Genomic DNA, 72,089 nt, shown 5'->3' with positions numbered 1-72,089 from the left:
AGATATGAGATAGATAGATAGATAGATAGATAGATAGATAGATAGATAGATAGATAGATAGATAGATAGATAGATAGATATGGGATAGATATGAGATAGATAGACAGATAGATATTAGATAGATAGATAGATAGATAGATATGAGATAGATAGATAGATAGATAGATAGATAGATAGATAGATAGATAGATAGATAGATAGATAGATAGATATGAGATAGATGGATAGATAAATAAATAGATATGAGATAGATGGATAGATAGATAGATATGAGATAGATAGATAGATAGATAGATAGATAGATAGATAGATAGATAGATATGAGATAGATGGATAGATAGATATGGGATAGATATGAGATAGATAGACAGATAAATATTAGATAGATAGATAGATAGATAGATAGATAGATAGATAGATAGATAGATAGATAGATAGATAGATATGAGATAGATAGACAGATAGATATTAGATAGATAGATAGATAGATAGATAGATAGATAGATAGATAGATAGATAGATAGATAGAAGAGAGATAGATGGAGATATGATGCATAGATAGACAGAGACAGACCATAAGAACACCGTGTAATAAAAGAACCAGAAAGCTAGCCTATGAGAGCGATAAACACATAGTTGCACTTGTATTTTATATATGCAGAAATCTATATGTCGAAGCCCTAGAAATCCAAAATGTGGCACACTTTTCCAGTTACTGTATTACAGTTAGAATTAAAATGAATAGAATGCTTCCTGAAGAAGTGAATGTGTGTTACACGTAAACAAAAATATAAAGTTCAGCATGTGAGCTACGACTACTGGGAGTCGTAAGTGAACAAAACTGAGCATTGTTATTAATTTCATTGCTTATTTCCAATTATTTATGGACATTATTTACAGTTTGTTTCATTTTTTGTTGGTACATTACATAAACGCTGTCACTGAACGATGTCTTATTTTTGTAAATAAGTTTATATAACGACAGCAATGTACACTATCTATCTAGTCTATCTATCCGTCCATCCCTATTGAATCACGTGACATTGCTTTGTTTTTCAACAAAATGCAGTGTGTTCTGTTTAACTTTGTTCGTGTAGATTTGTTCTCTCTTTCATTATTATTGTATTAGAGAGTCAGACGTTTCCACTTTTTAAAATAATCTGAGTAGGTACAGTAATCTCATTTATGAAGGGTTGTATCACTCGCTCACTCTCCATCCTTATACAGATGTGTTATAAACACATTTACATTGAGGCTATACGGAGGGCATTCATTAGTTAAACCCCAATATAAGGACTAATTCGTATGTAAATGGAAAGACTGTCTGTTCTAAAACGATTTAAAAGGAATTATCTCCTTTGGGGATGAGGAATGTGATCATTCTGCAGGGAGTTTTCACGATTTTGAAGCGAAAATGTATTCAAATATTTTAGTTATATTTTTGCCAGAGAGATGCATTATTATTTATTACAAGTAGAATATAATGTAGTGCAGGTCATAGATTAGGTGTCTAGAACAAGTTGATAGATTTGCTATAGCTATCTAATGTTTATCAAACGTTATCTATCCATCTAACTATCTAATATCTATCTTATTTCTGCCTATCTATGTTCTGTCTATTGCATATACGTACTGTATGTGTAAATGTGAGTGTATGGTTTACTATGTAGAAGCAGAACAGTTTGAAGATACAGAGGTCATCAGCTTGATCACAAATCGGCAAGTAAATAGAACAAAGTAAAATAAAACAGTAATGGAATAGTTTAATTGTACTTCATTAAGTCCATAATTGTTGGTATTAATCAAAAAAGCATAAATGATGACTATATACAAGGCTTTTGTGGTTTATCCATATTCCTGCCCATAGGATCTATCTATCTATGATAGCTGCAACTCCTGTGCACTTTTGCATATCATTCTTACTATTTAATCCTTTATCATCAGAATTCTAAATGGAGGGCAACGATTCACAAAATATCCTATAACCTGCAACATTTGCAGTGATTAGCAGCCTGTTCCTGCCAGGAGGTGTTAACAATTTTAGTCTAATATCAGTTTTAAAGTTACAAATTGCAGACAACCGTCTTATGTTATTGTATCATTATGTGAACTTCCCATTTAGAAGTATAATGAATGAACGTAAAACCTTTGTCCTACTTTTTTCCCTAGCTACCCTATGTACATGCAGTACTTGAACTTCCACTGCTGTAACTCCTGGTTATAACATGTTAGTAGCGCCACCTTGCAGCTGCTCATCATTCTTTGTATTGTCGGGAAATCTAAATAGCTACAGACTCCGGCTCCCTATTTATTTCTGACCTACAAGTATCACTAAAGCTGAACTTGAACCAGATCTTATTTCTTACACAGGAAATTGCTGTGGAACTTTTGTCAACATAAAGAGTTAGTAGTAAAGTGTATTTGTCGGGAGTTTTACTTTGTAGCTTTTTAGTAAACCTGCGACTCTCCAGCTGTTGTACAACAAGTCTGGCAGGACATGCTGGGGATGTCATTTGCACAACAGCTACAAAGTCACACATTTACAACCTTAACCGTAATCTAATCTGAATTGCAAACATTAGTCCGTGTGTAGCCCAATGCATAATACATATCAGTCGATATCTAGGCTGACTAATATAAAAATTGCTAGAGTTTGTTGTCCAGAGGTAGGCTAAATGTGCTCAGTCTATCATAAAGAACATAAGGTCTTCATTATAAGAGCTTGGGGTACTTACCTACAGCCCAATGGCTACCCCGGGTGTGTATTTTGGAGAGAGGAACTGTGTCCTGGTGTTGCTGGGATGGAGCTGCCTGGGAATGGACTTTGAAGAGGATCAAGGTGCAGAGAATGAGGGAGAAGAGGGTTCGGTATCTCCAGAAGATCAGTGCTCCTTCCATAGTAAGTGCTGTCCGGAGTGACTAGAGCTGTCTATGATGCTGAAGCTGAGTCTGGAGCTGTCCAAGGTGCTGAAGCAGAGGGCTGTCCCTATTTGTGGTGCTGCACTGTCAACTCTCCTGTCTCCTCTGGATTCCTTGCTCTTCTAGTATCTCTCTCACTGAGCAGCATTTATAACTGAAGGAAGGAAGGTCTGGTGTCAGAATTTATCAGTCTAGCACCTCCTCCACATTAGCTTCTCCCTGACCCCAACCAACAGCTGACCTGGTCTCTACAACACTGGGTGTAAATGAGTCACATATGCCAGAATCACCTGTGCTCCATGTCACTCAAATCTTATTACTATTTGCTTCCAATAATAAATCTTCTTTCTCCTCCTCTGTTCTCTTTGCTGGTTGTAATCTAAGACCTGACACCTTTCACCAAATGTTCATTACATATAAAAACGGGGTTTGAGATCCATATTTGTTGGACTCATGAATGGATGATATAAAGTACTTGCAAGATGACACCAACATAGATAGATGACATTTATAATTGTGTTAGCTTAGCTGAGTCACTGGAACCCTATAGGTGAACTCCAACCTTTATCTCCAGATGTTTATTCTTCCTTCTGGGTTTTGTCTGTAGAAAATGTCAAACTTGTCAAAATCTCCATAATGTAATATTGTCTACAGCATGGGTGCACAACCCTGAGGTCACATTGTCAGATTATAACACTTCTAAGGCCATATTAAAACTTAAAGGGGTATAACTATCAGAGGCAATGATGCCATATCGACAGTATATGACATAGACTTCTAGTAGCTGGGGATTTAATTTGAATCTCCCTCCTAGCCCACCTCCCATTAAAAAGGTGTTATCTCATGGTAATACACTGAGCATAACAGAGTATGAGCTTTGCTTGGATTGCTCTGTTAAGTTGCTTAAAGCAACCCTCAGGTTTCAAAATTCTGTCTTGCCATCCTTCCAATCCGCCAGTTCTAGCCCTGGTTTTTGGCTGTTTTCTATCTAGCTAATCCGCACTGTGATCATGTGAGCAGCACTGGCCAATCAGAGAACTGGTATAGTGTATTGCTATTCTAATACTACCAATATACTATGGAGATTAGGTAATCAGCTATCTTGAAGGGCCAAAAATGAGCCCCAAAACCAGCAGATTGGATGCACAGTAGAGAAGAACAAATGCATGTAATATACCCACACACCCTCTAGTACCAGGGCAGAATTTTGTTCCAAAACGAAGTCACTTTAAAATAGCACACATATAGCCCCACTGTTCACCCCACAATAGTGGTAGCCACGCACTACCCCCCGTACTAGTGCTGGCCACATAGTGCCCCACATTACAGTAGGATGTTTCAGCATAATGTGATTGTTAAAAGACAGCCATAATTTTTGGCAGTCATATCAGCACAGTCAATTAGGACACAGACAAGCATTTCTGTGTCCTGATGGCTGGGGAACTAATGAAAGGGCATTGTAGACCCCTTGCAGTTCCTAGACTGTAGGTTGTATACTTTTGGCATAGATGAAAGGGAAATGGAGAGTCTGTGATATGAGTAGAGTTGCAATGAATGGCTTGGCAGGATCCTGCAAGATACATAGATGGCATCTGTGGTTCTCCTCTGCCATGGCATGCAAAACATGTCCATCAGTCCAACACCTGAAGCATTGCAGAAACGTATTTCATATAACTTTTAAAAAAGGAAACAGGACAGAAAAAGTTATTTTCATTGTAGCATCTTATTAGGGCATAAACAAGCCTTAATGTGCATATCCATATTTGTTTAATTTTTCTCAGAATTGGTACATAATGATATGTTGATTCTATTCTTAATACAGTATATCTTTATCACAGAGAGAGCTCTAAATCCCCTTCATAGATATAAATGGAAAACAAAGCATGCTGGCTACACCACTAGGGGGTGCTTAACAATTTACTGCCTATTGTTTATACTAAACATTGAATTCAGTAATAGAGCAGTGTGCAGTGAGCTCTCACTAGTGGTTCTTACAGGAAGCAATGTATCTTTTAAAATGTAAACATCATTTAATTTTTTTAATGTACAGAATAGGCAATAAGCATTCTTGAAATTTAATTAATCAGCCTATTCTGTACATTTTTACTAGAAAACCCTTATTGGGCTATGCAGCTAGGAGAAGCCATTGCTAGCGAAATCGGCTACAGCTAGCTACATACGGAGCTCTTTTTCACTGTACCTGCTTTGTCATCTGTAGTGCAGGCACAGCAGGTCCTATACTTTATTAAAAATTGCTGGTTATCCCTGTGACCCCAGAGGCCAGCAAAATATAACGTGACAAGTTTTCCGTGGATCAGTTTCAGTGTGAATCCACATTAGATGGGAAAATCCAGCGATCTGAGTGACTTCCAACGAGGCCGGGTCATCGGGGCTAGACTTGTTAGGTCAGGATTTCACTGCCAACCGCGTGGGGTTTTCTCATACAGCACTGTGGAGAATATACAGAGAATAAGGGGATCGAGGTAAACATCCAGCAGAAGGGAATCCTGTGGAAGGAATTAATTAATCAATGAGGAGGCACTGTGCGATTAAGCAAATTGCAACTGAATACAACACTGGTGAACCAACTAACGTGTCTGAATGCACAGCTCATCGTTCCTTTGTATGCATGTGTTAAAAAAAGCAGACAATGACCTTTTCTGGTGCCCTTGCTATTTAAGAGCAGCAGAAAGGCAAAACTCCAGTGGGAAAATGTGTGCAAAGATTGTATCACCGAGCAGTGTAAAAACATCACCTGGTCATATGAGTCCAGATTTCTGTTGCACCGTGCTGACGGGAGGTCAGAATTTGGAGCAAGCAGCAGGGATCGATGACCCCTTGCTGTCAGCTGAAATCAGCAAATTTATGGCAGCAATGAAAGATGTCAGCTGTTAGCTGTCAGAACATTTCAGGACCCCATTTATGCTGTGGCAACTACAAGAAGCTTCCTGTCTGGATCGGTGAATATTCCTACTGAGTGATTTCAACTCTGGTATAACTATGCCATGGCGATACGCTTCTTCTTTGAAGGCCAAAGATGGTCCAATGCTCTATTAGATGGAGGTCTTTAACAAACGATCCATTCAGTGTATCTACATATTTTACATCCATAATATAAGTAAACATGTACTCAAGATATTGTGTTATGCCTTGTGCAGTACATGTTGTATGAGTTTTGCCTAGAAGCTTCCTTTAAAGGTAATGATTAATTGGCCTCTGGTTGCACTAAAAGAACACAATGTCTGTGAATATTGTACTATATGCTGTTTATTGAAATTATTGGGCCACAATATAATGGTGGATCCAGTTCTCCAGAACAAAAGCAGACATTTGCAATGGTTCATCATGGTGACTGATAGACAGCGCTTACAAGCAAGTGACCCTCTTGTAAGAACCACAGCTCCTAAGATGGAATATAGAAAGGCCAGCTCTGATGAGACAATCCCCTCAATATGTAATCTAGTCCTATATCTGGGTCAGACATAGATATCATGATTCTCTGCTAATTCTACATATGAACACACCACAGGTGAGGTCTGTGTCACTCCATGCATTTTATATGCAAATCAGATAGTCTGCATTCATTAGCTGATAAATTGTCCTCATTGTGTTTAGTTGTGTTTGGTCCAATAAATCCAATTACATTAAACTTTTTGTCAGGCCATTAACTACTCCAGCCCCCTTTTCAGGATTCCTCAATGCTATCTCACCCTCAAATGGTCTATCAGGCCAAGCAGAAGTCTTGTGAATGTCCTATGAGCATTCACAACAATCCACACAGATAAATCACATACGAGGGGACCTCCACCCAGAATGGGGAGCAGCTAGATGAACTGGTCTTTACAAAGCAGTATGTCATCATATGCAGCTATCGGCAGCTGCTGAACAAACGTACTTGGCCGTAAACAGATCATACATAATTATATATTACTGTATATAAGGAAACAGAACTGAATGCTTTATACTACTATATGGAAATCCAGGAGATCTGGTGAGGACTTAATCATTCCAGTTGGTGCTCCTGGTGCATGCTGGTACACTTCTGGCACTACTCTGCTTTTCTGTAAACTTGAAATATAAACCAGGAACCAACAATAAACAACCTCATCAGACAGCTAAAACATAGGTTCAACAAAAAATAGAAAAAAAAAATCACAATATTAAGGGCAGAGCTGTGTAGTATTATAGAAGTTATACTCTTGTACATAGGGGCAGTATTATAGTAGTTATATTCTTGTACATAGGGGGCAGTATTATAGAAGTTATACTCTTGTACATAGGGGCAGTATTATAGTAGTTATATTCTTGTGCATAGGAAGCAGTATTATAGTAGTTATATTCTAGTACATAGGAGGCAGTATTATAGTAGTTATATTCATGTACATAGGAGGCAGTATTATAGTAGTTATATTCTAGTACATAGGAGGCAGTATTATAATAGTTATATTCTTGTACATAGGGGCAGTATTATAGTAGTTATAATCTTGTACATAGGAGGCAGTATTATAGTAGTTATAATCTTGTACATAGGGGCAGTATTATAGTAGTTATATTCTTGTACATAGGGGTCAGTATTATAGTAGTTATATTCTTGTACATAGGGGGCAGTATTATAGTAGTTATATTCTTGTACATAGGAAGCAGTATTATAGTAGTTATAATCTTGTACATAGGGGCAGTATTATAGTAATTATATCCTTGTACATAGGGGCAGTATTATAGTAGTTATATTCTTGTACATAGGAAGCAGTATTATAGTAGTTATATTCTAGTACATAGGAGGCAGTATTATAGTAGTTATATTCATGTACATAGGGGTCAGTATTATAGTAGTTATATTCTTGTACATAGGGGGCAGTATTATAGTAGTTATATTCTTGTACATAGGAAGCAGTATTATAGTAGTTATAATCTTGTACATAGGGGCAGTATTATAGTAATTATATCCTTGTACATAGGGGCAGTATTATAGTAGTTATATTCTTGTACATAGGAAGCAGTATTATAGTAGTTATATTCTAGTACATAGGAGGCAGTATTATAGTAGTTATATTCATGTACATAGGAGGCAGTATTATAGTAGTTATATTCTAGTACATAGGAGGCAGTATTATAATAGTTATATTCTTGTACATAGGGGCAGTATTATAGTAGTTATAATCTTGTACATAGGGGCAGTATTATAGTAGTTATATTCTTGTACATAGGGGTCAGTATTATAGTAGTTATATTCTTGTACATAGGGGGCAGTATTATAGTAGTTATAATCTTGTACATAGGGGCTGTATTATAGTAGTTATATTCTTGTACATAGGGGACAGTATTAGAGTAGTTATATTCTTGTACATGGGAGACAGTATTATAGCAGTTATATTCTTGTACATAGGGGCCAGTATTATAGTAGTTATATCCTTGCACATACGGGGCAGTATTATAGTAGTTGCATCCTTGAACATAGGGGGCAGTATTATAGTAGTCATATTCTTGTACATAGGGAGCAGTATTATAGTAGATATATTCATGTTCATAGGAGGCAGTATTATAGTAGTTATATTCTAGTACACAGGAGCAGTATTATAGTAGTTATATTCTTGTACATAGGGGGCAGTATTATAGTAGTTATAATCTTGTACATAGGGGGCAGTATTATAGTAGTTATATTCTTGTACATAGGAAGCAGTATTATAGTAGTTATAATCTTGTACATAGGGGCAGTATTATAGTAGTTATATTCTTGTACATAGGAGGCAGTATTATAGTAGTTATATTCTTGTACATAGGGGCAGTATTATAGTAGTTATATTCTTGTACATAGGAGGCAGTATTATAGTAGTTATATTCTTGTACATAGGGGCAGTATTATAGTAGTTATATTCTTGTACATAGGAGGCAGTATTATAGTAGTTATATTCTTGTACATAGGAGGCAGTATTATAGTAGTTATATTCTTGTACATAGGAGGCAGTATTATAGTAGTTATATTCTTGTACATAGGGATCAGTATTATAGTAGTTATATTCTTGTACATAGGAGGCAGTATTACAGTAGGTATATTCTTGTATATAGGGGGCAGTATTATAGTAGTTATATTTTTGTACATAGGGGGCAGTATTATAGTAGTTATATTCCTGTACATAGTGGGTAGTATTATAGTAGTTAAATTTTTGTACATAGGGGGCAGTATTATAGTAGTTCTATTCTTGTACATAGTGGGCAGTATTATAGTAGTTATATTCTTGTACATAGGGGGCAGTATTATATTAGTTGCATCCTTGTACATAGGGGGCAGTATTATAGTAGTCATATTCTTGTACATGGGGGGCAGTTTTACAGTAGATTTATTCTTGTACATAGGAGGCAGTATTATAGTAGTTATATTCTTGTACATCGGAGCAGTATTATAGTAGTTATATTCTTGTACATAGGGGGCAGTATTATAGTAGTTATATTCTTGTACATAGGGGCAGTATTATAGTAGTTATATTCTTGTACATAGGGGGCAGTATTATAGTAGTTATATTCTTGTACATAGGAGGCAGTATTATAGTAGTTATATTCTTGTACATCGGAGCAGTATTATAATTCTTATGTTATTTCACAAAGGGGCAGTATAACAGCAGACTTATTGTGATTCATTCTGGGCACAGTTATTTCTTATCTTTTTTTCATGTATGTTTTCCTCCAGTCTGCTGTTTCTAGGTTATAGACATTTGTTTGTAAACTAATGAATAATCAAAACTGACCTTGACTTTACTACCTGGAGATGTCATATATTTGGATAAACACTACATCTTCTACAGACCATGACCCTATATCCGGTTATGATAAGATCTGTCCTATGTAGAGCCATACAATAACCTTCATTGATATTTAACATGAGATTGGTAGATGATTAACAGATGGACCTAATTATCTACTGTGCAACAAATTGTGAATGTCCGTTCTTGTTTTGACACCTGCTCAGGTAGCTATGTACCCCACTCATGACAAAGAGGAGGAGAAAGATGTATTGGACATAGGGATGAAAGCTTTATGACTGTTGCAAGGTCAGAATTTAACCACTGAATGGCAGCAATGAAAGATTGTCCTGCAAACCTCTGTTTAAGTCCCATTTATTGAGTGGCCATGGCTACACCCAAATGTTTTTTTCATGGATTACAATGCAGGGCTGGAAATTATTGACGTCCTACAGAGAATTTGGAAATGAAGAGACAGTCGGATATATTAGTTCTGTCATCAGAAAATATTTTTTGGCTGGATTATCTGAATGTTTAATTTAGAATTAGTTACAACTACCTATGTCATAAAGCACAGCAGTAAAGACTTTGGTAACAATGAGCACACAAGGTTTATCTTTCACAACTACTGAGCATATCATTTTAAAGCGAGTGCTTCATGGCGACTTTAGTTGCGTGACATGATGATCGCAATGTCACATTGCAATATGTCATCTCATGATTGTCAATAGGGTCGTGTCGTGACTTGCAACCTAATATGACTGTGAGCTGACAGCTGCATAAAATCCAAACCTGTTGCCCACTGAGACTTGTCTGCATTTTAGCCCTTCTTTGACAGCCAGCTCACAGCTCTTAAACAGTTGTGAGACAGCAAGTTGTGAACGAGTCACACAAATATGATATTTTGTTAACTTGACTTGTGTGAAACTTGATGTCATGCAACCAAAGTAAATTTTTAGCCATAGCCTAAATTCTATCTATTGCAACCACTTTTTATTGATTCTTCGTCTTCATGAGACAATTTAAAGGAGTCGCTCGAGATAAAAGTTTTTTTGTAAAACAGGTAAAAAAAGCATAATAAAGAGTTTACAGTATGCTCACCTCTGCCCGCAAGTCCCTTGTGAACCGCTTCTAGTCTCCTGTTCCCATTCCAGACTCCTGAATTTCAAGTCTGTGCATCCATATGGATAGGTGTATGGTTTCATGAATCCCTAGGAAGATTTGCCATTCCTTTAAGGAATATTAATGGCCATTTATGTGGTCGCTGTTATGGAAGTAATATTGACCGTCACTCAGCTTCTCTAGAACCCAATAAAACTGAGCAAAGGCTGCAGACAAGTTTTGACAACTTGACCCGAAGCAAGGGCGTACATCAACCCATGAAGTCCCTTGGAAAAACAGAATTGCATCACTTCCTCCTTTCCCTCTCAAATACATACAGTGGGTCTGGAAAGTCTTCAGACCCTTTCATTTTTTTACATAGTGGTATGTTATGGCCTTGTGCAAAGTAAAAAAAAATCAAGTTTCCCCCCATCCTTCAGCACTCAATACACCATAATGACAAAATGAAAGCTGGATATTAGAAATCTTTGCAAATTTTTTCCATTTGTAGTAAGTTCGAGGAAGAGTCCTGGTTGTTCCAATCGTCTTTCATGTAAGAATTCTGGAGGACGCTGGGCTCTTGGGAGCTTTCAGTGCAGCAGAAATGTTTTTGTAGCTTCTCCAGATCTGCGATCCACACAATCCTGTCTCTGAGCTCTACAGGCAGTCATTTCCACCTCATGGCTCTGATATGCATTGTGAGCTGTGAGACCTTATATAGACAGAGGTGTGTCTTCTAAAATTATGTCAAATCAACTGTATTTACCACAGGTGACTCCAAGCACCTTTGCATTTGTGTGTCTCTTGATCATCTCAAAGTCGATCAAGAGAAATGGGAGGTCCCCAGAGCTAAATTCCAAGTGTCATATCACTTATGCCAATGCAAAATGTTTGTAAATTTTTTTAAAACTAAGATTCTGTTGTCACTTCGTCATTATGGGGTATTGAGTGCATGATGACGAGGGAAAATTGAAATTTTCTTTTTAATTTGCACAAGGCCACATCATTACACACACACACACACATATATATATATATATATATATATATATATATATATATATATACATACAACTTTATTACACGGCAGACTTAGATATAGTAGCTTAGCTCTAGGATGCATTCAAGTAATGCAGTCACTACTCCAGTTCCACACAGTGATAGTGATTACAGTGAAGTTCCCTGCAGTGATTACAGGTGATGTCTTCTTGAATTGGTATTTTCAATTTTTGTTTTTCTTCTCTATCCGGGCCCAGACCACTATCAGGAATTCTTCCAGTCACGACACATTTCTGCACACTCATTGAACTGCTACCCTTGAGGCTACTCTCAGTGTTCCCCCATAGTACTAGTGCCCCCTACAAAGTAATTCTACCCCCCTCTGTGGCCTCAATTAGTAATAGGGTCAACTGTACACTAATCAGCAATAGTGCTGCATTTAGTAATAGGGAGGCCTGTTTCTACTTTGTGGTCCCCACACCGTGTTGGCAGTAGAATCATAATCACTCACTCCAAGTCCTGATCTCAAAATACAATGTGCAGGTTGAAAGAAGAGTCAGGTTATACACAGAGTGCAGCACCAGAGTGAGTGATTATGATTTTACTGCTAAACAGAGAGCGGGGCCAGCAAGTTGGGTCATGAGGAGACAGAGCTGTTTGGCCCCGGGTGCTGCACCAACCATATGGTCTGCAGCCCCTGGCAGCACTCCACTTACAAGAAAAACACTTTAAATCTTATACAACTGCAAAAACAAGTAAGTGAACTCTTAGGAACACCCTGGATTTCTACATTGATTAATAGTAAAATGTAGTCTGATTGTTATCTTAGTTACATTTAAAGACAGATGCAATCTAACTAATAACATATGGTTTTTTGAGCACTTACAGTATATTTCAACAGTGCAGGAAGAAAAAGTAAGTGAACCCTTGAATACAGCAACAACCATCTCCACTAAATTCCTATAGCAGCAGATATGATTTGTACAACATTGAGGAGGCATTTTGGACAATGCCTCCAATCCCAGCTCCTTGGGAGGCTGAGGCTGGTGGATCACTTAAGTGCAGGAGTTCTGGTCTGTCCTGCGCTATGTTGATCGGATGTCCACACTACATTCAGTATCAATATGTTGACTCGAGTAAAGTGTGAAGCCACCAGGTTGTCCTAAAGGAGAGGTGAACCAGCCCAGGTCAGACCACGGAGATATTCTGCTGCATAAGGACTGTCACATTTTTGCTTCTAGTAATTCCCAACAATCAGACACTTTGGACCGTATATCCCAAAATCTAGTACCTTTCTTTTCATTTGTTCCTGTTTAATCTAAAATATTGTCTTGTTGTGTATTAATACCGTATAAGCCTATATTCCTGTGTTACATCTTTTTCTGTATACTTTTGTACATATGTATATTTGGCACTAATAGTCTTTTTTTAGAGTAAATCTACAATTTGTTAGTTAAGCCTTGTCTGTTTTAAAATGAATCATAAGTCCGAAGTTTGTGTTCATAATTCATAGTCTGGGTCCCAGATTCCCTTAATACCAGTAGCTGGTGGTGGCAGGGTGTATTTCTGTGGGCATTGTAAAGCGCTGCAGTGCATTAGACCGGACCAGGTGGTGATCTGAGCTTTCGCCTTGCATGCTTGTAGAAACCGAGGAAAGCTGGATACAAATCAGCCTGTATTCTAACGACTCCAAGCTTGCAATCTAGAGTGATTGATAAAGGCTCTGCCGTGACGGTTGGTAGCGGTACGTGCACTCAGAACAGTCGATCTGTGAGCAATCAGGGACAGAGGAGGGATTGTTAGGTAGCGTCCCCTTCTCTCTGCTTTCTGCGACAAATTGGGATGCCTCTTGTGCACAGCTCTCTTCAGGTCATGACACAGCACATCCATAGGGTTAACATCAAGAATCATAAAATGATAGAGTTTGAAATGATATCCAGGGTCATCAGGTCCAACGCCCTGCTCAATGCAGGATTCACTAAATCATCCCAGACAGATGTCAGTCCAGCCTCTTTGAAGACTTCCATTGAAGGAGAACTCACCACCTCCCGTGGTAAGCTGTTCCACTCATGGATCACCCTCACTGTCAAAAAGTTTTTTCTAATATCTAATCTATTTTCTAATCTGTCTCCTCACTCACTTTTATTCCATTGCTTCTAGTCTTTCCTTGTGCAAATGAGAATAGGGCTGATCCCTCTGTGACAGCCCTTCAGATATTTGTAGACAGCTATTAAGTCTTCTCTCAGCCTTGTTTTTTTCAAGCTAAACATTCCCAGATCCTTTAACTGTTTCTCATAGGTCATGATTTGCAGACCGCTCACCATCCTAGTAGCTCTTCTCTGAACTTGCTACAGTTTGTTAGCTATCCCACCTAGCTTTATGTCATTTGGAAATATGATCAGATTCCCCTTAATTCCTTCCTCCAGATCATTTACAAAAGTGTTAAACAACACTGGGCCTAGGACAGAGCCTTGTGGTTCCCCACTTGACACATTCTTCCAATTGGATGTGCAGCCATTTATGACCACTCTGAGTACGATTACTCAGTCAGTTGTGAATCCACCTAACAGTTGCCTTGTCAATCCCACATTTGGTGATTTTTTTTAAATAAGTAGGGTAGGAGATACTTTGTCAAATGCTTTACTAAAGTCAAGATATACTATATCTACTGCATTTTACTGATCAACTCAGTCAGTGATTCTGTCATAGAAGGAAATTAGATTCATCTGGCATGACTTATTTGTTAGAAACCCATGCTGTCTCTGGTTAATTACTCCATTCTCACCCAAGTACTTGCATATATGCGGTTAATTAATTTGTTCAAAGATCTTTCCCAATATAAAAAAATCAGGCTCACAGGCCTGTAGTTTCCTGGGTTCACCTTCTTCCCTATTTTGAAGATAGGAACAACATTTGCCCTTTTCCAATATTCTTGGACTTTTCTTCTCCAGCAATTTTTAAAGATTATGGCAAGTCGTCCAGCAATTACCTCTGCTGCTTCCTTTAGAGTCCTAGCATGTAATTCATCTGGACCTGGAACCCTGAATTCATGTAAGTTAGCTAAGTGTTCCCTCACCATCTCTCTGCTTATGTGGTGGAGAGGAGCATTGACCAGTGTAAAATGTCTATTTGTTGTACAACTATATGTATTTCACTATAATGATTTGATTTACAGAGACACAAAACAACATCTTTCATCATGGTTGCTGCTGGACAGCAGCATGAAGTCAGATGTGTGCTGCATTGGCTGCTGAAGATGCGTTCAGTAGTCCAGATGAAGGGGAGGCTGTCTTTACAGTATCAGACTAGCTCCACATTCAGCCATCTTGAATCACATGACACACACACACTGACTTCATTCTCCCTGCCCCTCCCCTTTTTCCAGCATCATGCCGAGGACAAAGGAGAAGTTTGTACCTGGCACTACAGACCACAAGGCAGGAGGACAAAGACCAGCTAGTATACAGGACTGGAAGGGGGAAAGGGGAGGAGGTTCCATATAGCTAAACCTATAGCAATGAATATATACCATGCATATTATACCTTATACGCCAATAAAGGGCAGGTATTATGTGTGTAGATAAAAGGAGTTTCATGCATAATAAACGTCAGAGCTCTCGAGACTTAAGACTGAACTGGACTCAGTGTGAACTCTCCTTGTGTGCACATAAATCAGAGCTTTCAATTAGGAGGCTACAAGATACCCCAAACCCTGCTGGAGAAATTTTGTTCCAGAACACTTATAGATAGCCTGCATTTTTTTCTACTAATAGCATAAGGAAAAGCAGTTGATGTTACATTTACTTTCTGAGAAAAACAGATACAAAATAGGAATTTAAAAGTTTGACCTTCTCAACATCATTTTTAACCAATTCACCATTTTCATCCTGTAAACATCCTAGAACATCTTTGACTTTTCTTTTGACATACCCCCAAAATCCTTTTTATTGCTTTTGGCATTTGTTGCAAACCTCAATTCATTATTAGCTTTTCTGACACTTGTCCTACAGTTTCTGCAAACTGCATTATATTTTCTTTAAATATTCCCCCCTCTTTCCATTTGATAAACATATTTTTCTTCCTTTTTAGCCCGTGTGTATGTTCTGTGTTTATACATCCTGGTCTCTTTAAATGCTTCCAATTCTTCCTTTTTTTAGGCACTGTTAACGATCGTGCTTTGGAAATCTCATTTCGTAATATTTCCCAACCTTCTTGGACATTTCTGTCCTTAAGAACATCCGGCCATTGGATCCTTCCTACTCTCTTTGAGTCCATTAAAACCTGCCTTTTGTTATCCAAAATTCTGTGAAAATATGATCACTGCCTCCTGAGGTCCCAGCAACTCTTACTTTCTCAACCATTCCCTCCCTGTGGGTAAGAATTAGGTCCAAGATAGCAGATCCCCTTGTTTTCTCTTCTACCTTTTGGAAGATAAAGTTGTCAGCAAGAGCAGATAAGAATTCGTTGGATCCATCACTTTTACCTGAGAGAGATTCCTTACAAATGTCTGGATAGTTAGAATCTCCCATAATCACTATGTCATGCTTTTTTGAGAGCTTGGCCATCTGATGTAGAAAGAGTTCATCCATGTCTTTTTCTTGTCCAGGTGGCCTATAGTAAATGCCTACCATGGTGTCCTTTCTGTTGTTCTCTCCTTGTATTATCACTCAGTTTCTACAGAACTCCCATGCTCTGAAGCTGGAATCTCTGTGGAGATGAATGCTTTTCTAACATACAACGTAATACCGCCTCCCCTTTTATTAGATCTGTTTCTTATAAACCAGTTATATCCTTCAAGCCTTGTATTCCAATCTTGTGTATCCTCCCACCAAGTTTCGGTGATGCCTATGACATCATAGTTCTCTTCCTGCGGTAGGAGCTCCAATTCTCCTCAATTCCCATACTCTGTGGATTTGTGTAGAAACATGTCTCTTGCTGCTTTACTTTCTTTTTGAATGTTTTTGTCTTTGTTCTTTCTTTCCACTTCTAATAGCGAGGTTCTCAAATGTATTATCTGTATATTTTTACCTGGCCTTTCATTTCCTTTCCCATATTGTTCTAGTTTAAAGCTCTCCTGATGAGTATAGCAAAGCACCTTCCAAATATATGCTTACCTGTCTTTGTAAGGTGGAACCTGTCTCCAGCAAAAAGTCGATTGTATAGGTAATTCGCTCCTTGGTTTAGAAATCCAAATCTTTGCTGGCGGAACCATTGATGTAGGCAGTTGTTTAAGCTGACTTGGTCATTCCAAAATACACCATGCTTTAGTTCACTTACTTATGTGGTTTGGGTCATTGTCTTGTATCACCCAATGCGGTTATGGACAGCTGTTCTTACATTCTCCTGTAATATGTTTTGATTCTCCTTACAATGTGTTATTCACCCATTGACAAGTTGCCCAAATCCAGAGGCAGCTAACAAACACCCAATCAGGATGCCCATCCATCATGTTTCAGTTTGGACAAAAGTTTTAGTGTGCAGAGTTCTTTCCTACAACCCTAGCTTTGTGCATTTTCACAGAAGCATTGGGAAACATCCAGGTGGTCATGGACAAACCTGATACGGTCCGTAATGTCTTTTTTTTTTACCTTTTTTGAACAGCACTGTCTTTCATGGCGCTCTTCCATGAAAGCCATTCTTGTTCAGCTGTTCTCTTTTAGTTGTATCAGGGTTAGTTTCTCCTTATAGAAAGCACCACATGCTTGCAGTAAGTCTCATAGGCCATGTAATGCTCTCTCGGAAAATGATATGCTAATTAGCAATGGAATAATGGCTTTACAGCGCAACCTATTAGAAGACAGCTACCCTAGTAGTCAATATTAGAACTTTGCAACACAACTAGGGATGTAAGCCAAAGCAAAATAACCATGTAGATAGAGCTGTTCTTGCTCTTCAGTCAGTGCACACTATAGGTGGTGTGGAGGTGGAATTATTCTATCACTCATTTGCATAACTCTTACCCAGGGAGCATTCCATGACCAATAAGACTCAATAAACTACTGTAGCGCTCTCCCCAAGAACAAACAATAACCTCCTCGGGACTCACATTAATGGACTTTCATCCTGCAACCAACCAAAACCCTACTATACACTGATGAGGGGGCAAGAACCTCAAAACAGTTGTATGTACATGGGTATTGGGGTTTGGCTTACATTTCTAGTCAAATTGCAAGGCCCATTGACAGATTGACTCGTAGGGTAGCTACAATTTCAATGACTGGTCCTGTGGAACAAATCTTCTTGCAGTTTCAGAGTCCTCAGTAAGTGTTTTTCTGTTACCTTTGGGTTCTTTCTCTCCTTGTTCAAAAGACGACAGTGAAAGTAATCCTAAAGGGAACCAGTCAGCAATTCAGAGGTGGTTAAACCAGTTACAGCTTCAGGCCAACACAACAGATGTGTTTCCAAATCATATTTTGTTATAGTGTCTGTATATACCTTGAATAATCGACTTTTAAAATCTCCCGCACTGCATACAAATAATGTCTGAATAGTCTGGTAGGCAACCCTGGACCAACCCTACTGCCCACAGTTCGCCCCATTACCTAGCCCCTCTCGTGTTCCACGACATGCATGACTTTTCCTACATCGTCCACAGGACAGTAGGATGTGGACCTGTAAATGCACATATCATTTGGCCCCATTGTGGACAGATTTGCCTCACGTTTTTGTGCATGCACCACAGAAAATTCCACTTCTGGGAGGACAGAATCCACGGAAGAGCAAGGAGATTTCAAATGTCCATTTTTCAAGGCATACCTAATTCAGGCACTTTAACAAAAGAAGATTTGGAAACACCTCTGCTTTATTAGTCTGAAGCGGTTCAACCTACTCAAAACTTCTGACAGGTTTCCTTTAACAGAATGCCAATTTCTAGGGAGAGCAGCAACTGCTCTGAATTTTCTCTATTTGTAGAGAATTTGTGTAGCCATGGATTGATGTGCGACCACCAAGTCTTGAGCTCCTGTAGCTCTTTCCAGGTTCATGCATCTCTATCACACCTCTTCTGAGGTCTTCTAAAAGGTGTTTGCATCAAGGCATGGTTCACACTAACCAATCTTTCTTGCGGCAAAAAATGTATCACTAACCAGGCTGTGTGCACCATTATTTAATGGGAATAGCACCTATAAAACCTGCACGTCCAATCTCATCTCCTTAAAGAAGTTCTCAGGTTGCAAACATATTTGGCTGCAATTTCAAAAAGGGAGTTAAAGCAAACTGTACTTACCCGTCTTCAGCCCTGGCAATCTAGTGCTGCAGTCCTGCGATTCTCCCAATGTGTATTGACAGTGGAAGTCAGGTGATCACTGCCTGCCAATCAGAGGCATCAGCGTCACAGTTCTAAACTCCTGGCATAATGGCACCTAGGATGCGAGTACTGATTGCAGGAGAATGGGCGGTGATGCTGCAGTCTCTGCTTGGCAGGCAGCAATCACCTAACTTCCCCTGTCAACATGCACCAGGACAATTGCAATATCACTGGGGCTGAGGACGGGTAAGTACAGTTTGTTTTATTGTTTCAACTCATTTGGCTGTAAAGTGTTTATAACCCTACAGGACTAAAGATGATGTTGCTTGTGATGAGGTTGCAAGATGGTGTGAAAAAAAAATAACCAGACGTCTAATTTTTTAGCCATTTTATTGTTTCACATTTTTAGAAAAAAATTGAATTGCATCATAAAATGTGCGATACGGTCTGATGACTCCTACAAATAAAATAAATACATAATTGGCCTGGCGGGTTTCTCTGAAGATATTTATCTGGACCGGTCGATGACTGTTAGCAGGTTTGCTTTGCTGTGTGGCGGAAATAAAAACCATGGTATATATTAAGATTTATTGGCTCTTCTCTTCCGCTCCTCCTCTGCTTAAGATTCACGCTTTAAAAGTACAAAAGCACCCATAATGGCCAAAACCGCATACTGAAAACGAAAAAAGGGACAGGTATCAGTGTTAAGGGAAGTAATAATAATCAAATTCTACAAGAGATGATGGATTATTATAGAAAGCTGAGGAAACACAACCAGGAAAAGGCCCAGGAGAGGAGACGGACTGGCTCATGTGCAGCAGCATGCATGGCATAAGCAGTGTGCAAACTGCAGCAAAGGACGTGGATGACTGGCGGCCAATAGCCTTACATCATCCATAGGAAACAGAAAGCAGCCCGGAGGGCATTATTATGAGCAACTCCCTATTTGTAATGGTGTAACAGAGTTGTTCCTATTTTGAACACAACTTTAAAAAGGGTATTCTGGGCTGTTTGAACTGATGACCTATCCTCTGGATAGGTTATCAGTAGGTGACGGACAGGGGTCTGCTACTCAGCTCCACTGTCCTTTTGCTGTTCGCCAGCCTGCTGTTCAGGGAGTGCATCACTCCCATTCAAATTCAATGGAAGCGTTGCAACTGCACTTGCCTTATACTTCCTGCTTCTCTTACTGTCAGGACGTCATGTCCTATCCTGGCCATAAGTAAAGCAGGAAGTGTAATAAAAAGTTGTCACACTCATTGAGTTCAATGTGAGTGAAGCCAGTGCTCACACTTCCTGCGATGACCATCGATGACTATGTCCAGCCCACTGCACGCCGGACGATCAGCTGATGGACCCTCATCCATCAACTGCCGACGACCTATCCAGACAAAACGTCATCATTTCAAAAAGCCCGGAATACCCCTTTAAAGAGAATGTTATTAGAAAATGACCTATTGTATAAATCAGGATTTTTGGTTGAAAATATTTTTAAAGAATTTTTGATGATAAATTAAAAAAAAAAAATTAATAAAATCCTAAAATCCTGCAGTTTTCTCACTGACCACCAAGCCCAAAAATAGTCTGGCACTGCCTGTTCTGTAAAGAAAACTTATCAGCTGTCATCTCATTATCATCACAGGCAGGATTACACTGAGAGGTGACATCTATATACAGATAACACAGGATCCACCATTCACAATAGGCAATGTCACAGCTCACCTCCCTGCTTTCGCATAGAAATTAATGAGACCCCTCCTGCCCATTGTGTCTATAGCCCATGAGGCTGCTGTAAAGCATTTCTGAATGCTGCTACATATATGAGGCACCGTCCCTTGTGTAGAAATAGTGAAATAAGCATAAACATTTAAATCACCTTAAATTTGGGATAATCGTTCATCACAATTGTTACCATTCCGACATATGGTAAAAACCTGGAATAAAAGGCAAAAAGGAGTATTAGCGGGACAGTAAAATCAGAAATTTGTTTAAATGCTTCTTTTCCTTAACATTGTGAAATAAAACAAATTACAAAAACTCCTCCCCCCCCCCCCATTTCTCGCGGCCCCATCCCTATACATCAAGCAACAGCAAATAAAATTGACAGTCATATCCGTAAAATAGCCCAATATGCATCTGTGATGATACCTAAGCTGTCTGTCGCATCTTTCCCAGGTTAGGGCCTGCCGCTAGTAGCTCTCCAATTTAGGGCAGCGCCACTTCATAAGAATTAGTCCGGCAGTTTGAGATTTGCACCGGAGATATAATGAGGAGTCCTTAGCTCCAATTTTATGCAAAAAAGCTGGGGTTCGATAAACCCCAAGTATCAGGAATGATTAAGACAGACAATGTGACTCACTCAAGGGTTCCTTCGGGGTAACATCGGAAAATTAGCTATGGTTTGACACATTTTTATACTATCCAGTTTTATATGTTTTTGGCAACTTAAAAAAAATTCCATGTCATTATCTGTACTATAAAACAAAAAACACCAACTTTTAGCAGTTCTCACACGGATCACTGAGCCGAATAATAGTCTGACCCTTCCTGTTCTTCTTAGCAGTCATCTCATTATAATCACAGGCAGGATTACACTGAGAGGTGACACCTATATGTAGATAACACAGGCTCCACCATTCACAATAGGTGATGGTCACAGCTAACCCCCTGCCCGGGCAGGTCACTGAGCATGCCCACAACACTCAGAGGCAAGATGGCCGACCCCATGATCATGTACAGGAGCTAAAAACTTAAAAAAAAAAAATTAAAAATCTACAAATAGAATATAAACTAGAAAAAATATATGTGTTAGTACCTGTTTATAAATAAAAAGTCGCTAAAAGGAACATTCGGAGTAGTTAAAAAAAGAAAGTCTGGACTTCCTGATTAAAAATGGATTAACCATTTCGCCACCAGGACAATTTTCACGCTTTTGGCATACACAAAGCCTAAAATTCTAAAAACGAAAACCAAAATCATTGTACCCGCACACACATGTGATTTCTGAAAATGGACACCTGGCACATTACGAAAACCCTGCCAAGCATTTTACCCTCCTGGGCGCTCTCATGCAATTTTGCTGTTTTTTGTAAAATATGCATAAAAATTAATGATTTCCAAGAAAGGTATGACAAAAGTAGAGCCTGAAATGCAGAACGCCTCTTATGAAACATAACTCCAGGATGTGCAGAGTGCATCCATGGGACATATGTCTATATCTACATGCATATATCAGTATAGAGTCTGCATAAGTGAAGAGATCAAAACGATCAGTGATCCACATGACGGTAAACAGTCAGACTAAGGAGTCAACAGATGTCCTGATCAGGCACAGGGGGCGATTATATGTGCAACCGGTCAGCTTTTTACTCCTTGCATGGATAAAAGCACCACTCTGTAAGGTAACAATTAGAGATGAGCGAGTATACTCGCTAAAGGCAATTGCTCGAGTGAGCATTGCCTTTAGCGAGTACCTGCCCGCTCGAGACCGAAGGTTCGGGTGCCGGCGGCGGGCAGGGAGAGCGGGGAGGAACGGAGGGGAGATCTCTCTCTCCCACTCTCCCCCCCACTCCCTCCTGCTGACTGCCGCTACTCACCGCTCCCCCGCGCCGGCACCCGAACCTTTAGTCTCGAGCGGGCAGGTACTCGCTAAAGGCAATTCTCGCTCGAGCAATTGCCTTTAGCGAGTATACTCGCTCATCTCTAGTAACAATCAGAAGGCACATATCATCTCACAATGGAAGGGAAGGTGGGGCAAAAACAAAGGTTCCAGGCTGCGAGCTTTTCTCCTGCTCTTACTTGCATCTTAAAAGGGCTCACCCTTCTTTATAGATGCAATTAAGGATTTATGAGTTAAGACGACCCTCTAGTCCCAGGCAAACCAAGATTTCTGCACTACTACTGACTATCACATGAGCAGCGCTGCCCAATCAAAACACTGTGTAGGGTCTTAGACTATTAATGCATAGTGGTTTGGTTTGTCCATATTTTGATCAAAGCATGTAGGCTCATCCGCCGCATCCAGGCAAACCTTACTGGATGGTTACCTAGCTCTAAAAGACCCCACTTTTTTGGTCAAAAGACTCTAATGGACTAGGGAAAAGCTAGATACCTGGCTATATACTTTCATTAAGTAACCTGGGTTAGATGGCTGAATGGAGTGCAGGACAGAGGTGAGTTTAGCCACTATCCTATTAATGCAATACATACAAAAAAACAAAAGCAAGCCCTTTCAACAAATAAGTGAAATGTGAAGGTACATGTAAGGCATGGCTGCAACACATACAGTAACAGAAGCACACGCCTCAGCACTGTTAATATCTGTTGTTTAACCCAACCACTGAGGCACACATGTTGCTACTGTAATTGTCTAGCCATGGCTTACATGCAATGTCACATTTCATATATTGGAAGTGTTGACTTTTGTTTCTTGTATACATGTTGGTTTGTCCCGATCTGGAGGGTCACTTTAAAGGAAGGGTGGGGATGGGTCTTCTGTTTAGGATCTTCATGTCTTGACTAGAGTGGAGAATAGTAACAAACAGCATCTCTCTCTGGAGGACCAGTCTAACTCTGCATTACAAAGACTATTGATTAAATGAAAACCATGTAATTCTTCAATTCGTCTGTGGAGGCGCTGCAGGAAAATTGAACACTTTCTGCCAGGTTTCCCTATAGATTAAAGATGGTTATAGGGGCATCCCAGCAAGGGAACAGTTTGTGATCTGCTTATTTGTAAAGGACCCTTCAAACAACTAGGGATTGCCCAAAGTTGGGAATGCCTCTAATCGCAGACAACCGCCTAAAGTCTGTGTTAGTTGGCTGTAGCTGAAAAATTTAAACCGACCATCTAAACCCCTATTAGAACATCTACTTGGTTGACTATACGATAAATTAACTAGAATTGTGGACCTCCACTGCGAGTGCCGGGACATGACATGATTTCTTTTGGTGCCCCTTACTAGCCAACTGCCAACCCTATGGTATGTTTATCTGTCCCTTTAAGGCTAGATATAAAATATGTATAATATCTGTCCTAAAGGAACTCCTCTCAACATGGCGTTAACTGGTAGGATCTGCTGCTGACTCTTCCAGCCAGATCAGAGGTGGAGGTGGAGTACACGAAGTAGAATCATATAGTGTTTCACAGATCCGGTATGGCTACGCAGCTACCGATGTAACATGTAAAGAGTTTCACAAGGTTCTTGAGAGAAGAGCTTGTTATATTTCCTCTTGGGTCCTTCATGCCATTTGCTTAGTAATCCACTCTGTATTCTCAACGTCAAACACGTTTTTGCAAAATTGTCCTTCAGAAACTCTAAAAGTTGTTTGCTCAGCCGTGATTTATGCAGTCACCGGAGACCCGGCTGTTGTTTCATTACAGCTTCCATTAAAAGGAACAAGACTTGTTAAGTCTTACCTTGGTAAAAGTTCGATTTTTTTTAAAGAGGACCTGTCACCTCGAAAACCCCCATAAGCTAAAGTAACGAAGGAATAGCAGAAAGGATGCTGCGTTCAATATTTCAAATCTGCAATTTGTATACTTATTGCTAGAGTTGGAAGGGCCCTCCAGGGTCATCGGGTCCAACCCCCTGCTCAGTGCAGGATCACTAAATCATCCCAGACAGATGTCTGTCCAGCCTTTGTCTTTTACACTTTCATTGATGGAGAACTCACCACCTCCCATGGTAACTTGTTCCACTCATTCATCACCCTCACTGTCAGTGACGTTGCACTCCTTCCCTTTTTCCCATTGTGCGCCTGCAAAGCCGCCGTTGGCTGCATCGAGTTGACTACTGAGTGCATGCACTGCACAAAGGAAAAAGCCTCTCTACCCCTTACCCATGGCCAATACACTTTTTACTGACCTAACTTATGCACATACAACTTTTTAGGACAGTGGCTTGGCTGACTAGTAACAGCCAGGCTCCTGCTCTAACCGTCAATAGTGGAGAAACCTCAGATTCAGGCACCTTAACCCCTTTCATGCCACAATAAATAGCAAGTGCAGCATGTAAGTGGATGACATGGCCTTCTTCCCCCCCCCCCCCCCCCCATCAGCATCCGACAGTGTGTTTGCAAGGTACCAAGAGGTTTCCACAGCATTCAGAGCCTGACAAAGGCTTCCATACCTGCCATCTAACTTAGCCCATTACATTAAAAGCAGCACATAATAGGTATTACAGTATTCAAAGTGACTTAGACAAGACATGATGAATACCATTAATTTGAAAACATAATGCCAGAACTATTATTCTTTTGTTTACTTCCCCCACAAAAAGTAATAAAAAGCAATCCAAAAAAGTCACATGCATCTCAAAAAAGTACCAAAAAAACCTTCAAGTCTTCCTGCAAAAAACAAAAATGTGTTATTATGCTAAAATAGTAAAAAATAAAAAATCTATATGCACTTGGTGTCGCAGTAATCGTGTGGATCCAGACAAGAAAGTTTGGGTTTTTTTTTTACCTGCTGGTGAGCGCCATAAAAAAGAATCTATATGGCCAAAGGAACTGCCCTGGCCAGCCTTTGGGGCACTGAGGTTCATGGTGTACAACATTGAGAAAAACTGTACCTGTAACCAGACACAAGCAAGAGAATCCAGGTAGACAAGTCTAATCTTGGCCACAAGTCCGGGAGGTGAATAAGAATTCCCCTCCCTTAAAAAAACCAAAGCACTAGCCCAAACCGATAAGCTGTGCATGGACATCAGCCACCAATGGGCACAGAGTGCCCTTAACACATTGGCACCAGAACCCACGTACAACCAAGAGAGACCAGATGGTCCTCCACCACCTCCAATGCTCAACGGGGAACAACCCCTTTCCCACCGTGCAGGCACTTTAAGAATGACCATTACCCCAAATGGCTGAAGGCAATCAACAAAGAGCTGTCCTGAGAGCGGGCAGAGAGAGAAGACCGTCCATCCCAGCTGCACGCCTCCGAATGAGCAACCCCCCCCTCCCATCCACAAAACACATGTTGCAAAGTAATAACTATCTGCACGGTGCTGACAGATGGCAAAGAATCCGACATTCATCACTTGGCATCTACATGTGGCATATGGAGTCAGGACAACTGCAGGATACAGGGGAGACCTGAGTCACTTCAGATCTGTTCTCCTTCCGATACGCAAAAAGATTAAAAAAGTCAGAAAATAAACATTTATAAAAAGGAAACCTTTAAAGGAAAAGTCCACGGTTAGTTATCTGGGGCTGGGATCCCCATAATGAAGGGACTGGGGAGCAAACTGTGAATGGTTAATAGGAGCACTATGGATATATAGAATATCTCACATTGCTGCCCACACAATGCAGTCTGTAAAAGCGGGTGTACACATTCTGCAAATGGGAAGTCCCCATTCTACCTGTATATAGGGTTGCAGTCTATAGGCGTTCCTGGGCACAGGAGAGGTGGGCAAGTATGGATGTTAATGTACAGATGTAGGGCAGACAGCTGAGGATATAACCATAAATTTGGACATTTGTATGCATTTTAAAGGAGATCAGAGTTATATTTGTGACCTCTTCATTTCCATGCTGTGTCTCTGCCCACCCGCAACCTTATCAGACAGACTTGTAGTGTACAGTAAAAGGGGATTTTCTGATTTTAAAAGGGGTTTTCCAGGGCTTAACTATTAAAGACCAACAGTCTGAGCAACTTCGAACAAGGCCTGGCACTAGGCTAGTCAGAGCCTGCCAGCCATGTGGACTTTTCAATATATAGCGGTGTGGTAATCGCAAGATCAAGGAAAATAGCCAGTGAAAGGAGATGCTGTGGGGACAGAAGCAGCTCACCAATGAAAGGAGTCAGAGGAGGATGGTAGGAATCGTTCTGATCAACAGGCGATGCACAGTAAAGCAGATTAGAAATTCACAGAAAAAAAAGTGTACTGTATTCTTTTAATTAAATTTTCAATTTTATTAGTAATCAAATTATATCTGTAAAAGAAAAACCTAACTGCAACCTATAATGTTCCAACCTGTAATATCTGGTTGAACAAGCAGAGTAACCGCCCCGAAAAGGGAGACCCCACACTGCAACCTGACCTGCCGATCCCTATCTTTCTTGAATTAAAAATAGGGAGGGGATAAGGAGGAGGTATTAGTTACCCAGGTCAGGTTTTGTCTTGACCTGGGTATCTAATACCTCTCCCTTATTTTATCCTCTCCCTATTTTTAATTATAGAAAGATAGGAATAAGCAGGTCAGGTTGCAGTGTGGGGTCACACTTTTTGGGGCGGTTACTCTGCTTGTTCATCCAGATATTACAGTTTAGGACATTATAGGGTGCAGCTTAATTATATATAAATAAAAACTAATAAAATTGAAGTTTTAATCAAAGGATATAGTTCGCTTTTCTGTGCATTTCTAAAAACTGTGTCTGTGACTATATATGTTGGCCTGTGGGTGTGTTTATTCCTGATATTCTGCGAGTTTAAAGTCCAACAGATTGTAGCAGAATACAACACTGGTGCTCCAATTAACATGTACGAACGCTCAACTAGCCCTTCCTTAGCACAGATGGGCTATAACCCCATATGACTAGTTCCAGCACCATTGCTGCCTCAGATTTCTGTTGGACCGTGCTGATGGGAGGTAAGAATTTGGCACAAGCAGCACGAATCGATGACCCTTTCCTGTCAGCTGGTCAGAACATGTCAGCACCTACAAAAAGCTTCCTGTCCGCAGGGGCCAATATACCCACAAAACAATTTCAAACACCTAGTGGAATCCGTGCCACGTTCGATTGCTGCGGTGTTGAAGGCCAAAGGGAACCAACACGCTACTAGATGGGGGTCTCTAATAAAGTGGCCATTCAGTTTAGCATATACGAGTGATATATATGAACTTTGCACAACTTAAACTTTTATTTTTAGGCAGTGTTGAGCATCTTCGGTTCTGCTTCGGTCGGACGTCTACCCACAAACATTAATTTTTAGGCATATGTTGCAAAATATTACACTTTGATACAAAATTGCACGAGGGGGCTCATGACTGTATAATGCAGGGTGGCCTCTTAAAAATGTTCTAGGTGCCAACAAAATATATGGCTACAGGAATATAGGATATGAGGTTTTTATAATTCAGGTTGTATTTGTGTATGTGTAACGCCAGCATTAGCCTGCTCAACTGAGCCAAACATATAATGGTCGTCACCTAAAAAGACGGGCGCTGGCCCTTTAAAATGGTTTATTCTCACCATAGAGTTATAGCGCTGTGTTATAATCTTATCGGGCCGTAATTGTGTGCCGTCCCTTAACACATCCTGAGAAAATTGACGGTAAGCAAACTGCTAGTGAATCCCGAGCCTTGTACAACCACACAGAATATTTAATGCCTCCTTATAAAAGGAAACGAGCGACCACTTAAGGAGCAATAAAAGTAAGGTTTTCCGTAAGAATGAGGATCCGACATTGGCGACTATTCAGCGAGGCGGCGGCGGAGCTGAAGAAGCCACTAAAGCTGAAATGATGTTTTATTCTATTCATGCTCAGAAGGATTTCTCCGCTTACATAATGCCCGCATGCAAGGCTGAATAACATAAAAACGCAATTACCATTACTGAGGCCAGAACGAATGTTAAAAAGAGCCACGAGGGTCTTTACAGCGCTGACTGCGCCAAACTGCGAAAATGAGGAAATGACTATCAACAGCCTGACGGATTTATACAGGTAGATGAAGCAGAGCTGCGGAGGATACTCTTAAAGGGAATGCATCCACTTAAAGGGGCATTCTGGTTGGAAAGCGTTGGAGATAACTCGCTGATCAATGGGGGTTCCTCTGCTGGGACCCACACCGATCCTGAGAACGGGGGTCTGGTCGGTCCCCATATGAGCAAAGGTTGCACAAGTGCTCCATTCATTTCAATGAAAGTTCTAGCGCTTGACAACCTCTGGGGCTGTCATTGAAATGAATGGAGTTGCTGTGCGCTTGCACGACCTCCGCTCTATTAATCTGGGGACCGCCCAGACCCCCCTTCTCATGATCATGAGGATCCCAGCAGATCCCCACCTATCAACTAGGTATTCTGTATCACATGGAAAGGAAAAGAAAATAGGGTGTCTTAAGCAAACAGTTATCTCCTATCCATGAGATATGGAATAACTAGCTGATCAGTGGGGTCTGGCCACTGGGACCCCTACGATCCTGAGAAGGGGGGTCTGGGCGGCCCCCAAATGGATGCAGGCACTCAGCTGCTCCATTCATTTCAACGACAGCGCCGGAGATTGTCAAGCGCTTGAACTCTCATTGAAATGAATGAAGTGACTGTGCGCCTGCACATGCTTCACTTCATTCATCTGGGGACCGCCCAGACCCTCCTTCTCATGATCGTGGAGGACCTAGCGGTCAGACCCCACCGATCAGCTAGTTATTCTGTTCGTTTTAGACACCCCATTTTTATTTGCCCCCATGAGGGCTTATGGAACTAATAGAAAGGCGCCCCACGAGGTTCTCACCCACTTTTCTTAGCAAGCTCCTTTTAAGGCCCACGCCCCTGGCCTCAATACCATCTCTACTGCCCTGATGGTGGCGCTGTGTCAGTTTCTGTTTAGCTCTGTCTCCTAGAAGAACCTGGCTATGATCAGCGACTCCAGCGTAGCTACATGGGCTATTCCAATCTGGCGTACTCATCTTATCTGAAAATTACTTTCTCATCAGAAGCTCTGATTACTGCTTTGTGCCTCCTCCATGCTTTACACTGCAGTTCTGCTTGGTGCAATTTTCTGCTTTGTAAAATGACAAGCTCAGCAGGCAGAGCGACCATCCAATCTCAGGACTAGCTAAAGTCTTCTAAGGTGGCCAGAGAGCTCTGAATACCCATGGTACACTGTGCAAAAGTAATTAAGACGCCACATGCTGCTCTCTGATTGGCCATCGTTGCACATGTTAACAGCAGTGGCCAATCTGAAAGCAGTCTGACGTGCCTTGGACTACTGTTTCTACCGAAACTACATCAGGTAGTAAAAAAAGACTCTCCTACAGACTAGTAGGTAATCAGCTAGAGATCAGTGGGGGCTTCTAGTCAACCGATGTTAAATGCCAGCCCTGTAAGAGAAAAAGCTGGGCAACAACTGTCACAAATAAAGGGGAAGACAGATGTGATAGTTGTGCTAACCAGTAATCTGCCCACAACCAAAAGTAGTCATGCAGTCCTCACCTTACATAGATAGAACATAACGGCACACGACTCACCCTCGTGCTCTGCCCACAACATCCTTCTTCTCCAGCCAGTTCTGTCCTTCCTTATAGAGCCCTCGGTCATCAACTTCATTATTATCTCCCTTAGTCAGGAACTTAATATCTCCATTCTCTCTGAAAATGAAATATGAAGAATTAAAAGGGGCAAGAAACTCCAGAGCTGCACTCCCTATTCTGCTGGTGGAGTCACTGTGGACACTGTTATCCTGAGTTATATCCTGCATTATACTCCAGAGCTGCACTCACTATTCTGCTGGTGGAGTCACTGTGTACATACATTACTTATCCTGCACAGATTCTGAGTTACATCCTGTATTATACTCCAGAGCTGCACTCACTATTCTGCTGGTGGAGTCACCGTGTATATACATTACTTATCCTGTACTGATCCTGAGTTACATCCCATATTATACTCCAGAGCTGCACTCACTATTCAGCTGGTGGAGTCATTGCGTACATACATTACTTATCCTATACTGATCCTGAGTTACATCCTGTATTATACTCCAGAGCAGCACTCACTATTCTGCTGGTGGAGTCACTGTGTACATACATTACTTATCCTGCACAGATTCTGAGTTACATCCTGTATTATACTCTAGAGCTGCACTCACTATTCTGCTGGTGGAGTCACTGTGTATATACATTACTTATCCTGTACTGATCCTGAGTTACATCCCGTATTATACTCCAGAGCTGCACTCACTATTCAGCTGCTGGAGTCACTGTGTACATATATTACTTATCCTATACTGATCCTGAGTTACATCCTGCATTATACTCCAGAGCTGCACTCACTATTCAGCTGGTGGAGTCACTGTGCACATAAATTACTTATCCTGTACTGATCCTAAGTTACAGTCTGTATTATACTCCAGAGCTGCACTCACTGCTCTGCAGGACACAGTCAGCAAGCTTGTGGACCGGTATCACCCAAACAGCTTAGTAGGGGTACACTACGTTCTCCATATATTAGATTATTGTAAAGTGCCAGGGGAAAAAGTCTCAAGATGCAGATGTCTGGGCAGAAATTGTGTCTGTAGGAAATCCTGGGATAGTCTAGCATTGAAGCCTGTAGAAATATGAATGCAGCTCTGAAGTACAAGTCAGGAGTCAGGGATAGACCGCTGTTGTGCAATGAAGCGAGTATACTGCCATGTTTAGTTGTGTTTCTAGATGTTCAGGGAGACTGCCACGTATCCAATAACCCCACAGACTGGTGAACTCTACGTTACTTTTCATGGACTTTGATGACTCGGTGGACTATCGGGATGTCTCTGCCTTCCACTTTGAAGACGACAATTTCTCCGGCCCGGATTGGGTCTTCCTGGAAGTTTGTGAGGAACAGCAGGTCTCCTCGATGAAAGGCTGGCTCCATGCTGCCACTGCGGACCGACCAGAGAGGTTACAAACACGCACCAAAGGCGACACTTCCTACTGATGTAGCAGAGCTGAATAAGGGCCCTTTTACACGGATTCTCACTGGACCGCCGGAATCTGAGTGATAATCGGCAGTAATGAGTGGAGATAGCGCTTGACGGTCGTTCCGTGTAAAAGGGCCCCTAGTCATTGACCTGTGCACTGTACAGCAGCATGTAAGGCAGTATTACTACACATATGGTATGTAGATATGTATGTTATAGCACATACTAGCCATGGTATAGAATGGTTTCTCTTACGTAGCACTGTATGGCGGTATATTCGGAGGACTTTTTGGACATGTTTTGGTAGGTTATGGCACAGTTATCTGATCACCGCTTGGCAATGTCATGTTGGCACTACCCACAACCCCCAGCCCAGACCTACCTCAGTACTACAACGATGGGGCTCTCGCTGCCCGTGACCACAATGAGGCCTTTCCATATCATGAGGGCAGAAGACACAATCATGGCAAAGTTAAGGACTTGATAGTAAAGCTGGAGGAGGACAGAAAAAAGACACATTAATGAAGTGACTCGTTCAGAGCCTCGTGATCATTAATTATCAGTAACCTGCACACAAAGAAAAAGGAAACTGTAAGAGTTCTTCCCTTAAATCGCCTTCTGGGACCCATTTTGGATCATTTTAAAGTCAAAACTGTGAGAAAAAGAATTCTTTCCTCTCTATGCATCCCAAAAAATCTGTTTGTAATGTGACTATGTGCAGCAGCAGCCTTCCCCCGCCCACAGGGGGGCACCGCCAGGAACGGCGCTATACATTACAGGGTGGGCACTGCCAGGAACGGCGCTATACATTACAGGGTGGGCACTGCCAGGAACGGCGCTATACATTACAGGGTGGGCACTGCCAGGAACGGCGCTATACATTACAGGGTGGGCACTGCCAGGAACGGCGCTATACATTACAGGGTGGGCACTGCCAGGAACGGCGCTATACATTACAGGGTGGGCACTGCCAGGAACGGCGCTATACATTACAGGGTGGGCACTGCCAGGAACGGCGCTATACATTACAGGGTGGGCACTGCCAGGAACGGCGCTATACATTACAGGGTGGGCACTGCCAAGAACGGCACTATACATTACAGGGTGGGCACTGCCAGAAACGGCACTATACATTACAGGGTGGGCACTGCCAGGAACGGCGCTATACATTACAGGGTGGGCACTGCCAGGAACGGCGCTATACATTACAGGGTGGGCACTGCCAGGAACGGCGCTATACATTACAGGGTGGGCACTGCCAGGAACGGCGCTATACATTACAGGGTGGGCACTGCCAGGAACGGCGCTATACATTACAGGGTGGGCACTGCCAGGAACGGCGCTATACATTACAGGGTGGGCACTGCCAGGAACGGCGCTATACATTACAGGGTGGGCACTGCCAGGAACGGCGCTATACATTACAGGGTGGGCACTGCCAGGAACGGCACTATACATTACAGGGTGGGCACTGCCAGGAACGGCGCTATACATTACAGGGTGGGCACTGCCAGGAACGGCGCTATACATTACAGGGTGGGCACTGCCAGGAACGGCGCTATACATTACAGGGTGGGCACTGCCAGGAACGGCGCTATACATTACAGGGTGGGCACTGCCAGGAACGGCGCTATACATTACAGGGTGGGCACTGCCAGAAATGGCACTATACATTACAGGGGGCACTGCTAGAAATGGCACTATACATTACAGGGGGCACTGCAAGAAATTGCACTATACATTACAGGGGGCACTGCTAGAAATGGCACTATACATTACAGGGGGGCACTGCTAGAAATGGCACTATACATTACAGGGGGCACTGCTAGGAATGGCACTATACATTACAGGGGGCACTGCTAGGAATGGCACTATACATTACAAGGGGGCACTGCTAGGAATGGCACTATACATTACAAGGGGGCACTGCTAGGAATGGCACTATACATTACAAGAGGGCACTGCTAGGAATGGCACTGTACATTACAAGAGGGCACTGCTAGGAATGGCACTATACATTACAAGGGGGCACTGCTAGGAATGGCACTGAATGGGTGTTGATTTATACAATCTGTTGTGAACTGCACTACGTACCGCAGGGTCATTGCTGGGAATGGCACTATCTACTGTACGGGCACTGATGAGTATGGCATTATTATACGGGCACTAGATGTCTTGCCCAGAATGCTGAGCCATCACCCAGCTTTCCCAGAATCCAGTGTAGTGATTCAGCACATGGATTCTCAGGACTCTTTAGCCCAGACGTTCCCCGACCGTGACAAGTAGGACTGCTCGGGGTCCTATGTTTATGGATGAATTTCTATTTTTGAGGCATTTTCTCCTAATGTAGCTGGCACGCTGCCCTCTGACTCCACCGCTACTGCTGAGGAAAAGTCATCCAATAATTGGCGCTGGAATTAATCATTGAAGGTTGGCAAGAGCGGCGGGCGAATCTGGAGCTGAATGCTGATTACAGCGCATATAACGAACGGCGTGTAAGACGTTCCATACTGTAAGATATCTTGGGTAAGACGCTGCCGTGAATGGAAGCTCGGAAAAGCCTCTCCCGCTGCCAGCCGCAGAGTTACCCAGGAAACCGGCCTCATTACAGCCCATCTGTGCCACCTCAATTTATAGCTCTGTCTCACAAGACACTCTCAGGACCGTTCCGTCTAGAGAGCCAGATCAGTGAAGACGCCGAGACGCAGTCAATGTGGCACGTACAAATTTAACCCCTTGCTTATGCATGTAAAGATAGGTTTGCACCAGTTGGGGAATCCCTGTCTATATGCTCTATAGGAGTCTATGGCCTAAAAAGTTAGTGGGGAGTCCAAAAGTTATACAAGGTGTACCGCAAAGACCATCTCCGACTCCGGAGAACCTGGTGCAGAAGGAGTGCCCTGCAGCACACTTCACTTGCAGAGGATGCCCGCACTTGTGATGCCCCCTGTAGAGTACAAGCACTCTGTCCGTGAGTCGTACAATTGTAAGACCCCGCACAATTCAAGTCCTATTCTCACGCATGAATCGCACGAAAATAGGACCTACTTTCATTTTTCCGTCTGACACTATATGGCTGCCCAGAATCTGCATGCGGATTTCTGCCGCAGAAGTCCCGCGATTCATTGTGAAAATGAATTTAAAATGCTTGCGGATGATCGCGGATTCAAGTTTTCCGAGCAGATGTACAGATCATCTGCGTGGGGGGGGAAAGAAATCGCAAGTCCAATGGTGCCTTCCCTCACCTCCCTGCCTGCTCTCCAGCAACCCGAGGAGTATCCGCCTGGAAATCCGCAATGCATTCAAAAGAATGGAGTTCATATTTGCGCGTCTCGTAACCCGCAAACCTCGCACGAGATTCTCGCCGTGTGAAATCAGACTAAGGTCTCTCACAACCAGATTTGGATTGCGGATTCTTCGGATGATTCGCGCTAAAACGTGGGCATTGAAAGGCATGTGCTTTAGAATTTTCCTTCACACCCGCGAGTATGAATTGCATATTCCGCAATCAGAAAAAAAATCTCAGCGTCCTCTCACTGCAGATCCCGCAGGGGCGGCCTCCATTGGTGTCAATAAATGCATGCGACCAACAGCCTTTACGCAATTAACACATCGCGTATCGGCTGCGGGTACCCGCCTCATCACTAAGGGATGGCACGGGAAATCCGAGCAAAAACAAAACCTGTACTGCGCATGACCGCCTGCGAGCCTCCGCCATCATACACCGTACAGTAAAGTGCTGAACGCAGGGTCACCGGCCGAGCTCACAGCTGGAATCCGACCAGATTATGTGAGCCTGGCCTAAGGGAACATTCGCACCAGCCCTGTCTAGAAGAACAGAAATAAATATAAATGCACCCCCCTCCAATTTATTTAAATGGGATTTCCGTTTTCACATCGCTCTTCCAATCACTTTCACTCCTACAATTTATTTTTTGCTAGAAAATACTGTGCAGGCTACTACAGAAGGGAGGAAAATGTGAAAAAAATGTGAAAACCAAAGGCCATGAGGGATAAAGAAAGCGCTTATTTCTATATGAATAGAAGGAACAGAGAGAAAAAAAGAAAACGTGCTGAAAAGTCACCACCATGTATGCCCCAATGTATCAGTGCTGGTGAAATGTATCACTTTGTAACAAACTCTCAGCCTAAGCTTTGTAGTGGCTGGTAAAGGGTTAATCCCCACTACTGCCTTGTGGACATATCACCGTATGTCCTGAACATCCAAACGTTGGGAAAACCCTTTATAAGGGTATTGTTATACAGCTCGAAAAAGATGAGGGATTGAAATACAAAGGAGATGAGCAAGTGAGGCCCCGTTAACATCAAGTTTTGGTAGGATCTGTAGACTTCCGCAGCAGGTCTTATTTTGGTCAGGAACGCTATCTTTTCTCCTTAGGGAGAGCACCTAGAAGGTGAGCGAGGAGACTTATAAGGCCATTCATGCTCCTCTGGGTAATATGCAAATAAGGGAGATGGAACAATACTTCTGCAGCGCCACCTATTGAATGGCAGCATTCCTGCAAGTCAATATTAGACTTTTTATACAAGCCTTGTAACAATGGCTGGGAATTGAAAACCAAGCCAGTATCCATACACAGACAGCTGTTTCGGGCATTTGCCCTTTATCAGTGTGCAGTAGGTTTCTGGTTTGGCTAGCGAGAGGCCTGTGATGTAGGTCAGGAACGCTATTCTTTCTCCTTAGGGAGAGCACCTAGAATGTGAGTGAGGAGACTTATAAGGCCAATCATACTGCTCTGGGTAATATGCAAATAAAGGAGATGGAACAATTGTTCCATTTCCCCTATTTTGGTCTGAATCACGAACTCGAATTGCCCATTAAAGTCTATGGAATCAAGCCAAAAAAAAAAAAAAAAAGCAAACATGCAGTTGCATGCGTATTTACTGGGTTATTACATAGAAATGTAACATCCGCGTAAAAACAATGCATATGCACCAAAAATGCATGTGCCCGTGTGAACGTGCCCTAAGGGTCTAAATCACCTTAATGAAATATAAGCCCTAGCTACAGTACATAAAAAAAGGACACATTACCTAGCAGGCGCAGTTCGGGTCCCTCAAGCCGCTCTCAATTCAATGCGATGGCTGTGATTGGTTCATTGAGCGCTGCAGTGATTGGCTGAGTCAGCGCTTCCTGGAGGTGGGATTTTTTAACCCCCTGACCAGGAAGCAGCGGCTGAAGACTGCAGACAAGTGTGCCGAAGCTTCGGAGGAGAAGTGCGGCAGGTCGGACAGCGCGTGTTAGATGATGTATTGTTTTTTTTAAAATGCAGCTACGGCTTATTTTAGGGACAAAGTAGGACTTCCTACTGTAAAAGTTGCATCGCACCGCACGCAAACCGCAATGTTGTGTGACGTAACACAAAGGAAAACTCCATAGGGAAACATGGGCTACAAAACAGCAAATCGCTGCAATATATTCAGCATGCCACAATTTTATTTCCCTCGCAATGTAGCAGCCTACAAAACATCGCTAACGAGAAGGAAACCATAGGAAAGCAGGGGTTCACATACATGCGATTTGTAGCATCGCGAGAAAATCGTGCGATTTTCTCGCCCCTTGAAAAGCAGCCTAATACCTATATATACACATTATATATTTAAGGCAGTATCTTGACTGACAGCCAGGCTCCTGCTCTAATAGCCAGGAATGGAAAAATCTCAGATCCTGGCAGTTTAACCCCTAACATGCCACAATCAACAGCAGATAACAGGGGACGGGGCTCTGTCACCCATCGGCACCCCGCAGTATGATTGGGAGGTACCAATTGGTTCCCATGGCATCTGGAAGCCTGACAAAGGCCTCCATGTCTGCCATGTAACTCAGCCTATTAGGCCCCGCCTCTTGCGGGAACTTTTCCTGGAGTATATACCAAACACAGGTTCTGTACATGATATGAACAGACCTTACTGACAAGGCCATTTTAATACCCCAATCAACCCATGCATGGGTATTACAACAGCCCTTTACCCCCTCCCTGGTGTCACCTCACCCCTTTCGTCCACCAAAAGCTTTTGTAGCATACAAAGTTATTAGCATTACTCATCTAATCCAGCAGGCGGCGCTCCTCTGTGCGGCTTCATCTCCAGCAGTCACATGCCTGTGGAAGCATCTGAGCACTGCATCCAATCACCAGCCTCGTTGGTGCCGAGACTGGTGATTGGCTGCATCCGTCACATGACCACAGAACCTGGAAGTGAGCAGAGACCATGGGGATCACAAGAGGCGAGTATAACTTGTATCTCTATTTTTTTTTATACTCCTCAAAACTTTTCACCCGTATCTAGATCCTGAGGATTCAGATACAGTTTTAAGCATTGCCACTAGTAGGGGGGCTGATGCAGATGTACCCTTCACCCTTGGGTTACCCTGCCTACAGAAACTATCACTATACAGAATTAGAGAGGTTGTTCCATGAAACTATATATTATTACCCGACGGCTGCTTCAGTTCGGGCGGGTGGGGTGGGGTGGGGGTGGTCCCAAAGCCAGGACGGTCTGTAAGTCCTAGTAGGGCACATGGATAGGAGTTTCAGAGACGTAAAACCAGCCATTTGTCTGTGTATGGCTGTGAGCTTACAGGGTAGTACCAGCTGAGACGACGACTGGTACACTGCGACAACGGATACCAAATGAGGGATCTCCGACCTTCAAGTGTCAGGTCGGGGACCAGCAGACATTTATAAGCAGCGGCCTTGGCAGCACTGCAGATGACAGGCATTTAATGCGGCTGAGAAATGCATCAGTCACTGAATGAAATTCTGCATTAGATCAGCTTGTTTTAGAGCAACCGTATATCCCTGTATGAGCGTGCATGCAATGAGAGGGGCCAGTCACCGAGCAGGAGCGCCCCCTGGAGCCAGAAGTCCGCAGACAGCATGATACGGATCAATTACAAGTTACGCTCTTTGAAAAAGAAAAATTCAGCACCTAGAAGAAGTTGTGATTTTGTGGCAAAACGCGGCACACAGTTACATCTCAGGCAGATATGCCAATAATTAGAGCTGTGGTGTGATTAGATGAATAGTATTGCCACCTGAGGCCCTAAAAGTGGGTCCCCTCTTGGCCTGTAAGAGGCTCTCGGAGGCTCCTTGTGTGTAGTGACCTCTTCTTCCGCTTGTGTAGAGCTTGTTGACCACTAGACGCCTCTACGACGCAGAGAGGAGATTTCACCCCGTTACCAGAGCCTGAGAGGGGCGCATTATTGGGATGTGAGAAGCTGGATGGTCGTATCGATGAATTGTCCCCCACCGGCCGTTCTGACCAGACTGGTAGGAGGTGTTGGGACCAGACTGGTAGGAGGTGTGAGGGCACACAAGGTGACCAGGCTCAGGACGCCCCCTACAGACCAGCAGTAGAGAGGATCGTCTAACAAGCACGAGCAGTTTCAACGGTTTTGTTGTCCACCATCCAAAGACAGGTGGCGCCATTGTTACCGCTGTGTCTGTCAGAACTATTTCCAGACACTTGGCTGAAGGAAATTTGATCTTCCGTTGCCCATTATATGTACTGTCTTGACACCCACCCACTGTCACCTCTGTTTGCAGTGATGTCGTGAACAAAAAAACTGGACTACCACAGAATGGAACCAGGTTGCCCTCAGCGACGAATTCATATTTAGTTTGGGAGCGGATGACGGTCGTATTCACGTCTGCCCCCTGCTGGTGTGAGGGCCATCGTATACAACAGTCGGTCACCGCAAGTAGTGGTACGAGGGACAATGACAGCTCAGCTATATGTTCAGGACATCCTGTAGCCACATGTGTTCCTCACATGGCGGCTTCCAAGAGGCAGCAGGATGATGCTCGGCCGCACACACAAGGGGGTCACAGGAGCCCCCACAACATTGTCACACTTCCATGGCTGCCCGGTCACCAGATTTATCACCAATAGAACATGTATGGAACCATCTGGGATGACAACTTCTACAGCCTACGAGTTTACACAATCTAGAGGCTCAGTTACAGAAAATGTGGAGCGATATGCAGCAGGATACAATACAGAACCTGTATGCCTCCATGCCCGCCTGTATCACATCTTGTATCCAAGCTATAGGTGGTACAACGGGGTACTAGAGCCTCCATGCCCAACTGTATCACATCCTGTATCCAAGCTATAGGTGGTACAACAGCGTACTAGAGCCTCCATGCCCGCCTGTATCACATCTTGTATCCAAGCTAGAGGCGGTACAACAGGGTACTAGAGCCTCCATGCCCGCCTGTATCACATCTTGTATCCAAGCTAGAGGTGGTACAACAGGGTGCTAGAGCCTGCTCAGTTTTCTGCAATAAATTCTCCTTTTGCTCTGATATGTAATCACTTCTATAAATGTTACAATCACATAGAGAACGTTTCATTCCACCCGACAACTCTGAATGGTGCAGATATTGATGCTGTGGAAAATCCGCAATAAATACGCCACATGTAAACACACCTTTAGGCGGCTTTTCACAAAAGTGTTATTCAGACACATTTTATAGCCTGACTGCAGGTCTACTGACCCAAACTCAAACTGTGGATCCTTGGGATGCCATTAGTTTGGGTCAGTAGACCGGTGGTCGGGGTGGAACACTCGTCTGTATTGCAGGTACAAAAATGCTTCCATAGGACACTCATGTGAAAGCGGCCTTATGTGGCTACATGGGAGTGGGGGATTTTATAACTAAATTATCAAACAGCACATATGCAAGTACTTGGATAAAAATGCAGTAATTAACCAGAGCCAGCATGGGTTTGTAACAAACAAGTCATGCCAGACGAATCTAATTTCCTTTAATGACAAAATCACTGACTGGGTTGATCAGGGAAATACAGTAGATTTAGTATATCTTGACTTTAGTAAAGCATTTGACAAAGTATCTCATACCATACTTATTGAAAAAAATGACCAAGTATGGGATTGATAAGGCAACTGTTAGGTGGATTCACAACTGGCTGAGTGATCATACTCAAAGAGTGGTCATAAATGGCTGCACATCAAAGTGGAAGAATGTATCAAGTGGGGTACCACAAGGCTCTGTCCTAGGCCCAGTGTTGTTCAACATTTTTATAAATGATCTGGAGGAGGGAATTGATGGGAAACTGATCAAATTTGCCGACGACACAAAGCTAGGAGGGATAGCTAACACTAGGGAAGAGAGAGAGGATTCAAAAAGATCTAGAAAAGCTTGAACAGTGGGCGGTGACTAACAGAATGGTATTTAACAAGGAGAAATGCAAAGTCCTACATCTGGGCAAGAAAAATGAAAAAAAAAGCACATATAGAATGGGAGGAATTGGGCTAAGCAGCACGTGTGAAAAAGACTTGGGTATACTAATAGATCATAGACTGAACATGAGTCAACAATGTGATGCAGCAGCCAAAAAGGCAAACACACTCCTGGGATGTATTAAGAGAAGTATAGAGTCTAGATCATGTGAGGTCATTATCCCCCTCTACTCTTCTTTAGTCAGACATCATCTGTAATACTGTGTCCAGTTCTATAATGACACGCTGGTGATCAATGAGTGGAACAGGCTGCCACGGGAGATGGCGAGTTCTCCTTCAATGGCAGTATTCAAACAGAGATTGGACAGACATCTGTCTGCAAATTGATTTAGTGAATCCTGCACTGAGCAGGGGGTTGGACCAGATGACCCTGGAGGACCCTTCCAACTCTACCATTCTATGAATCCAAGACTTGTCAATCTGGTTTGGCTTCAAAACAATACAGTTTTACACTGTTAGCTATTAGGCAGGGCTAGCTTTGCATGGCACTCTGGGTTGGGAGGGGTGCAAGTAGCAGTCAGGTTCCTCATCTTAGAACTGTGTCGAGCCTTATTTATGTGCTGGTATCCACCTGTGAGTGTTACGCACATTCAGCATCCATCTTTGGCTGGCACTCAGTTTGGTTTTCGACTTGTGATTCAAATCTATAGACACAAGGTATTCTATAGGTGGGCTATGCTAAGTCTGGCTAATCAGATCACCCACTATAGGTAGAGCCTTTGATATAATGTTGGAACCCTTTTGTGAGCATCATGGCTAGTTAGTATCCATTGGGCTAGCACTCACTTTGGGTCTTCAAGGAGGATAATAGAGGTTCCATAGATATATGGTGGTACTTTGTGAGGAAATCATGCTTTGTCATTACTCAAGCCGACTAGCAGCTGGATTACCCACCACAGGTATTCACCAAGAATCTAGAGGAATCTAGTAGAGTGGCCTTTGGAAGATACAAAATCTGATGTCCCTATGGTCATAGTAGATGTTCTTTCACCTTTTCCCCTTAATTGATTTTCGCTTGGGATGGTACCCCCATATCTGGTGACTGCCTTTTGCTGAAGGGGCCTCTCTTAAATGTAGCATCATTTTTTGTGTTAAGAATACCTGATATAAGGAGATATCGGAGGGACGAGTCCATACTTCCCTTTCGTCAATGTTGTATCTTTATCCGGCACTAATTGCCAAATTTCTCTGTTTTTAATCTAAATCAATAAAGAATTATTTTCTAATCCTATTCTGTGAAGAATTTCTTCAAATAAGTAGGATTTTTCTGCCTTCTGCGATTCCCCGGTTTATTAACAAGTCTAGGAAAGTTGTCTGACAACTTCTAAAGCCAGCGGTTGTGGAGACCACATTGGTTGTCACCCACCCTAGAGTGAAGCAAGAAAAATGCTAAATTAACCAGTGCTATAGAAATGCGCCGGCATTGTGCCTGCAGCCCATGTAATACCGCCCTCTACACCCCATACAACTACAGTTCACAATGACAGCGACTAATTATTGCTCTCACATTCAGGTCGCAGATTCTTGCACAGATTATACATCTATTGATTACTAGGAAGGCACAGAGGAACGCTGCTGCGCGCCGTGAATGAGAAATACTCTGCTGTGCTTTAGATTTCAACACAGGCATTAAAGTAACATCTAGTGGCATAGAAAAAAACAAAAAAACAAAAACGCTGTTAGCAACACTATGAAAAACTAGCGAAAAGTGGTGGTTTTCTGAAAAAATATTGTGTGAAAGCAGCTTCATCTAAGCATGGCTGATGGGCGGGGATCTGCCACTCGGGATCCCCAGTGATCAGCTGCTTGCCGTCATACTGCCAGGGCAGATAGAGTTGGTATCAAACCCTCACCACTGTTTGCAATGGGAGGGACGGGGGCGGAGCTAAGTTCCACCCCTGCCCTGTCCCCTCCCATTGTAAATAGTGGCGAGGGGCGGAGAGAGGGCGGGAGCTCAGTGCACTGCTCCCGGCCCGCCTCCTCCCCCTGCAGAGAGAGAGCGTATATCAGTTGGGCGTGAAAACCCGGCCGATATACGGACGTGTGAATAAGCCCTAAGGCCCATAGCATTTTTATTTTCCCGGTAACGCAGCTCTGTGAGGTCTTGTTTTTTGCGGGAAGAGTTGTAGTTTTTATTGGTACTTGTGACTTTTGGATTATTTTTATTGTGTTTTTCTAGGGGCAAAACAAAACAAAAATAGCAATTCTAGCGTTACTATTTTAAATTATTTTTACAGTGTTCACTGTGATAAATAGCTAAATACTTTCGGTATTTGGGTAATTACAAACACGGTAATACCCATTATGTGCTGTGCTTTTTGTTTGTTTGTTTTGTATTAGATCCATTTAAAACGTTTTTTCATGGGGAAAAAAAAACGCATGCTTTTTCTACCTAGACTTATTCATTAAATTTAACTTTTTTAGTCCCTGAAGGGGACTTGAAGATGTGATCATTCGATCGCTAGGATAATACACTGCATTACTTATGTAGTGCACTCTACCAAGCCTATGACAGCAGCCTATTAGACTCTGCTGGAGGCGGGGCCTGATAGGCTGAGTTATATGGCTGACAGAGGTCTTTATCAAGCTTACAGATGCCATGGGAACCCATTAGTACCTTGGGATCGCATTGCAAGGTGCCAATGTGTAACAGAAACAGCCCCTCCCCTTGTCATGTGCTTACATGCTGCATTTGCTGTTGACCGTGGCATGTATGGGGTTAAACTGCCAGTATATGACGTTTCTCCATTCCTGGCTATTAGAGCAGGAGCCTGGCGGTCACCGCCTTAAAAAATATATATACCGTATATACTGGCGTATAAGACGACTTTTGAACCCCGAAAAATCTGCTCTGAAGTCGGGGGTCGTCTTATACGCCGGTAATACAAAAAAAAGAAAGTGTCAAAAAAAAAAAAATCATCACTCACTTCCCCCGGCGTTCTGCGGCGCTGCTGCAGGCTGTCGCTCCCTCCTGGTCGCCGGCAGAGCATTGCTTTCTAGACGCAGGGCTTGAAATCCCCGCCTCCAGAAAGCTACTGTGATTAGCTAACACACGCCGTCAGCCAATCAATGACATCATTGAATGGCTGTGATTGGCTGAAGGCACGTGTGTTTTCTGGAGGCGGGGATTTCAAGCCCTGCGTCCAGAAAGCAATGCTCTGCCGGGGACCAGGAGGGAGCAACATCCTGCAGCAGCACCGCAGAACGCCGGGGGAGGTGAGTAATGATTTTTTTTTTTTGCTCCGCTGTATTCCCGGCGTATAAGGTGAAAGTTGGGGGGGGGGGGGGGGGTCGCCTTATACGCCGGTATATACGGTACATGTACAGGTATAAAGCCAGTTATATAGTAAGGTCAGTAAAAAGCTATACTGTGGTCATGAAGGGGTTAAGGTGTTATTTGGCTGCCAGCTGAGTGTGATTTAGGATATGCAAATACCCACAAGACACTGAGAAGATTAAAAAAAAAAAACACAGCCGCTAACATGACTTACTTGTGACTTCCATTGAACTTTATGTTTGGAAAGTCCCATCTGGCAATTTGCACTCTATGATCAAAAGTTCGTCAAGTTTGGATTTTTTTGCCGTAGTCGTCGCGGTCACGTGTAGTAATGTGATCACATTCACAATGAATACCGCAGTGCAACCCAACAAGCTTGGCGTCACGTGACCGGATTCCCTGCGTTGGGGGCTGTTGATATATTCAGATTGTTTTAGACTTGATACAATTGTAACAAACCCTCATTCCATTCACTGAGAGCAAGCAGGGATCTTGATGATTGGTGCAGCCGCCCCCAATGTCTCTGCACAGGGTGGGGGGGGGGGTAATAATGTGTGTTTTACTATAGGGCGACTGTCTTCATCTCTCAGTATGATTTGTGTAAGGCGCTCTTCAGAGCAGCACCGCAGGGAGAGGAGTTAAAAAAAGACAGCGAAAACAATACAAAACCCTCCGACGTTACCTGCATTGTAATGCGGCTGAATACATCACAAACTGAATGCCGGCCTGCTGGGACTTGAGGAACGGCTAAGAAGGCGGTGATAGATTGCTTAGTGCCAGGCGAGACACCGGGGGCTTTAATCACGGCTTACGGCAGAGGTCTGACTCCATGATAGGCAATAGACGGCAGCTATGTCCAACTAGTACAACCTCCTTTTCCTAAGGCAGCAGGCTGATCAATGGGGGGGTCCGGCTCCTTAAAGCCCTGAAACCAGCGGCCACGTTCCCCCAGCAGCGTCAAATGCAGTATTACATGGTCGCCCGCTGGCAGGTAAATGTCTGGTGCCGGCTTAAAGGAAAACTCCACTTAGGCAGAAGCTATTTATTACAATCCGCAGCTGGAGTCTACATAGAACGTCGGATGTCTATGCAGATACTTTGTTTCATTTATTTTGTACTGATCCTTAATTAGAGGAAGTTCTCTAATGAGACAGAACGCTACATTTAGAACTGCAGTCAGGGAGCAATGCATTGTGGGAGTTCGGGGATAGAATGATGCCGTGAGGTCACTGATTGTAAACAAACTTGTGTCTCCCAAGTGTCCCGGAATCAGAGGAGCGGTCCTGGATTTTGCGGGGTCATTATTACTAAGTAGGTGCACTATTACTTTGAGGGGGCACTAAGAGCAGCGCTTACTGTGTGGGGCTTATAGGGGGCACCATTATTGGAAGAGGTTACCAATAGGCACTATTAGGGCCCATTCACATGGGCGTATTCCTGTCTACTATTACGGACAGTATATAAGAACGCTGATTTGCACTGCTGTATTCAGATAAGCTTTTTTGTGGACCACTTGATCACTTGCTGATCGGTGGGGGTCTCTGAGGAGACTGAATGGAGCGCTGGTCACACTTACGCTACGTTCATTTTCAATAGGACTGTGGAGATAGCTGAGCAGCAAGCGTTTGGGCGTTTCCAGCCCCATTGAAATTAATGGAGCGCCGGGCGTACATGCTTGTCCAGAGTTCCATTCATTCTAACATCAGTGCAGGGGGAGAAGCGACCCCCACAGTGACTGGCAGCAGGGGACACAAGACCCCCGTTCTTGAGATTCCCAGGTGTTTCAGCAGTGAGCCCCCCCACCGATCCAGTAGATAGGAGATAAAGGGCCGGTACCAAGATTACAAGTTAAGTTCGTAACTCGGTGTATACAATGTATTCTACACTATTCTGCAGAAGGCCAGGTAATAACTTCCATGAGTATCAAGGTTTTGTTAAGTATTTAATTGACTTTAGCCCTATAATTACAGCCCCCATAGATATCAGATTACTGGCAGAACAACTCCGGGCAACTTTAAACCGTAAACCCTCAAGCAAAGAATATGTGACTCCCCAGCACGGGAACAGATACCTGTATGTACAGGTGTGTCTATATGAAGAGGGAAGCTGAAGGACATGGCTCATAATACAAGGTGCAGAGCACTTCGCCAAAGGCTGCGAAATCCTGGCAAAACTACAGCCCTGGCGCAAATTCAAGATTTTCTTAAGTGGCACAATTTCTCAAGGATGTTTGCAGATTTTATTTATTTGTTTCCATAGGGGAATATCAGAGCTGCAGCACAGTCCACCCCGTGAGTAATGCCGTGTCCTAGATTGAAAGGAGAGGGGTTTTCAAGCTGTGAGAACAGCATGCTCGCACGTTTAGGCGACGTCAGAATAAGCACTCCTCGTGTGTGTACATGAGGAACATCATATCTGGCCATTATATGACATATCCTGTATTTATTACCAGGTTTACCCTCTGCAGACTACATCTCTAATTCTCAGTCTTCCCTGAGCTGGTGGGTGTAGACTAGCTGCTGTTATGTCTCCATACACTGCACACATGGAAGAGCAGGATCTCTTCTTCTCTATAGCACATCTTCATATACAGCAGCATGAAGGAGAGAATTTACAGCTTTACTGTGAAGTCTAGATGTGATTTCAGTAGTTGCGAGACCGGAGATACACGAATCCTGCTGCACCCAAGTCTGTCTCTCTCCTCTCCTATCCATAGACGTCTATGGGTAGTAGGAGACGGCAGCAAGCAAAGACACCTACCGCACACCCCGTCTCACCCTGTAATCCATCTTGGTGTCTTTGTTACTGAACACAGTCTTCATATGACGGCAGGCGGTGGAAGGCTGACCCCTAGTGGCCAGCATTTTAGAGACAAAAGCATCATTTTAGCACTTTGCTAATTTTTTACATGAGCTACCATATAAGTCAACGTGTGGTGACTATTTAAGGAGGTCAGTCTCATTTCAACAAAGAATATATGTCATAAATGGCAGATGGGGGAGGGGCTCTGTGACTCCCAACTCACACCAGCTGCTTTGCCCATAGAAATCAATGGGATATTAAAGCATTCCCCACAGTATTCAATAGAGGTGGCATTTACGACATATCCTGCGCAATATGGGAATTCCGCCTTTAAATGATCGTAAAATGAAAAGTTCAGCTTTCTAATCAACCGTGTTTCAATTCCTCTCCATTTTCAAGATCTTTGCCTCCGAGAGTCCCGTTACATACCAGATAATCTCCGATCACGCCATATGCCGCAGTAAATAACGGGAGAATGTTCCTTTAGGAAAAATGAACGTAACTTATGGATGATAGTTAAAGCCGTTATGTTCTATAAACTATGATCCTTTTTATAGCGCGGCGTATGAGGAAAATTACTAGGGAAGAGATCTCTGTGCAGCCGCATGAGAAATCTGTCTCTACAGAAGCCGCTTAATGCCGCTGATACTTAATGTGGCAGACACTGTATAACACAGGACATTCATCACAGCGTCTGTAAGGAGGAAGAAAGGCGCTGAATACTTCCTATTAATGGCCTGTATCACAAAGAGCATCGGTTACACTATGTAATGAGTGGCACAAGGCTTATGTACAGGGCATACAGGCAGCATGTGACCCCTAAGAAGCCCTTTTTCTCAACAAGTCGTTTGGTTTTATTGGCTATTTTTTTTCCTCAATCAAGTCAATTTGCTTGATTGTTCATCAGCATGATTCCTGACATCCTCTGTTGACCCCTTTCGCTGATCAGCTATTTCCACCCACAAGATCCCCTTTCACCGGATGTTTTTTTTCGATTACACGATTCTCCGCAATCTTATACGAAAACCCTATTAGGTAGATAGTGATGTCCCAACCCCGGCTAGTCTATCACCAATGACCGGGTTTAGTTGGAAGTCGCTCAGATTGATGGATTTCCCCATCTAATGTGGAGTCACCCTAAAACAGATCGGCGGAAAACTAGTCACATGATTTTATTTTGCACTCCGGGGTCACTGTGATAATGTCCATACAGGGAAGCGCCAATCATGAAAGATTCGGGGGCTCTAATAAAGTGGCCGGTGTACTTATCAATTTCTCTCCATCGGCACCATCTACGCTTGCCGTCATCAAATAGGAACATTGTTCCGTACATCCGTAGACCGAAACCTGTACCGACCTAAATCTAGAGCCGAGAGTCTGTTAGGGCAGGAGAGAGTTGAGTGTCTAGACCTGATGCAATTCTATCAGTTTGCTACAATGTATCAGTGCTGGAGAATGTATCAGTTCAGACTATGTTCATATCTACATTAGGAACCTCCATTCGGAGAATCCGTAGCAGATCCGGCATAAGATGTTGGAAGACGACGTCCTGTCATATTGGAGGTTTGAAGTTTGCTTGATTTCACAATGATTTAAAGGGGTTTACTGGACAAATTCTATTAATGACCCATTCTTAGGATAAGTGATCAATAGCAGATGGCTGGTGGTCCGCCACTTGCGGCTCTTACTGATCAGCTATTAAGAAGTTACTGCAAGACGGCCAGAAAGTTCATAACGCTGTCCGTTCAGCCAGTGGGTGCTGCAACTTTCACCTACTGAAATGAATAAATGAAGCGGAGGTACCATTACTTAACCGATTTTGGGTCAGAGCTTGCATCCATTCATTTGAATTGGTGTATACACGCGAGCTGTTTTTTTGGGGGGGATGGAAAGTCAGAGAGAAATAAAATCACGTCCTATTCTTCACCCGATTTTCTGAGGAGACTGATCAGACAGGGAGAAGGAGAACCGTGCAGCTGGAGTATGTATGGCTGCAGAGTTCTCCCGATCATTGATTAGCGCACTGCTGGATCATTAAGGCAACAGTCAGGGGCATCTGGATCTCTCAGACCCCCCTGCCTCTGGATGATAAGGTGCAGAGATTTACAGCAAGATAGCTAAAACCTGCATCTTATAGTCAAAAAGATACATTAAAGTGATTTTGTGGGACAACCCCTTTTAAAAGATGCCATAACATATCTTCTTTCAAATAGACCCATATGAAGCCTGACAGATCCACTGATTTATAGAGGTTGGACTGGGGTTCTCGTGTTTTGACAGGAGGAATAGCAGGCTAAATTATACTTGCTGTCAAAAACAGCAGGATCCTGGGGGAACGGAAAAAGCAGTAAAATTAACAAAATATATGACTGTAACAATGAATCATATGTACAGGATAAATATGGTTGCTAAGCAATAAAATTTGGAGAATTCCTGTATACCCACACACTGCACGGCCCTTTAATAAAGACCCTGGCGCTCTCACGATTGGCGCTTTCCTGCATGGAAATTTCAGCCGTGACCCGGAGTGCGGCATGAAATCACGTGACAAGTTTTCCGTGGATCAGTTTCAGTGTGAATCCATGTTCGGCTAGTGGCACATGAGCCTATTGCCAGGCCATGTGCCCCACAGTAACCCTTAGGGCTATATACATGGGTGTTCTAATACTTGGACCCACGATCCACGTGAAAAAAAAAACTAATAGTGTGTCCCTATCCTGTCCATTTCATAGATGAGAAGTAGGACATGCAATGCGCACGAATGAGCACTGTTGGTCTTTATGGGGCAGCACATGGACTGCTGGCAGTTGCACCCAAGTCCCTGGGGCAAAACTCATAGTTGTGGCTGTGTGGACTTAGCCTTACAATGGGAAAATCCAGCGATCTGAGTGACTTCCAACAAGCCCGGTCATTGGTGCTAGACTAGCCGGGTTGGGATGTCACTGCCAACCATGTGGGGTTTTCTCATGCAGCGGTGTGGAGAGTATACCGAGAACGGTGTGAATGAGGAAAACATCCAGTGAAAGGGGATCCTGTGGACATAACTCGCTGACAAAAAAAGGGGTCAGAGGAGGATGTCAGGAATCATTCTGATGAACAGGAGTTTCACAGTGAAGGACATTACAGCTGAATACAACGCTGGTGCTCCAAATAATGTGTCCAAATGCACAACTCGCCTTTCCCTAGTGTGGATGGGCCATAACAGCAGGCGACTAGTTACAGTGCCATTGTTAAGAGAAAGCCAATCCCCATCCACGGCGGTCACTGCGTCTACCGCTCACCTCAGCCAGTCCCCGTCCGCGGCGGTCACTGCGTCTACCGCTCACGGCAGCCAGTCCCCGTCCGCGGCGGTCACTGCGTCTACCGCTCACCGCAGCCAGTCCCCGTCCGCGGCGGTCACTGCGTCTACCGCTCACCGCAGCCAGTCCCCGTCCGCGGCGGTCACTGCGTCTACCGCTCACCGCAGCCAGTCCCCGTCCGCGGCGGTCACTGCGTCTACCGCTCACCGCAGCCAGTCCCCGTCCGCGGCGGTCACTGCGTCTACCGCTCACCGCAGCCAGTCCCCGTCCGCGGCGGTCACTGCGTCTACCGCTCACCGCAGCCAGTCCCCGTCCGCGGCGGTCACTGCGTCTACCGCTCACCGCAGCCAGTCCCCGTCCGCGGCGGTCACTGCGTCTACCGCTCACCGCAGCCAGTCCCCCGCTCACCGCAGCCAGTCCCCGGCCACGGCGGTCACTGCGTCTACCGCTCACCGCAGTTTTAACTTAAATGTCCAGTATGGGACCATTGGTTATTTTAACCCATAAGCAGCTGGAGAATTGACATTTATTTTAGCCTCTCAAGCTGGAAATTGCTTTAAATACACATAATGGTTCTGCATATCTACCTGCACACATATTATATAGAGAGATATATAGTATCTGCCATGCACAATGCAAATAATGTCATAAGTTCCCATACATTTGCTATCAGGTAGTACAAGAAATACCCCCATGACAAGCTGCTCTTCTCTCACCAGTCCGCACTAACAATGCTAAAAGTTACTGCTGGCGATGAGTGTGGCCCCCGCCTGGTGCAGCACGTGTGGCCCCCGGCTGCTGACACTCACCTGCCTCTTGTTCATTCTCCGTAGATCCCCGAACAGATCCATTTCTAGCGGTTGCATGGGGACCAGAGAGCCGGGGGTGAGGTGGCAGCTGCTGCCACTATCCAGGAGCTGGCAGGAGGAGAGGAGGCGCCAACCGCTGCCAACATCCCCTCCCCGGCTCCCCCTGTTCCATGTGGTACTCGTTCATAGGCCGCTCGCAAGGGATGACGGGAATGGTAGTCTTGGCGGGGCGTGCGCAAGTTCTCTGGAGCCTGTTCAGAACTACAAGCCCCATGATGCATTTCGCAGTTGTCGATACTGAAAGAGAACCAAATGAGGGGAAGGCGGCAGGTGCGCAGAGTTGTCAGAGGATTATTGTCCCTCTAGTAGTCGCCAGTAATGTGCTGACAGTAAAGGGATCTGCAGGGAATTCACAGCATTTACACTTCCAGTAGCCAGGTGTTCCCTGGAAAAGTTGTGTGAGGAGGTCACCCAGCTTTCCTAGGCTCCAGCACAGGACATGCTCTATAGCAAAGCTAAATCTGCTGGTGTGGGAAAGCTGGGTGATCATCAGTGTAATAGCCTATTTAAGGGCTCGTTCACATTAGTCTTTTACTTCCCGTTTTAACGGATCCGTTAAAAAAAACAAAAACAAAAAACGATCGCAAAAGGAGATTAAAACGGAACCAAACATAAACTATAATTAACATATTGTTTTAAAGGATCTGGAAGAAATGTAAAGAAAGGACTGTTCTTATCAGATCGTTTCCATTTAAGTCAGTTTTTTACGGATCTGCTTTGTCTTCCGTTCTGCGCACGCTCATTTCAAAAATGAATCTTTTAAGCGGAGAACAGGAACGGAACTTTCTGTTGCTTTGCGCAGGAGCGATAGTCGTTCTGTGAATGAAGGCAGAACGGGACGGGATTGTTCCGGATGCCCGTCTCCGTTTACAGTAAAAAGTAGTCGCTCAGAGATCGCACGGCCGACAGTTCTTTTGGGTTTAAGTTCTGCTACAAAACAAAACAACTCTGACAGGGGAGCTATTTCTCGCTCCATGTTCCGGTGGCGGCCACGTGTACACGGGACCACTATCACCCGAATTTGCACTTTCTAGCGATAACATTGGCGATAATCGCTGCATGTAAAGGTACCCTAACGTGTAAATCGCCCGCTACAGCTTCCATGACTGAAGTACTCGGCACACAGTTCCATCTCAGGCAGATAACAAATAATGAGCGTTGTGGTGATTAGATGAACGGTCTTGTCACCTGAGACCCTAAAAGTGCTTCCCCCCTTGTCCTATAAGAGGCTCTCGGAGGCTCCTTGTGTGTAGTGACCTCTTCTTCCGCTTGTGTAGAGCTTGTTGACCACTAGACGCCTCTACGACGCAGAGAAGAGATGTCACCCAGTTACCAGAGTCTGAGAGGGGCGCATTATTGGGATGTGAGAAGCTGGATGGTTGTATCGATGAATTGTCCCGCATCGGCCGTTCTGACCAGACTGGTAGGAGGTATTAGGACCAGTGGATGCGTGAGGGCACAAAGGGTGACCGGGCTCAGGATGCCCCCTACAGACCACCAGTAGAGAGGAGCGTCTGACCGGACTGTTAGGACCAGTGGATGTGGGAGGACACACAAGGTGACCGGGCTCAGATCGTCCCCTACAGACCACCAGTAGAGAGGAGCGTCTGACCAGACTGTTAGGAGGTGTTTGGACCAGTGGATGTGTCAGGGCACACAAGGTGACCGGGCTCAGGACGTCCCCTACAGAGCACCAATAAAGAGGAGTGTCTGATCAGACTGTTAGGAGGTGTTGGGACCAGTGGATGTGTGAGGGCACACAAGGTGACCGGGCTCAGGATGTCCCCTACAGAGCACCAGTAAAGAGGAACGCCAGACCAGACTGTTAAGAGGTGTTGGACCATAGGATGCGTGAGGCACACAAGGTGACCGGTCTCAGGATGCCCCCTACCGACCACCAGTAGAGAGGAACGTCTGACCAGACTGTTAGGAGGTGTTGGGACCAGTGGATGTGTGAGGACACCAAGGTGACCGGGCTCAGGACGTCCCCTACAGAGCACCAGTAGAGAGGAACGTCTGACCAAACTGTTAGGAGGTGTTGGGGCCAGTGGGTGTGTGAGGGCACACAAAGTGACCGGGCTCAGGGCGCCCCCTACAGACCACCAGTAGAGAGGAGCGTCTGACTAGACTGTTAGGAGGTGTTGAGACCAGCGTATGTGTGAGGGCACACAAGGTGACCAGGATCAGGACCCCTGACAGACCACCAGTAGAGAGGAGCGTCTGATCCTTAGACAAGCATGAACAGCTCCAACTGTCACATTGTCCACCATCCAGAGACAGGGGGCGCCATTGTTACACCCCTGTGTCTGTCGAAACTATTTCCAGGCACTTGGCTGAAGGACATTTGGCCTCACAACGCTCATTATGTGTACTGGCTTTGACACCCACCATCACCTCTGTCACTTCCATGTGGTGTCGTGAACAATGAAACTGGACACTACAGCGTAAAACGACGAGCCTTGGACGAGGAATACAGATTTAGTTTTGGCACTGATGATGGCCATGTTCGTATCTGGAGACCTAGGGGTGAGCGCCTTAATCCTGTCTTTGCTGTGGAGTGGCACACTGCCCCCTGCTGGTGTGATGGTCTGGGGTGCCATCACATACGACAATCAATCACCCCTAGTAGTGGTAGGAGGGACAATGACAGCTCAGCAATATGTTCAGGATGTCCTGCAGCCACTTGTTCCTCTCATGGCGGCTTCCAGCAGGATAATGCTCAGCCGCAACACACAAGGCGGTCCAGGAATGTCCCCACAACATTGTCACACTTCTGTGGCTGCCCAGAACCATCTGGGACGCTAACTGTGACAGCCTATGAGTTTATATGATCTAGAGGCTCAATTACAGCAAATGTAGCCTGATACACCGCAGGATACAATATAGAACCTGCATGACTCCAAGCCCACCTGTATCACATCTTGTATCCGAGCTGGATGTGGTACAACAGGGTACTAGAACCTCCATGCCAGCCCAGATCACTTCTTGTATACAAGCTGGAGGTGTTACAACAGGGTACTAGAGCCTCCATGCCACCCCGTATCACATCTTGTATCCAAACTAAAGGTGGTACAACAGGGTACTAGAGCCTCTACGCCCGCCCATATCACATCTTATATACAAGCTGGAGGTGGTACAACAGGGTACTAGAGCCTTCATGTCCATCCGTATCACATCTTGCATACAAGCTGGACGTGGTACAACAGGGTACTAGAGCCTTAATGCCCGTCCGTATCACATCTTGTATCCAAGTTAGTGGCAGTACAACAGGGTACTAGAGACTCCATGCCCACCTGTATCATATCTTGTATCCAAGCTAGAGATGGTATAACAGGGTACTAGAGCCTCTATGCCCGCCCGTATCACATTCTGTTTACAAGCTAGAGGTAGTACAACAGGGTACTAGAGCCTCCATGCCCACCTGTATCACATCTTGTATCCAAGCTAGAGGTGGTATAACAGGGTACTAGAGCCTTCATGCCCACCCGTATTACAACTCGTATCCAAGCTAGAGGGGGTACAACAGGGTACTAGAGCCTCCATGCCCACCTGTATCACATTTTGTATCCAAGCTAGAGGTGGTATAACAGGGTACTAGAGCCTTCATGCCCACCCGTATCACAACTCGTATCCAAGCTAGAGGCGGTAGAACAGGGTACTAGAGCCTCCATGCCCGCCTGTATCACATTTTATATACAAGCTAAAAGCGGTACAACAGGGTACTAGAGCCTCCATGCCCGGCTGTATCACATCTTGTGTACAAGCTGGAGGCGGTACAACAGGGTACTAGAGTCTCCCTTTATTTTTTCACAATAAATCCTCCTCTGATATTGTAATCACTTACTTATATCAAAGTTACAATCGCAATCAAATTTTCATTCAATTCTGAGAACTTCTGGGGGAGGGACTGTTTTTGACAATGAGTGTATATACACCTTAGGCCACTCTGAGGCTGGGTTCACACAGGACGGATTTGCTGTGGAAATTCTGTCCGGAATTTTACTGCGGCAAATCCATCCAAATCTTGTCCACACGGGATGGCCAATCTGTTGTGGCAAAGTTGACAGAAGCCGCTGCAGCTGTGTGGATTCCCCAGCCGCAGCATGTCTATTTTTTTTTTTATTCCGTTGACGCCGCGCTCTCTTTTATGGGTGTGCCGGCAGCAACGGAAAAGCATGCCGAGAGTATTGCATATATAAACGTAGTGTTCTTACTAGGGCAGGGCTGCTTTGGGCAGCGTTCAGTGTGAGCTTTGCCTGTGCTTTTACTTCACTTTTAGCGCAGTAACAATGCAGACAAAGTCAATGAATTCACTACTTTCGCTTTCCCTCTCGGCGGCATAGTTTTGTGCGTTTAAAAAAGTCGGTAAAATGCTATACACAGAGTTCTACCGCGTCTTTGACAGTATTGAAAACGCTCCACATTGATTTTAATGGGGGACGCGTTGTGTTTAAAAACGGTTAAATGCCGAAAATAGAACAGACAGCACTCGAATGCTAACCTGAGAATGGAGGCGTTTAAGTCTGCCCTTATCTCTCTCTCTCTCTATATATACTAGCTGATAAACCCGGCTTTGCCCAAGTTAATTTGGTACAGCTGTTTACCTGTTGTTCGCATGGAAAAGTTTCATGAAGTCATGGTTACTTCAGAGGAACTGAGGAATAAAATATGTATACACATAGAGGAGCGTTAGATTCTCCTCAGACTGCATGTACAGATGTCCCTCTGCAGAATGTGCCACCCCTCCCACTCTCTTCATTTTTTACAGGTAACGCCCCTTTTTATTTAAATTTACCCCCAACTGGAGGTTGCAGCTCCTTCTTTGCCTTAGGCCACTCTTAAACATGCGCTTGTAAAAACGTGGGTTTTTTTAATGCAGCGTTTACTGCGTTTTCATCACAGTTATAAATGCAGGCAGGCAAGCTGATGATGCCAGAACTCAAAAACTAACTACATTCTGCTGCATTTTCAGCAGTGCTGAAAACGCACCCCATTCATTTCAGTGGGAAAAGCATTACATTTTAAAATGCAGAAATGCATGAAAATAGAACAGGCAGAGCTTGAAATACGCTGCGTTAAAAGCGCAATGGTAGTGATTGACAGCGTTTAATGCTGCCTTTTCAGCCCAGTGCTAAATGCTGAAAAAGCAGCATTGAAGGCAGAAAAAAAGCGCCTGTGTGAGAGCGGCCCTAAGACCTAATGTCCATGGCACGCACAGATTTTGTGTGCGGAATGCCGCAAAGAATCAGCCCGCGCCCGCAACCATGGGACATTTTCTCAAGTCCAGTTCCAGGGCGGGTCTCCTCCGTCGTGGCCAGATCTTCTTTCTTTGGCACGGTGGATGCGTCTGGACGTGCCAGACGGCACATATGCAGTGCATTTTTAAAAAAAAAATCTGCTTTCCCGCTAATTTGCGGCATGTTCGTGCGGGAATCCGTAGAAAATGAAGCATGCTGCGACTTTCTCTGGCGCGTACGTTCTGCATGCCGGGAAAAAACTAACATTTGCATACTTTAAATTCTTTTGGGGATACTAATGCATCCCTATGGGCGGCTTGATTTGCGGATCTGCTGCGCGGGTGCCACCAGTCAACTCCACCTGTGGAGATTGGGCCTTTAGGCATGCTCCATCGCTGCAGTCCATGGCCACTTCCTTATGTACTTTACAACCTTTCAGTATATACACATACAGGTCAGTTAGATTGTTTTCGGTATATACACATAGAGGTGAGGTAGAGTCTCCTCAGTATATATACATAGAGATCAGTTAACTTCTCCTTAGTATATACACATAGAGGTGAGGTAGATTCTCCTCAGTATATACACACAGAGGTGAGGTAGATTCTCCTCAATATGTACACATAGAGGTGAGGTAGATTCTCCTCAGTATATACACATAGAGGTCAGTTAGATTCTCCTCAGTATATAGACATAGAGGTGAGGTAGATTCTCCTCAGTAGATACACAGAGAGGTGAGGTAGATTCTCCTCAGTAGATACACATAGAGGTGAGGTAGATTCTCTTCAGTATATACACATGGAGGTGAGGTAGATTCTCCTCAGTATATACACATAGAGGTCAGTTAGATTCTCCTCAGTATATAGACATAGAGTTGAGGTAGATTTTACTCAGTATATACACAAAGAGGTGAGGTAGATTCTCCTCAGTATATACACACATAGGTGAGGTAGATTCTGCTCAGTATATACACACAGACGTGTGGTAGATTCTCCTCAGTATATACATATAGAGGTCAGTTAGATTCTCCTCAGTATACACACATAGAGGTGAGGTAGATTCTCCTCAGTATATACACATAGAGGAGAGGTAGATTCTCCTCAGTATATACACATAGAGGTGAGGTAGCTTATCCTCAGTATATACACATGAAGGTTAGGTAGATTCTCCTCAGTGTATACACATAGAGGTGAGGTAGTTTCTCCTCAGTGTATACACACAGAGGTGAGGTAGATTCTCCTCAGTGTATACACACAGAGGTGAGGTAGATTCTCCTCAGTACATACAGAGGTCAGTTAGATTCCCCTCAGTATATACTCATAGAGGTGAGGTAGATTCTCCTCTGTATATACACACACAGAGGTGAGGTACATTCTCCTCTGTATATACACACAGAGGTGAGGTAGATTCTCCTCAGTATATACACACAGAGGTGAGGTAGATTCTCCTCAATATGTACACATAGAGGTGAGGTAGATTCTCCTCAGTATATACACATAGAGGTCAGTTAGATTCCCCTCAGTATATAGTCATAGAGGTGAGGTAGATTCTCCTCTGTATATATACACACACAGAGGTGAGGTAGATTCTCCTCTGTATATACACACAGAGGTGAGGTAGATTCTCCTCAGTATATACACAGAGAGGTGAGGTAGATTCTCCTCAATATGTACACATAGAGGTGAGGTAGATTCTCCTCAGTATATACACAAAGAGGTGAGCTAGATTCTCCTCAGTATATACACATAGAAGTGAGGTAAATTTTCCTCAGTATATACACATAGAGGTGATGTAGATTCTCCTCAGTATATACACATAAAGGTAAGGTAGATTATCCTCAGTATATACACATAGAGGTGAGTTAGATTCTCCTCAGTATATACACACAGAGGTGGGGTAGATTCTCTTTAATATATTGTAGGCAGTTCAAAGGTTGAAGTTGTGGATGGAGTATATCTCCCTCCCAGGCTCTTAGTCTGGACAGGGTGGCGTTCCAGTCCACAACTTCACCGATTCCTAGGAAGCTCAGCTGTAGGCACTGACCCCGTTACTGGGGCATAAAAGGCTGCATGTCTTCAGGAGTCAGTGCCTCACAGCCTGAGGAGGAAGCCTCTGGGCACCTTGCATGGTGCAGCTTTTCAGTTGTGTTTTTTCATGGACCTAAGCACCTTGTGTGGTGCAGCATTTCATTTAGTGTATTGCATGGACTTTTTCTGTCTGGAGCGTTCTTTAAAAATAAAAAGACTGAAGTAAGTTTTACGCACCTTCGAGTCCAGAGTGTCTGTGCCGCCCCCACCCCCTGAAGGACTGTTACATATGGTGGAGGATGTGGGCAGCAATCCTGACCACTGAGGGCAATGGCAAGTCCTGGAAAAAGTCTGCAAGCGCCAACCCCCGCCATGGAGGAGTTGTTGTCGAGGCTGGACTGGATGACAGATGTCCTTCTCAAACATCCGGCCTTGAGCTTCGACTGCACCCACCCAGATGGTTGATAAGATCATGGTGGATCGATATACCCGTACCCTGCTGGCGGATCTGCAACGCTGGGTCGACTATGGAGGACCCAAGGGTGCTAACCAGCTGGTAGATCTGGTCGACTGCTACACTGCGACTTAGAACTACCTCCAGGACATCCATTCTATCCAGACCCCCGCTACGAGTTCCAAGTCTACACAGGGTAAGAGACCAGAAGATGCTGGAGGGAAGCTGTGGCATGGCGGGAAGGAGGTCAGGCCACCGGAAGGGGCACTGTTGGAGTTGAAAGCCTCTGATGGCCCCAACCCATTTGCTAGGCGGATGAAACAGGGGCCTTTGAGGTGCTGGGGATGCCAGGGGCTCGGGCATGTGATGGCTCGGTGCCCTATGGCCTGTGGGCCTATGGAGTGTGACGGTGCTTGGCACCGGTCCTTGTTCGCATGCCCTATTTGCAATGCCTCACAGAGACTAGAGACTAAGCCATAACTGTGTCGTATAAGTGTGAACCACCATTCTGTGGAGGCTCTACTGGACTCGGGTAGCCTGGTCACCTTAGTGCATGCTAGCCTAATAGCAGAAGGCTTCATACCGGGTAAGCACATAAGTGTGGTATGTATACACGGTGACACAAGGGTGTATCCTATGGCACAGTGTAACTTTGAAACTCATGTCAGAACTGTGACCTACAATGTAGGTGTTGTTAAAGGATTAATCCACAGCGTGATATTGGGATGCGATTTCCCTGTGTTCTGGGACTTGTGGGGAAAAATGATAATCCCTTCTAAAGAGACTTACACAAACCCAGCTGACCTTACACCTTCGCAGGATGATGCTGAAGAGGAAGTCTACCCCTCGGTTCAGGATGTGTCCGATCTGGAGGATGCGCCTGGGAACTTTGGGACAGCCCAGTTAAGGGACCCCACGCTTATCAATGCAAAAGAAAATGCCGTAGTGATAAATGGTGTGTTACAAGAACCAGGTTCTGACCAACGGTTCCTCCATTTTGCCATGAATAATAACTTGCTGTATAGAGTAACAAAAATAAGCGGGAAATTGGTGGAACAGTTGGTCGTGCCGAAGCCGTACAAGCGCAAGGTGCTAGACTTAGCACATAATCATGTATTAGGAGGACATTTAGGAACTGATAAAATGCAGGATAGAATTCTTCAAAGGTTCTTCTGGCCAGGGGTATACAAGGACATAAAGGAGTACTGTGAGTCATGCCCCACCTGTCAGATCACCACTCCTGTGTCGCACTTCCACAGCCCCTTAGTACCTCTCCCGATTATAGAGGTTCCCTATGAAAGAATTGGGATGGATTTAGTGGGTCCCATAGTCAAGTCGGGTAGAGGACATAAATACATTTTGGTCATGTTATATTATGCCACTCGATACCCTGAGGCAGTCCCTTTAAGAAGCCCTACTGCCAAAAACATTGCACGAGAGTTGTCCCTTATGTTCTCCTGAATAGGTCTTCCCAAGGAAATCCTCACGGACTAAGGGACTCCGTTCATGTCCAAAGTAACGAAAGAATTGTGCCAACTCTTTAAAATGGATCACATACGAACCTCGGTATACCACCCTCAGCTGGATGGGTTGGTGGAAAGGTTCAATAAGACCCTGAAGCAAATGCTAAAGCGGGTAGTGGAGAAAGATGGTCAGGACTGGGACCGCCTGTTACCTTATCTCATGTTCTCCATACGGGAAGTACCACAGGCTTCTCGCCATTTGAGTTGCTATATGGTCGGCACCCCAGAGAGTTGTTGGATATAGTCAAAGAAACCTGGAAGAACGAGTCTACTCCCTATAGGAGCGTTATAGAGCACGTGGCTCAGATGCAGGATCGCATTAATACTGTAATGCCCATTGTCAGGGAACACTTGCAGAGGGCACAGGAGGCCCAAAGCAGAGTATACAATCGTTCTGCCAGGGTGAGAACTTTTAGTCCCGATGACCGAGTTCTCATCTTGGTGCCTACTGTAGAGAGTAAATTCCTCACTAGATGGCAGGGTCCTTACGAAATCATTGAGAAGGTAGGCGACTTAAAGTATAGAGTGTACCAGCTGGGGAAAAGGAAGCCATATCAGGTGTACCATGTTAATTTAATAAAACCCCAGAAGGATAAAGAGGCTTTGGCTACCTCAAGCATCAGGAGGGGTGGGCCGCAGCCCTCCCTGCCCAATGTTAGAGTAGGTGAGGCCCTCTCGGTTTGCCAATGGCAGGAGGCAAAAGAGTTCCTGCAAAGAAACAGAGACAAATTCTCTAACCTGCCTGATCGTACACACGTCATAACACATGATATCATAACTGAACCCGGGATGAAGGTAAACTTAAAACCATATAGGATTCAAGAAGCACGTAGGGAAGCAGTTTCTGCCTAGGTTAAGCGCATGTTGGAATTAGGAGTGATACAGGAATCAAAAAGCAAGTGGTCTAGCCCCATTGTGTTAGTCCCCAAACGGTACTTGAAGGTTTTGCAATGATTTCAGGAAGTTAAACAAAATCTCCAAACTTGATGCATATCCCATGCCCAGGTTTGATGAATTAATTGAGAGACTGGGAGATGCCAGATATATCACCACACTTGACCTTACCAAAGGGTACTGGTAAATACCTCTGACTGACAAGGCCAAAGGGAAATCGGCCTTTTCAACCCCAGAGGGCTTGCTTCAGTACAAAGACATGCTGTTTGGACTACATGGCACGCCTGCTACCTTTCAAAGGTTAATGGATCGGATTTTGAGGTCTCACCGTAACTATTCTGCCGCGTACCTAGACGATGTCGTAGTCTATAGTACCGATTGGGAGAGCCACTTTGGAAGGTACAGGCGGTCATGGATGCCATAAAAGGGGCAGGTTTAACCTTAAACCCTGGAAAATGTGGACTAGCCCTGGAGGAAGCCAAGTACCTTGGCTATGTTATTGGCCATGGCGTCATTAAACCCCAGGTCAACAAGGTAGAGGCCATACAGGCATGGCCTAGACCTTTAACAAAAAAACAGGTCAGAGCCTTTTTAGGAATGACTGGGTACTACGGTAGGTTTGTGTCTAACTTTGCCTCCATTGCAGCACCACTTACGGACTTGACAATGGGTGCAGTGTTGTCCCAGTCCATAAATGGGGAAGAACATCCAGTACTGTATTTAAGCCGGAAGCTATCTCCTGTGGAGAAGAATTACACTATTGTTAAACGTGAATGTTTAGCGGTAAAATGGGCACTGGAAACATTAAGGTACTATCTCTTGGGGAGAGAGTTCAAATTGGTGTCAGACCATGCCCCCTTGACCTGGATGAAGCAAAATAAGGAAAAGAATGTGAGGGTGACGAGGTGGTTTCTTTCACTTCAGAACTTCAAGTTCACCCTCGAGTATAGACCAGGCAAATCACAAGGTAATGCTGATGCCCTGTCTAGGGTGCATTGTCTGACCACCAAAAATGCTCAGCCCTCCGGTCTGGAGTAGAGGAGGGAGGGGGGGGGGGGGGACTTGTAGGCAGTTAAAGGGTGAAGTTGTGGATGGAGTATATCTGCCTCCCAGGCTCTTAGTCTGGACAGCGTGGCAGTCCAGTCCACAACTTCACCCTGATTCCTAGGAAGCTCAGCTGTAGGCACTGACCCCTTTACTGGGGCATAAAGTGCTGCAGGTCTTTGGGAGTCAGTGGCTGACAGCCTGAGGAGGAAGCCTCTGGGCACCTTGCATGGTGCAGCTTTTCAGTTGTGGTTTTTCATGGACCTGAGCACCTTGTGTGGTGCAGCATTTCATTTGGTGTATTAGATGGACTTTTTCTGTTTCTTTCTGTCTGGAGCGTGCTTTAAAAATAAAAAGACTGAAGTAAGTTTTACGCACCTTCGAGTCCAGAGTGTCTGTGCCGCCCCCACCCCCTGAAGGACTGTTACAATAGAGGTGAGGTAGATTCTCCTCAGTATATACACACAGAGGAGAGGTAGATTCTCCTCAGTATATACACATAGAGGAGAGGTAGATTCTCCTCAGTATATACACATAGAGGAGAGGTAGATTCTCCTCAGTATATACACACAGAGGAGAGGTAGATTCTCCTCAGTATATACACACAGAGGAGAAGTAGATTTTCCTCAGTATATACACATAGAGGAGAGGTAGATTCTCCTCAGTATATACACATAGAGGAGAGGTAGATTCTCCTCAGTATATACACATAGATGTGAGGTAGATTCTCCTCAGTATATACACACAGAGGTGAGGTAGATTCTCCTCAGTAAATACACAGAGAGGTGAGGTAGATTCTCTTCAGTATATACACACACAGCGGTGAGGTAGATTCTCCTTAGTGTATACACATTGAGGTGAGATAGATTCTCCTCAGTATATACACATAGAGGAGTGTTAGATTCTCCTTAGTTTATACACATAGATGTGAGGTAGATTCTCCTCAGTATATACACACAGAGGTGAGGTAGATTCTCCTCAGTAAATACACATAGATGTGAGGTAGATTCTCCTCAGTATATACACACAGAGGTGAGGTAGATTCTCCTTAGTGTATACACATTGAGGTGAGGTAGATTCTCCCCAGTATATACACATAGAGGTGAGGTAAATTCTCCTCAGTATACACACATAGAGGTGAGGTAGATTCCCCTCAGTATATACACATTGATGTGAGGTAGATTCTCCTCAGTATATACACATAGAGGTGAGGTAGATTCTCCTCAGTATATACACACAGAGGAGAAGTAGATTCTCCTCAGTATATACACATAGAGGAGAGGTAGATTCTCCTCAGTATATACACATAGAGGAGAGGTAGATTCTCCTCAGTATATACACATAGAGGTGAGGTAGATTCTCCTCAGTAGATACGCATAGAGGTGAGGTAGATTCTCCTCAGTAAATACACAGAGAGGTGAGGTAGATTCTCCTCAGTAAATACACAGAGAGGTGAGGTAAATTCTCCTCAGTAGATACACATAGTGGTGAGGTAGATTCTCCTCAGTATATACACATAGAGGTAAGGTAGATTCTCCTCAGTAGATACACATAGAGATGAGGTAGATTCTCCTCAGTATATACACAGAAAGGTGAGGTAGATTCTCCTCAGTATATACACAGAGAGGTGAGGTAGATTCTCCTCAGTATATACACAGAGAGGTGAGGTAGATTCTCCTTAGTATATACACAGAGAGGTGAGGTAGATTTTCCTCAGTAGATACACATAGAGGAGAGGTAGATTCTCCTCTGTATGTACACATAGAGGAGAGGTAGATTCTCCTCAGTATATACACATAGAGGAGTGTTAGATTCTCCCTAGTATATACACATAGATGTGAGGTAAATTCTCTTCAGTATATACACACAGAGGTGAGGTAGATTCTCCTCAGTATATACACATAGAGGTGAGGTAGATTCTCCTCAGTAAATACACAGAGAGGTGAGGTAGATTCTCCTCAGTATATACACAGAGAGGTGAGATAGATTCTCCTCAGTATATACACAGAGAGGTGAGGTAGATTCTCCTCAGTATATACACAGAGAGGTGAGGTAGATTCTCCTCAGTAGATACACAGAGAGGTGAGGTAGATTCTCCTCAGTAGATACACATAGAGGTGAGGTAGATGCTCCTCTGTATATACACATAGAGGTGAGGTAGATTCTCCTCAGTATATACACATAGAGATGAGGTAGATTCTCCTCAGTATATACACATAGAGGTAAGGTAGATTCTCCTCAGTATATACACATAGATGTGAGGTAGATTCTCCTTAGTATATACACATAGAGGAGTGTTAGATTCTTCTTAGTATATACACATAGATGTGAGGTAGATTCTCCTCAGTATATACACATAGAGGTGAGGTAGATTCTCCTCAGTATATACACACAGAGGAGAAGTAGATTCTCCTCAGTATATACACATAGAGGAGAGGTAGATTCTCCTCAGTATATACACATAGAGGAGAGGTAGATTCTCCTCAGTATATACACATAGAGGTGAGGTAGATTCTCCTCAGTAGATACGCATAGAGGTGAGGTAGATTCTCCTCAGTAAATACACAGAGAGGTGAGGTAGATTCTCCTCAGTAAATACACAGAGAGGTGAGGTAAATTCTCCTCAGTAGATACACATAGTGGTGAGGTAGATTCTCCTCAGTATATACACATAGAGGTAAGGTAGATTCTCCTCAGTAGATACACATAGAGATGAGGTAGATTCTCCTCAGTATATACACAGAAAGGTGAGGTAGATTCTCCTCAGTTAATACACAGAGAGGTGAGGTAGATTCTCCTCAGTATATACACAGAGAGGTGAGGTAGATTCTCCTCAGTATATACACAGAGAGGTGAGATAGATTCTCCTCAGTATATACACAGAGAGGTGAGGTAGATTCTCCTCAGTATATACACAGAGAGGTGAGGTAGATTCTCCTCAGTAGATACACAGAGAGGTGAGGTAGATTCTCCTCAGTAGATACACATAGAGGTGAGGTAGATGCTCCTCTGTATATACACATAGAGGTGAGGTAGATTCTCCTCAGTATATACACATAGAGATGAGGTAGATTCTCCTCAGTATATACACATAGAGGTAAGGTAGATTCTCCTCAGTATATACACATAGATGTGAGGTAGATTCTCCTTAGTATATACACATAGAGGAGTGTTAGATTCTTCTTAGTATATACACATAGATGTGAGGTAGATTCTCCTCAGTATATACACACAGAGGTGAGGTAGATTCTCCTCAGTAAATACACATAGAGGTGAGGTAGATTCTCCTCAGTAAATACACAGAGAGGTGAGGTAGATTCTCTTCAGTATATACACACACAACGGTGAGGTAGATTCTCCTTAGTGTATACACATTGAGGTGAGATAGATTCTCCTCAGTATAGACACATAGAGGAGTGTTAGATTCTCCTTAGTATATACACACAGAGGTGAGGTAGATTCTCCTCAGTAAATACACATAGAGGTGAGGTAGATTCTCCTCAGTAAATACACAGAGAGGTGAGGTAGATTCTCTTCAGTATATACACACACAGCGGTGAGGTAGATTCTCCTTAGTGTATACACATTGAGGTGAGGTAGATTCTCCCCAGTATATACACATAGAGGTGAGGTAAATTCTCCTCAGTATACACACATAGAGGTGAGGTAGATTCCCCTCAGTATATACACATAGAGGTAAGGTAGATTCTCCTCAGTATATACACAGAGAGGTGAGGTAGATTCTCCTCAGTATATACACAGAGAGGTGAGGTAGATTCTCCTCAGTATATACACATAGAGGTGAGGTAGATTCTCCTCAGTATATACACAGAGAGGTGAGGTAGATGCTCCTCAGTATATGCACATAGAGGTGAGGTAGATTCTCCTCAGTATATACACATAGAGGTGAGGTAGATTCTCCTCAGTATATGCACATAGAGGTGAGGTAGATTCTCCTCAGTATATACACATAGAGGTGAGGTAGATTCTCCTCAGTATATACACATAGAGGTGAGGTAGATTCTCCTCAGTATATACACAGAGAGGTGAGGTAGATTCTCCTCAGTATATACACATAGAGGTGAGGTAGATTCTCCTCAGTATATACACATAGAGGTGAGGTAGATTCTCCTCAGTATATGCACATAGAGGTGAGGTAGATTCTCCTCAGTATATGCACATAGAGGTGAGGTAGATTCTCCTCAGCATATGCACATAGAGGTGAGGTAGATTCTCCTCAGTATATGCACATAGAGGTGAGGTAGATTCACACTCTTATGAAAGCTGTCTAAAAGACAATCTGCCTTTGTTGTCCGTAGCAGCCAATCACAGCGCAGCTTTCATTTTACCTCAGCAGTATAAGAATTGATAGGTTCGCTGTGATTGGTTGCTAAGGGCAAGAGCGATAGATTGCTGCACTATGTTTCTGTGCCGCACCCTGCATTATACACATTACACCCATGTTACAAACATATGCATACATATTACACACATGTACTGAACATATATACGCACACGTTACACATATGACGGGAGCAGCAGAGGAGTCTTATCCATCCAGCACAGAGAGGACGGAGCCTCCTCCTATCTGTCCAGTCTACAGTGTCTGCAGTCTCCAGTCTCCCCTTTCCTCCCTCTTGCACATATTCTGTCCCTTATGGTGCCGTTCATATTCCATCCTGGTTTCCATTCCTGCTGTTGCTAAAACAACTTGAACTTGAAGTGTTTTTGGTCCTACCTCCCGTTCCTACACAGTTTTCGGCATGGAGGATGGAAAGCTGAGGCGAAACTAGTGCAGGACAGCATAAATACAGTGTGAAACAAGCTTACGGCCGTATTCACGTGAGCGTATGCTTATTGACGTACACATTGGCTGAATGAGCGATTCCTATTCGCAAAACAACACGCAACATTGCTCTCGGACACTAAAATGGCCAATTAGTTTAAAGAGTTCAATATGTGTTCCTTCGTAGCGCAAATGCGCAGGTAAATAGAGCATGCGGCGTATTTTTTTGCATACGCAAAGTACGTGCATTTGAACGAACCCTATTGAAACCAGCGAGCTCTATTTTCTGCATATTGCGCATACTAATTTTTCATGCGCAAATACGCTCATGTGAATCCAGACTTGAGGCTCATGCACATGGCCATGTTTTCACAGCATATCACGCGTGCATTGAACGGACACGTCATAGGTGGTGAATGGACTCTCTGCCAGCAGCATGTCTAGCTGAAAATGTGTAAAACGCTGCAGGGAGACCCACAGCGTTTTATGCGTACGGCCATGGGCATGAGCCTTATGCTGGGTTCCCAAGGGACGCTTACCCAGCGGAAATTGCACTTGATTTCCGCAGGATAAGCGCAGCTTGAAAACCTATGGCACTTAGCCGCGGGTTTTGGAGCGGCTTTGCCGCATGCTTTTCCATTGCGCCCGTGTTTTCCATAGAGAGGAGCGAGGCCGCAACAGAAAAAAAAAAAAAGAATGGACATGCTGCATCCCGGGAATTCGTGTCACAGCGCCGGCTAACGCCAGCTTTGCCATAACGGATTGTCCGCCCCATGTGGATGAGATTTTTGACAAATCTCGTCCACGTGGTTGGCTAATCCTGGCTAACAAGTGCGTTTGTTCGCAACTGAAATTTCTTCCTTACCCTATCTTTGGACCGCACAACCCTGGAGGCTCCATAGACTACTATGGCAGCCATTAAAAAAGGGGCGGAGGGAGTTTAGCAGCAGCTAGCGCTGCTAAACACTGACAGATGCCTCTAGTGAGGCATTTAAAGTGACTCAATAGTAGCTCTGCCGACCGAGGGATTTCGGGGCTGCAGTGTAATTTCCCTGCATGATGCCGCAGCCAGCCGTGTGAATGGACGTTACAATTGCGAATAATAGCTGCAACTCAGCCACGACTATTCTTCGTCCATGCGATTTTATGGTGCGAGCTGCGGAACATAAAATTTAAGTATTATATGCATAACATGCAGTGAATAGAACCCATTGATTTAATGGGTTCATTCACAACTACGTATTTTTCACGTGGATTTCGGTGAAAAATAATGCAGCAAGTCATATACTAGTGCATATTACGCACAAAATCTGCCCATGTGAGTGAATGCGTATTCACTGTGTATTTATGCAAGAAATCAATGGGATTTATTGCAGTTTTTTATACACGCATAAAAAACGCTAATAGGCAGAATCAGCGTACTTTGGTCCGTTATGATTCTGCGTATTTATGGACTGAAAAACGCAACACGGCCATGTGAATAAGCCCTAATGATACACTAAAAATTCATTTCAAAATCCACACCATTGGAGGCGCTCAACATACAGAATGTTATAAAGTGTTGCAAAAAAAAGTTTTGTCAATGATATTGTTCTCCTCTCTCACCAGTGGTGGCACCTTAGGCAGTCGCCTACATTCTCCTACCCTTTGTCCCGGCCTGGAAAGATCCCTTTGAAGGGATATTCCCAGCTGTGACTTTGGCTTTCAGAACTACAGCACTTCATTGTGGCTTGTCAATAGATGTGGAAATCGTTCTTCAGGAATATCGGCCCATGAGGATAGGAAGCTTCTTGTAGTTGGTTGGCGGTACTGACAGGAAGGGGCAAGGATTCATGCTGCTTGTGCCAAATTCTGACCTCCCATCAGCACGGTGCAACAGAAATCTGGAGATGTTTCTCCACTGCTCAGTGGTGCTATTTTTGTGCTCTTTTGACCACTGGAGTCTCACCTTTCTGTTTCTCTTAGTCACTGTGGAACTGGTAATCTGCCGTCATAGCCCATCTTTGCTAAGAAACGGTGAGTTGTGCATTTAGATATATTATTTGGAGCACCAGTCTTGTATTCGGCTGCAGCTTGCTTGACTGTGCAGCATCTGTTCATCAGAATGATTCCTGACATCCTCTCCTGACCCCTTTCATCAACGAGTCATTTCCATCCACAGCATCCCCTTTCACTGGGTTTTTTTCCTCAATTACACCATTCTCCGTATACTCTCCACACAGTTACGTGAGAAAACCCCACGCGGTTGACAGTGACATCCCGGCCCGGCTAGTCTAGCGCCGATGACCAGACCTCGTTGGAATCACTCAGATCGCTGGATTTTCTCATCTAATGTGGATTCACACTGAAACTGATCCACGGAAAACTTGTTGCACTCTGGGGTCATAGCTCTAATATCCATACTGGGAAGCGCCAATTGTGAAAGGGTCGGGGGCTCAGTTGAATGTTAGTAGGGTGAGATGGGTAAGACCGGTTGCTGCTAATGTTGTATAACCCAACCCTTTAGAAGTACTAACCATTTATTAAGAATTATTAATTAACAAATAAAACATTGTGGAACGTACGGCAATACCCAGACAAGGAAATCAACCAGCTCCACCTTTTGATGTAAAAGATAAGGAAAAGTTCCTCGGGGACCTTTGACACGGGACGGAATTGTCCTCAGGATGTAGCGCGCATACGGATCTTGCGGATTTTCATGCGTTTTTAACTGCACTGAAACATCTTGCAGAATTTATTGCATTTTTTTCCACAAACGTAAATTGCGGAATTACATATCCTGTATATCAGAGATCCGCAACGACAATTCCGCAAGACGTCCGTAATTCCGCAGTAGAAAGCTTTTCAGCTGCAGAATTTATTTTTGCAGTTTTGAAGTCAAGATGTGCAGATTTTGACAGGTGCGGAATCTGAACCCCATAGGGGTAACTGTGACGCAGAAATGTCCGTGCGGCCTCATTCCGTGAGAGGTCCCTAAGGAACAATAAACAGTAACCAATAGGGGATCTGGTGTTACACAAGAAATGATTAAAGTTCTGTTGATTCATAGAAAGGTTATAATGTTTCCGATATTAAGTTTACTTTTCATACAATTTCACAAGTGTTTGAGAAGATTTTACTTCTGGACTATAATTACCGCTATAATATCCGTCCCGGCTCTTTTGCCAAGTTAAAAAAAAAAAGCTTAAAGGTCAGTGTAATATCAGCGTTAGTTTAGTTAAGTATGTCTGACATCCACAAGTCCCTACAGAGGAGGTGGGGAGGGGCGCAGTGATATTTGGTCGGTCTGGAGATCACATACTGATGATACTGCCGGTAAAATGGTTTCTGCATAAATGTAGAGAATAAGAAGGAATGACCTTTTAAGTTTTTGTTATTATTTAGTACTATTAAATGGACTTTTATTAAAGTTCTGCAGGTTTATGTTGTTGTCTAGAATACAGCGTGAGGCAAAAGTCTGGACACATCTGTTTAACTGGTATGGTAATGAGAAAATTGATTTCCAATGTGTGAAAGTATTAATTGGGAAGGAAGCTGCTTTTTTTTTCGGTAGAGAACACCTTTTCAGTGGCCATTTTGAACTGCCCCATTATGAATTCAGCTTAGATTTTTTTGAATGCAAAGTGGGCCATGTGATATATTAGTTTGGCTAGAATTCACTCAGAAATACACTAGAAGTGTCAGTTTTGCCCTATCTTTCCTTTTTTAGGAGCAAAAGTTGGTAAATTGTGTCTGACATCCAGGTCCTTTTTTCCTGGATCACCTAATGGTGAAAAGTACCTCCAGATGTTACAGGATAACATTTTCCCATATGTGCTCAATGAGAACAGTGAGTCCCACGCTACGTTCAACAGGATGGCATGGCTCTACACTTTGTTGTGGCTGTACACAGATGGCTGCATGTGAAATTCCCTGGGCACTAGATTAATTGGGGGTAGAGACCGATAGAACAGCTGCCAAGGTCATTGGACTTAACACCTTTGGACTTCTAACTCTGGGACTATTTAAAGTCTCTTGTGTATGCAGAAAAAATACACAATATAGTTCACCTGAAAGACGAATCCTACGGTGCTGGGCAGAAAGCACTTTGTGAAACTTTGCCCTCACTTACCACAAACAAACGAGTAAAGATAAGGTAAAACTGCAGTGAATTCTAGCCAAGTTGGATATATTATATGATCCCCTTCCAATTTGGAAAACCTGCACTGAATTCAATATAGCAGAGTTCAAAATGCCCACTGAGAAGGTCTCATCCACCAAAAAATAAAGTCACCCTCCCAGTTTAGGTGTTAACAGATTGCAAGTTAATTTTCTCATTATTACAGCAGTCAAATGTGTGTGTCCAGACTTGTGCCTCATCCTGTATAGTTACAAGAGGTAGCAACCACTGAGGAAAATTTTTTGAAATGTACAGTATATTAATTTTTTAAAATACAGGTATCATTAAAGCGGTTGTACAGAACTACATGAATATGGGTGCTGTGCATGTATGTCTTATGTCTGGTATTGCAACTCAGCTCGCTAAAAAGCAAATAGGGCTGAACTGCAATACAAAGCAGATCTGTAGGCGGGCATGGCACTATTTTTGAACACAGCCACAATTTTCTTTGTCTGTGAAGCCCTTTTAAATTGACCATATATTACAGTCAGCAAACTGACTGCTTTGTCATTTGTCATATTATTCACTCTTTGCAGCAGTTACAGCAGTATGTCAGTAACTGAGGAGTTTGGGGGGGAATGGAAGTGTTAATCCAAGACGTCTGTACAGTTATGTAAAAAATGTTTAATTGGAAACTGATATTTACACAGGCAGGGGCATTCGTAGAACTTATGGAGCAAAACCTATAATGCCCCCTTTTTCTTCTGGGAAATGCATATCTGTAAAACATAATGAAATCACCATATAATAGATACCTGCTCTACACAGTAATGGTGATTGCAGTGTAGTTAATTCCAGTGATTA

At 43.7% G+C, this 72,089-nt stretch overlaps 2 protein-coding genes across 2 annotated transcripts in view; both read right to left on the bottom strand.

Moving 5' to 3' along the window:
• The window catches only part of GRP (gastrin releasing peptide), an 11,346-nt gene extending 8,272 nt beyond the window's left edge, over positions 1-3,074 (bottom strand). Inside the window, exon 1 of the mRNA XM_066601836.1 lies at positions 2,736-3,074. Within this exon, the coding sequence (XP_066457933.1) occupies positions 2,736-2,898 (163 nt within the window). The 5' untranslated portion in view covers positions 2,899-3,074. The remainder of the gene's footprint in view (positions 1-2,735) is intronic.
• Positions 3,075-19,375: 16,301 nt separating this feature from the next.
• On the bottom strand, positions 19,376-51,267 carry SEC11C (SEC11 homolog C, signal peptidase complex subunit). Its single transcript, XM_066602549.1, has 6 exons — positions 51,102-51,267; positions 32,008-32,117; positions 31,437-31,586; positions 30,196-30,315; positions 20,879-20,936; positions 19,376-19,675 (listed from the first exon to the last, which is right to left on the bottom strand). The coding sequence occupies exons 1-6, from the start codon at positions 51,156-51,158 to the stop codon at positions 19,622-19,624; spliced, it is 549 nt and encodes a 182-aa protein (XP_066458646.1). The 5' UTR covers positions 51,159-51,267; the 3' UTR covers positions 19,376-19,621.
• Positions 51,268-72,089: the final 20,822 nt, after the last annotated feature.

The sequence above is a fragment of the Eleutherodactylus coqui genome, chromosome 5, assembly GCF_035609145.1.
Source record: "Eleutherodactylus coqui strain aEleCoq1 chromosome 5, aEleCoq1.hap1, whole genome shotgun sequence".
Lineage (NCBI taxonomy): Eukaryota > Metazoa > Chordata > Amphibia > Anura > Eleutherodactylidae > Eleutherodactylus > Eleutherodactylus coqui.
The sequence above is the reverse complement of the archived record's forward strand: the minus strand, read 5'-3'. Positions and strand labels throughout refer to the sequence as shown.

What these genes read in the sequence shown, in the direction of transcription:
- SEC11C (XM_066602549.1), bottom strand. Translation starts at nt 51,158, where the DNA reads ATGCAACCGCTAGAAATGGATCTGTTCGGGGATCTACGGAGAATGAAC. An exon ending in GGAGAATGAACAAGAGGCAG is followed by an intron (nt 32,118 to 51,101) that starts GTGAGTGTCAGC and finishes GTCCTCCTCCAG; the next exon opens with CTTTACTATCAAGTCCTTAA. An exon ending in GTCATCAAAGTCCATGAAAA is followed by an intron (nt 30,316 to 31,436) that starts GTAACGTAGAGT and finishes TTTCATTTTCAG; the next exon opens with AGAGAATGGAGATATTAAGT.